We start from the raw sequence: 72089 nt of genomic DNA, 5'->3' as shown, positions 1-72089 counted from the left end.
TGATCTTGCTCAAGAGAAGCATCTCCATTACATAGGTCTTTAGGAATTTCAACATCAATGATCCCGTCATCAATAAGATCTTGAATTATACATTTAAATACAATACAATCTTCAGTTTTATGACCTTTGCATATGTGGTAGCCGCAATAGTGATCATCTCTCCACCAATAAGGTTTTACCTCAGGTTCATAAGGTGTAGAAAATTTGTATGGTAAAGTAATTATCTCTTTTGCAACTAAGGTCTCAAGCACCATGTCATATGAAAATCCCAAATGAGTAAAAGTTCTCTCAAAAGTATATCTAGGACCACTTTTGTCATTCTCATCTCGGTCAAAGATAGGCCTATCATGAAATATTGGCATATTATCAAAGGAGTTATTACTCACTTTCTCTCTCAAGAGGTCCTTGGATCTATAAGATGAAGACAATTGATGTCTTGGAGTAGAAGATCTAGACCTTAAAAAAGAGAAACTACTGGGTAAGTCTAGATACTTTTTAATGGCAGAGGAGAACTCATAATCATCTAGACTTGATTGAGGTTTGGTAAATGAGTCTAGATACTTTTTAATGGCATGGGAGAACTCATAATCAGCTATACTTGACTGAGGTTTGATAGCATAGGGTTTGAAGCCCATAGTGGTTTTGAAAGCATATAAAAGGAAAGAATCCTTGAGGCTCAATTTGATGGATGTGTCAGCTTTTGTTCAAATTGGGGAAGGTTCTAAACATTCAAACACACCAACAACCTATTTAAATTTCTATAAGGATGCACAATCTCAACTAGGGGATGTCCTCAATAAATGCAAGGTACGCGAGGCCCAAATCCATAAATGAAAGAGAATACTGCCAAACAGCCGGGAGAAAACAGCAACCCAATCTCCACCTTCACTTCCCAAAGGTATAAATTTCCTTGGGGCTTACCCAAGATTGACGATATTTCTACTTCCAAGAGACTTGTCTTTAGATTCAAGTCACGCTATTTATACTCAGTCGAAACACAAGAGTTGAGGTCATCCCCTAGAGTGATCACTTCTCTAGGCAAGCCCCCTAAAAAAATCAAAAATCAAGATCCCTTATTTAGGTTCCCTTCAATTCCCCTCAAAATCCTTAACAAGGATGCAAGAAGAAAACATCAATAAGAAAATCTTGGAGATTAAAAGAGAAAATGGATTTTTTATTTTAAGCTCAAATCCAAATGTGAATGATTCATTTTAAGCCATTTTTTCAATGTTGGGAAGACACACCAAACAATTTGACAAAAGAAAGAAAAATATTTTACAATGAAAAAGAACGCAATGATCACTTTTTTATAATTCAAATGAGAAGGTTTGGAATGTGTGCACCTTGATTTCACGCTTTCCAATTTTTCCCATTTTTTTGCTCTTTAGACCTCCAAGTTACCTTCACAAACTTCAATCAAGTGCATGAAATCATGAAGAAATAGGAAAATTCACATGAAAATATATTGAACTATTTGATTCCATGAAAAATGACAACTCGTATCATGCATTGAACTTTGTACAAATAAAGTGCAATTTAATCATGATTTTTAACATTGTCAACAAGATTGGACCTATATGCCATGAATTCGGACCCAAAACCCTAAATGAAGAAAAGAGACCCCAATAAAAAATCATAAAGCTTTCCACAAATGTCAGAATTTTGAAAAGATATTTTCATTTGTGCCCTAGAGAGCCATTTTGTCAAAATAGACCAATTTTTGCAAATCGAATTATTGAGTCTTAATATGATCTCTAAAATCAAAATACAAAGAACCAACCATATTTAGAATTTAGAGACCTTTCCAAAAATGCAAACTTTTCTAAAAAAATCGCTAATTTGTGCCCTAAAATGTTTTTTTATTAAAAATTAAGAAAAAATAATAATAAAATCAAAAATACCTCTGAAAAATTTTGAAATTTTCACTGAGGCTTCTCTGATATGTTGCCAACCTGCAAAAAAATTCAGACCAAAACACCAAGTCGTTTAGGAGATATGATCAAATCTTTTAGATTTAAGATTTTTCATCTACAAACAAATCTGCATAAGGGGGTTAGCTCCAAAAATATCTAAAACCAGCAAGGAAAGGTGGGTTGCCCCATGGTGGATGCCAAAGATGTATGCCTAAAATGTGAGCACACTTTTATGAGTCATTATATCCAAGATTGCTCAAGAATGAGGTCTCAAATTGTAGCTCATAGCTCTCTATTCATGAAGTGCAAGGGTTTGTGATGGAGGCCCTCTGTTTGACCCAGTTTGTGCTCATGCAAGTACACCATAAAACTAGAGATTCAAAGATGAAAATATCAATGCAAATGAAGATACAAACTAATCTAAATGATGACAATGCAAAGCAATGCAAGAAAGGAAATCTAATCTATGAAAAGAAATATCAATGCAATATTAATCTATGAAAGCAAATATGGATCTAAGCTAATATGAAAATGCAAGGATGGATCATGATGATGGAATTCATGGATGCATTAGAGAATAAGACAAGAAGATAGAAGTTCTTCACAAAAAGCTTTAATGCTCAAACTCCTCCAAAAATCGCTCTCTAAACCTGCAACATAAAAATAGCATAATTGTGGATGTCAAAAATGAGGAGAGGGCTCTCCCTTATAAAGAAGAATGGACGATTAAGATTAAGAGGCAATAAGATTTAATCAAGGGTAGAGAAAGAATGATCTGTGTGAGACAAAATTTCACCAATGAGAAAAGTGGAGGAAAATTAAGTAGAATCTCACTTGGAAATATGTGCATTTAAGTGTAGAGAAAATTTTAAAATGATTTATTTAATTTATTTCCTTTTCCAAGTGGGATTTTATTTAATTAAAAAGGAGCAAGTTCTTTTAATTAAATAAGAAATATTTAATTAAATTAAAAGAGGGGTTTTTCTCTTAATTAATTAAATGTGAATTAATTATTTAATTAAAAGAGAGATTGTCTTTTAATTAAATAAGACTTAGGATAAAATGATCAAAGCTTTAGGAATTATTGAAATAATTAAATTAATTACAATTTGATCAAAGAAATTGATTTGAATTGATTTAATAAAATATTGCAAGCCATTGATTTAGAAAATTTGATAAATTGAATAATGGGGGCCCATAGTCTAGGTGACCATTTTAGGGTGCATATAGGACCCAATAACTCAAGAACCAAAAAAAGGAAAGGTATCTCAACCTACTCAGCTAGGGAAAATTCTAGGAAAAAACACCGCATACTATCCTACTTCTTAAATTTATAAGGAGCATCAAATCCATTCTTCTTCATTGTGACATTGAAGGATGACTCTAAGACAAAACCTTCTTGTCTCCATTTCCATTTATCATATGGTTGTATTGAGGCAAGAGTGGTCTTCCTTTTAAAGCTTCAACACTCTTTACTTTGTTCATAGGAAACTTGATGATTGGAAGTGACAAACTATCAGGTTCAAAAAACTTTGATTTAGAACATAGCCTCAAGCATCTTTTTGGTCAGTTGTCAGAAAACCTCTACAAAATGCAAAACTGTAGATGGAATAAGAAGATGTAATCTGAGTACTGTTGGCCAAATTTGCCTTCCCGCCAAAATCACCACATTTGAATTTAAAAGATAAACGGCCACTTCCCATTCTTTTTTATATTCAATACCATGGAATATAATATAGTGAGGTCAGGAACCGAAAGTCAAAGGCCTACGATGTTATGATATTTTGTAAAATTGCATGGGAAAAATATGGAGTGTTGCAATGTTATGGTGCTCGTAAGATAGGTGAGCCTAAATTGTAAAGGTAAGATGCTACAACAAGGGGGTCCACCATAAGATCGTAATGATATCAAAGGTCATTGTAATATCATAAAGTGAAAGGTAAGGTCCTCGGATATTACAATATGGTGCAGAGTTAGAGATGTGAAACATAAGGTTTACGATGCTACACCAAAATCGTAGGATCGGGAAGTCATAAGATCGGGAGAGGAGAAACAAAGGCTTAAGATTCTACGTCGGTCAAGTGGTCAGAGGCCTTAAAGGGCTCATTTGCGATATGACAGAGGCCTTAACCGTAGCATCAGGAGGGAAAATTATTAGTGATACAATGCTATGAAAATTAGAGGATATCATAGGATTGTAAGGCCAAAAAATGAAGACATAAGATATTACGAAGTTGCCAGATTCTGTGAGATTGTAAAGGGAAATTTGCTTGATTTCGATCTTATACTTGAGCGACGCATGACACGTGGTTCCAACTTGTTTAGTAGGTCACCGTAAGGTGACAAGGTGATGAGTCAGATTGAGTTGGCATACAGTGGGCATTTCATTGGCCGAGTCAATGACATGGTCAGTTTTGTGGGTCGCATGTTCTTAGTTTCCACTTTCTACCGTCTGATGCAAATAGATTAAGGATCATCCATGGTTGTCACTTTGTTACTATGTAGAGTTGCAAGGTAGTTATTTCATGCAAGACAGCAAGCACTTGCCATGTGGCAGGTGGGTCCTTTCCTTTTTGGGGCCGCAGTGTGGTGGATCAGTGTCAAATAGGTTGGCAAAGGGTCATGTTTCTATTGGTTGGTGCACTGATAGGTTGGGTGTACCTTTGGGGCCGTCAGATGGTGGAAGATCAATTTCTTTCGCTATGTCGTTATGGGAAAATGATTGATCTTTAGTCATAGCGACATAGCGAGATCTTGCCATGTGTCCCAACAGGCTCAATAAAGTAGTCACAGTTAAAGCTAACCATTATGTGACATCGCAGTTAGGTTGGAAGTTGTTGTGGTTAGTAGGTTTTATGGTCAAACGCATGTAGACTCTGTGATGTGGCAAAAAGAAATAACATGATTGGCCCATGTGGCTTATTCTAGTTGCTTGACTGGGTTGACCTGCTGATTCATGAGCCAAAAATAGGGGAAAGGAATGTTTTCTTGCATGATCTGATCTTCATGATCATTTCCAACCACTTTACAATGAATGTCATTCCTAGTGAAAGAAGGAAAACACTCCACCACCTTTGTTTTATCCATCTACTTGGTCAAAACGACTTAAATGACATTGTTATATCTTCTTAGGGCTATGTTTTGATAAAAGATCAGATTTTATTGTATTTGAATATGTGCCAAGATCATATTTTCTCCAACTCTACATGATTGTCCTCCGCAATCTTAAATAGTAGTGGTTGAGTTTGGTTTAGGGCAGAAAATATCTCAATTATGCCTGAGCTATAAAGGCAATTTTTTTAAATTTTGTTAGGGTCGAGTCTTCTCTGTTTTCTCTGATATTGCTCTACATATTCACTATAAATTCCCTTTGCCTCTGAACCTCTATGACGTTCTACCTTATCTCCTCCAGCCATTGATGTATTGTGCAAGACCTATTTGCCTCTCATTTGTTTATTGTGAATATCTGCAATTTTGCATGATTGTATTTTTTTGACCTATGAATGATATATAAGTGAATTATCTTTTTCCTTGTGTCATTTATTTGGGTTTTCTGATCTACATGTGATTGTTAGATTAAAAAAAATTTGGATGTGTATATCTTTTGGTGTCATAATGGTTCAAGTGTGCATGTATGGGCGGAAATTGGTTTGAACACTCTATTTTGGTGCATCACCCCTTAAGGTTAGAATAGGTAGATTTTCTTTCATGCATTCCCTCTCCCTTTTCTTCTCCAAGAGTAGTTAGGTGCATCCTAATAGTAAAGGAACCTGGCCTTCTCCGAAGACTCAACCTTACAGTTCAAGTCTCACAACTTGGAGGTTGTTTCCATGTTTCACAAGGTTGTCCTTAGGTAAAAACTTTGGACAAGGGTGCAAACTTTTGTGAAACAAGTAACACTGCTTAAAGGCTTTTATTTGCAGAAAAATATTTTTTATCAAAGTTAGCTCAAATAACCCAAGTGTCTATCATAGTCTATGATTGATATATCTTTCACAGAGATGCTAATGAAACATTCTACATACAAAGTCATTAAATCTTTGATCAAAAGATTAAAAAACAAAGAAAAGTAAAGATTAGTGCACCCAAAAAACCAACCATTCATGTAATAATTATTTACTAAAACTGAATTTGAAACAATTGGAAGATTCTTAGAGGATTGATTTAAACCTAAAATCATACCACACAGTAAATCGAAAAATTATTAAATCTAAAATACAGGTAGATATTACCAAGTGCATGTTGTCTCTGACAAAATCTCTTTGGTCTATTTAAAGGGCCTTAATACACAAACTCACAAATCCTAAATAACCGTGCTTGCAGCAGTTGTTTCATTTTAGCAGTAATCAGTATATTGAATGGATAATTGATACATAACACTATACAAAATAGACGACTACCAAAATACTCACAATTAAAAATATAATTTAAACTTTATTCATAGGAATATGTCAAATATCTTCCAGTATGTGAGTCTTATCAATTTTGTGGTTATTTCAAATACTCGGACCCTATATTTGTAGGCAGAAGTTCAACACATGACAATATTTATACATAGTTTTTAGGAAATTTTAAAATAAAATAAAAAATAGATTATTTTTATTTCATTTACTATTTTAGAGATTTAGGAGTCTTATATTATTTATTATAATTTTTTATTTATTTAATAAAACAGACAATTTATATTTGATTATTTTATTTTATTTTTAAAAAGATATTTTTATTAAAAAAATTATTGCCAAAATTGAAATTAAAATATGTTTTTTCAGTTAATACAAATTTGTTTTATTTCATACAAATACAGTTTATTTAGTATTCTAGAGATTTATATATCTTATTATTGTTTATTTTAATTTTTATATTTGTATTTAATAAAAATAATACTTTATTTTGATTATTTTATTTATTAACAAATAGAATTAAAAATATTTATTTTATTTTTAATATAAAAAATCTTAAATTTACATTTGTTAAAATTAATTAAATAGATGATAGTTATTTTTTTATAAAAATAAAATATTGAGAAACTATTTATTTAATTGTTTATATAAAAAATAATTTTAAATTTTAGTATGTAAAAAATTCAAAATATTTTTATAAATTAATTTTTAGATGTGAAGATGTTATCATTGTATTTAGATTTTTTTTATTTATAATAATTTTAATACTTCATTTTATAATACATACCTAGTTTTAAATTTTATACGATTATTTTTAACTATTCTACTATTATTTTATAAAACATTATTATATACTTAATTTCAAAATGATTAATTAAAAACATAGAGTTTTTTTTTTATTAATGAAATATTATGGAATTTTTTAATTAATTACGATGTATTTTTATGATAATAAAAATATTTTAAAAATATTTATGTAATTTTCAGTTATAAAAAAATAATACTAAGTTTGTTGAAATCAAATAGTTATTTTTTTAGAATAAAAATTTAGAAATAGTATTTATTTAATTCTTAATATAAAAAATAACTTTTAAAGTTTTGAAGATATTATTAAAATTTATTTTATTTTATTGTATTTATATGTTTTTAATTTTATTCATCAAGAATATTATTATTTTCAATTAATAAAAAGAAAAAATTATAATAATTATTTTAATTATTATTACTTTTTTTTTTTTTTTTTTTTATTAGTAAAAGAAATAAACTTGTTATATTATAATTTATCAAAAAATCATTATATATATAGAGAGACAGACAGACAGACACACCTGATTTTAAAATTATTCTTCATGATTGTTATTGCCCTTGGTGTCTTCAAATGTCCATTCTTGCCATCATTGCTCCCAACTCCCTTTTAAACAGATTGTATTTATGACAACGATTTCTAGAGTGTTTTCTATATATATATATATATATATATATATATATATATATATATATATATATATATATATATATATATATATATATATATATATATATACATGATTAACAGATAGACTAATATTAGTTGCATATTCTACATTGCATTTTCTACTGTGATGACACTACAAAGAGACAACCTATAGATATGCAACGTACATTAGTGGATATCTAATCTATGAAAAGAAAACACTCCTTGAAATAATGTTTCACATTTGTGATTGCCATTATATTGACCATATGATGGTAAGTGCCTTCTCTGTTATAAATGTATTTATTAAGACAGCGGGTTGTGAGAAATAATAAATTTCAATCACCAAAAACCCTAATTGTTGCTTGCACAACCCTAAAAATTGCTTCGCAACAACTATTACCGAGTGACAGTTTTGCTCGGTAACCAAAGAAACCAAGTGGCAGGAGTGTTTACCGAGTGAGCTCAATAAATGAAGAGAAAAACAACTCGGTAGATGAAGAATCAACTCAGTAAATGAAGAACTCGGTAGACACTGCAAGGTGTGATTACCGAGTGAACTCGGTAAGCAATGCGATTACCGAGTGAACTTGGTAGCCATTGGAGAGTGGAGCTCGGTAGATGAAGATACCGAGTGAACTCGGTAGAGATAACAGAGATAAGATCTTTTAACAAGACTTCACCGAGTGATGATTTATAACGTGAACAACTTTCACCATTAAAACCAAAAATCCAGAACTTGAAGCTTCCAAATAAAACTTTTCAAATGCAATGAATAGAAGGAGACAAATGGATTCAAGTATGCCTAATTGCTTTCTATTCAACTTGGATTAAATCATTACAAAATCTGGGAGCATTCGGCTTCAACCAGAAAATCCTAAAATAACCCTAAAACTTCAAACTTACAAATCTAATGGCTACATACTACAATGCCTAGAGCAATCACTGCTTCAACAGGTTGAATCAAAACAACAAACTATGAACTTACAAGATGACACGGAAAGCACGTGCAACTACAGTCGCGGAATAAGCTTCCTCCATCTCTGCAATAACCAAATCCGCTGATTACTTCATTTCCACCTTTTCTCTACAACTTCTCTACTCTGCTAAACTCTCTCTGTCTCTCTAGATCTCTGAATCTTGAATGAATGACAAAACATTCCTTTTGTCTTTAGTAAAAAATATTTTCCCCCTCATTTTTTATTTCAAAATCTCACCTACCAAAAATAAATGTTTATGACTATTGGCAAGTCACCAAGGATGGTAGGTGGGCATTTGGATCCAGGGAGAAACGGTCATCTACAATTAATATTCCAACACTCCCCCTTTATCCCAAGCCAAACAAACAAGGATCACTACTGATCCAAATCTACTACACCAAGACTCTCTCTTAGGTGTATAAAAGTTCCAATTCCTAATGGCTTGGTACAAATGTCTGCTAGCTACTGCTCAGACTTACAAAATTCTACTTTGATATCTCCATTCTCCACCAACTCCCTAATGAAGTGATATATGGTCTCTATATGTTTGCTTCTCCCATGGAAGACTGGATTCTTGGACAATGCAATAGATGAGATGTGTCACAATAAATTATGGTTCCATCCTCTTGCCTTTCATTCAAATCTATCAAGATCCTCCTTAACCAAATAGCTTGACATGCTGTTGCATTTTCTGCTATATATTTAGCCTCTGTTGTAGATTGAGCAACAATAGGTTGCTTCTTGGATGCCCATGAAATTGCACCCAATTCCATATGAAACATATATTCGGAAGTGCTCTTCCTATCATCTAAACTTCCAACCCAATCACTATCAATGTAACCAACTGACTTGAATTCATTATTTGTTGTATACAAAATTCCAAATCCCTTGGTACCTTTCACATACCTTAGGATCCTCTTTCCTGCTTGCCAATGGGAATCCTTTGGTGTTTCCATAAATCTGAAAATCAGACTTACTACATTAGGTCTGGCCGAGTTGCAGTCAAGTACATTAAACTTCCAACCATACTCTTGTATAGTGTTGGATCCACTCTCTTGCTAGAATCTTCCTTGCTCAACTTCAGACCTACTACTGTTGGTGTGAGGGTTGCCTTACTGTTCTGCATTTTGAATCTCTCCAAGATTTTCCTTGCATATTTTTCTTGAGAGATAAAGATGCCATCATGCATTTTTTTTACTTCTATGCCTAAAAAGTATTTCAAGAGACCTAAGTCTGTCATTTCAAATTCACTTTTCATGGCCTCTTTGAACTCACCAATTAGAGTCTTGTCATTACTAGTAAAAATCAAGTCATCTACATACAAGACAATAATCAAAACATTTCCATTTGCTACCTTGATGTAGAGAGTAGGCTCACCATTGCTTTTGCTAAAGCCATTGCTCATCAAATATGAGTCAATCCTACTGTACCATGCTCTTGGAGCTTGTTGAGCCCATAAAGAGCTCTCTTCAATCTATATACTTTATTCTCTTCACCTGGAACTTCATAACCAGGTAGCTATTTCACATATACTTCTTCTTTCAATACACCATTTAGGAAGGCGGACTTCACATCCATTTGAAATACCTTCCACTTGTGTTGAGCTACAATTGCTATGATAGCATGCACGGTTTTCATTCTTGCAACAGGGGCATATGTCTCATCATAGTCTCTTCCATACTGCTATTTGTAGCCCTTGACTACCAACCTTGCCTTATGCCTATCAATCTTGCCTTCAGCATTACATTTGGTCTTGTAGACCCATTTCACTCCAATCACTTGCTTCTTGGAAGGCAAAGCAGTTAGCTCCCATGTCTCATTCCTTTCTATAGCATCTATTTCCTCATCCATGGCCTTACACCATTTCTTCTCCTTAACAGCTTCTTCAAAATATATTGGATCACTATGAGAAAATAATGCAAAATTAACACTCTCATCATAATCTTCATACCTTTCATTTTGGTATATCTCCCTAAGACTCTTGGTCTTTCTTGGTAATAGCGAGGAGAGTGTGGGATTAGAATCTTCATTGCTACTGCTTGGCACTGACACTCGGTCATGCCTAGAGGAGCTTGGTAATGACTGAGGTTGCTTGCCTCTTCTTCTATCTACTCCTTGTTGTTCATCAACATCCTCTTCACTTATAATTGGCACTTTACTTGAAGTGCTTGGTGACTCATCAATTTGTCCATACCAAGACTGATTTTCAAGAAATTCCACATCTCTTGAAAGCATAATCTTGTTGTTCAATGGGTCATACAATCTGTATGCCTTTGATTCTAAGCTATACCTTGTGAAGATGCACTTCACTCCTTTGTCATCTAATTTTTGCCTTTGCTCTTTAGGCACATGTGCATATGCAACACATCCAAACACCCTTAGGTGTTCAATTGTCCATCTTCCTCGTGACCATGCTTCCATTGGAATTCTATCACGGACTGCCTTTGTAGGACACCTATTAATTAGGTAAACTGTTGTTGCCATAGCCTCTCCCCAAAATTTAGTTGGGAGACCTTTCTCTTTCATCATGCTCCTTGCCATTTCAACAATGGTCATATTCTTTCTTTCAGCCACTTCATTCTGCTGTGGTGTATAGCTGGTTGTGAGCTCTTTCTTTATACCATATTTCCTACAAAGATTTACAAAAGAATTGGAGGTATACTCCCTTCCTCTATCTGATCTAAGGACCTTAATATAGTGTCCACATTCTCTTTCAGCCTGGGCTTTAAATTCTACAAATTTTTCAAATGCTTCAGATTTATTCTTTAAGAAATACACTCATGTCCAATGACTGAAATCATCAATAAATTTCATGAAATAAGTACTCCCCCCAATGGAAGTAATTTGCATAGGACCCACTAGATCATTATGCACTAACTCTAATGGATATCTAGCCCTCCTAGAATTTCTAAAATTAAAGGGAAGCCTATGTTGCTTACCCAAAATACAAGCCTCACACTTGTCACATGAATTTCCTATATGTGGAAAACCTTCTACCATTCTTTTATTTGACAATAAATTTAAACCAGCATAGCCAAGATGACCATACCTGAGGTGCCATAACCGTGAGGGGTCTTCAATCACACTCCTTAGAGCTGATTGTGTGGGAGGTGCAGCACCAACTTGAGATGAGAAACATGTCTCTATCTTAAAGGGAAACATTCTATTCTTTGTCATTTGAACTGCTGCAAGTAGGTTCTTGCTCCCATCCTTTTCTTGAATAACACATGTCATTCTCCATCAACACTTTGTATCCATTTTGAATGAGTTGACCAATACTCATCAAATTGTGCTTCATACCAGGGGCGAAATATACATTTTGTATTTCCTTCTTCTCACCTTTCTTGGTGCGGACCATAATAGATCATTTTCCCAAAACTGGTAGGGTTCCATTATTACCCATTTTAATCTCAGATTTGAAACTCTTGTCAATGAATGAAAACAAGGTTTCGTTACCACTCATGTGGTTGCTACATCCACTGTCGAGGTACCAAACCTCAGGGCTTCCTTCTTCACCAATATTACACATGATGAAGGCAATGGCATTGTTTCGACTTCCCATGTTCACATCAGCCACATTTGCTTGTCTTGACTGATCATTTTGCTTCTTCCAGCATTCACTTGCATAATGCCTATATTTATGACAGTAGTAGTATTCTACATTACTCCTATTTGAGTTGTAGTTTTTCTTACCTCCTCTTGCGGTATTTTGTGAGCTACTTGCTCCATCTACTCTTCCTGAGCTTTCTGTTGTAGCATTTCTTTGTCCTCCATTTCCTCGGCCTCTGCCTCTGGAGTTTCTACCTGAGCCATTTCTTCCTCTCCCCCTTCCTCTTGGATTTGACTGAGCTTTGAATGCTTGCTCTTGGGAAGTAGAAGATGTAGATGTATTGATCCTATGCTCATGGGTTTGAAGTGTACCCATTAACTCATCCATTGTCAAAACAGTGAGGTCTTTTGCCTCTTCTATGGTCATGACTAAATTGTCATATTTATGAGGTAAACTCCTCAATATCTTCTCCACTATCCTCTGCTCTTGATAGTCTTCTCCATTTGACTTCAGTTGGTTAACCACATTGGAGGTTCTTGAACTAAAGTCTACAATTGATTCATTTTCCTTCATTTGAAGGTTCTCAAACTCCCTCCTTATATTCTATAGCTTTACTGTACGGACTTTATCAGTCCCCTTGAAATTTGTCTCAAGGATATCCCATGCTTCCTTTGCATAATTTGTTGCTGCAATCTTTGGGAATATTGTCTCTATCATTGCTACTTCAATAAGACTTAATGCCTTAGCATCCTTCCTCCTTGACTCTTTCAAATGAGTCTTTTGTGCATTTGTGAGGGCAGCATACTGAGCTGGGTCTGTCACATCATTGAACCCATTAATCACAAAATCCCACAAATCATTAGCAACCATAATGGTTTTCATTTTCTTTGACCATGTATCATAATTTTGTCCATTGAATTGTGGTGGCTGCTGCCATATCTTTCCTGCATCTCCTGCCATGATGAATATCCCAAGAAAACAAATGCCCTAACTCACTTTGGATGTGGGGCCTCAAAGCTCTGATACCATGTGAGATATAATAAATTTCAATCACCAAAAACCCTAACTGTTGCTTGCACAACCCTAAAAATTGCTCGGCAACAACTATTACCGAGTGACAGTTTTGCTCGGTAACCAAAGAAACCAAGTGGCAGGAGTGTTTATCGAGTGAGCTCGGTGAATGAAGAGAAAAACAACTCGGTAGATGAAGAATCAACTAGGTAAATGAAGAACTCGATAGACACTGCAGGGTGTGATTACCGAGTGAACTCGGTAAGCAATGTGATTACCGAGTGAACTCGGTAGCCACTGGAGAGTGGAGCTCGGTAGATGAAGATACCGAGTGAACTCGGTAGAGATAGCAAAGATAAGATCTTTTAACAAGACTTCACCGAGTGATGATTTATAACGTGAACAACTTTCACCATTAAAACCAGAAATCCAGAACTTGAAGCTTCCAAATAAAACTTTTCAAATGTAATGAATAGAAGGAGACAAATGGATTCAAGTATGCCTACTTGCTTTCTATTCAACTTGGATTAAATCATTACAAAATCTGGGAGCATTCGGCTTCAACCAGAAAACTCTAACATAATCTTAAAACTTCAAACTGGAAAAATTTCAAACTTACAGCTCTAATGGCTGCATACTACAATGCTCGGAGCAATCACTGCTTCAACAGGTCGAATCAAAACAAAAAACTATGAACTTACAAGATGACACGGAAAGCACGTGCAACTGAAATCACGAAATAAGCTTCCTCTGTCTCTGCAATAACCAGATCCGTTGATTACTTCCTTTCCACCTTTTCTCTGCAACTTCTCTGCTCTGTTGAACTCTCTCTGTCTCTCTGGATCTCTGAATCTCGAATGAATGACAAAACATTCATTTTGTCTTTAGCAAAAAATATTTTCCCCCTCATTCTCGATTTCAAAATCTCACCTACCAAAAATAAATGTTTATGACTGTTGGCAGGTCGCCAAGGATGGTAGGTGGGCATTTGGCTCCAGGGAGAAACGGCCATCTGCAATTAATATTCCAACACAAGTTACTACTAACCATGCAAGTGGGAATGTTTCAAATCATTATGATTCATGTTCTTCTGGTGGAAGGGGCAAACAAGTTGTGCAAAACTACGAATGTGAATACTGTTTTCGCAAGGAACACAAAAAGTAATGTTAGACATTCAAAACAATCTACGAGGAAAAGGAAACAAAGACATCAATATGCCCAATGAGAGTGATAAACAGCATGTTAGCTCAAAACTAGCTATCAAGAAATATAAATTAAATGATCATTGAATCAACTGCGGCATATAGATATATGTAAAACTAACTTGCATATAAATGGCAATGAGGCTGAAAAACATAACCATATTTACAGATTGCCTCACACAGTTTTATTGTGATTGTTTATAGTTTTTGCCACATCCAATGCACCAAATTATAAAGCAGACATATTCAGGTAGATGCCACAGTGACAGAGAAGTTGAACAAAACAAACCACTTCACCTTCACTGAATTAGTACCAATTTACAACGCAACTGAAAATATCATAAACTACATGATCAAATTCCAAGAATGCTCAACTAATTTCTTATATGACAGAATGGTTAGTAGGGCATCTTTTGTAGCCACCCATGCTAAAGCAGAAGGGCACACACCATCATTACAATTCCTTGATGCTCCTCCCCAAGTATCATGCAACCATTATTTACATCATTGAACCATGAAAAAAATAGTTAACAGACACTTTCAACTATGCTCCCCTTTTTCTATGTTTAACATTGTGGGAATTTAAAGAATGTCAAAAGATATACTAACCAAGTGGCTCATGAAAATTTTCCAATCAAAAGTGATATACTCAACCAGCACACCAACCTCATTACAAAACAAAACAATAATTATAAGCATAAAAAGCTACAACACAAACAAAGATGTTTAGGCAAACTTGTTGATTGCGAACTTCAAATATAAACAATAGCAACCATCAAACAATGGATGTCTGGAAAATGGCATTTCTATACTAGCAACTGTTTAGAGCCATCAACAAGAACAAAATTGATTCAGTAAACTCTTTGAGAGTTAGCAGGCAAAACTTCGGGCAGTTGAAATCCTCTCAAGAGAACATTGATTATCTTCAATGTTTTGAGATTTCTAATAATCAATATTTTTAAGTGAATCAGTCTTATGGATTTATTAGTGAAGCAGTCCTATGGATTTATAAGTGAATCCGCTTTAAAAAATATAGCTGCTAAATTTAATTTAGTTGTTTGTCTCATGAATTTTTAAAAATAAAAAATAAATTTATTCATAAGTTTGTTTGGTGGGAATCACCCCTTTTTCACCCTCTCAAATTGGGAGGGCTAAAATTTTGAGAATCCTATTTTGTAGGAAAAGATTCCAATAACCCTCCAGCCCCCCTAAAAAATTACCATGGAGCCACCCACTCCACAAAAATAGAGCGCAAGCCCCTCCCATTGGACCCCTACATTATAGATGGTAAGAGCTTGAACAACCAGCAATTTATTCTTTATTTGAAGTTTGTGTTGGGTATTACTCTTAACCCATCCACTCCCATTATCAAGAGAGTGATGATGCTTTAAGAAGAGACCAATTCAAGATAGTGGGAGTTTATATGTTGAATATCAATAATAGTGTTGGCTTTCATTATCAAAAGACTAATTGACAATTACATTTTCTTAGAAAAATCAAACTACTTGTAGCCCCTAAAAGCAATTCTCATGAAGGATGTTAAACAATTGGTAGTCTGAGTTCCAGCGTCTCGGCAATAAAATAAAGAACAGTGGCTCACAACAGAGATGGACTGCGAGAACTAGCCGAGTTCTCTAGCCTGGTGAGTTTTTAGGGTTTTTACTGGCACCAAAAACTTGCCAAACTTTCAGTAAAAACTCGTTTAGTACTTGTCAATTTGTCACCAAAAACTCATGAAATCGTTGTTAAAAACTTGGTTGTAGTTTAATAACAGCACTTACAAACCAAAAAACAGCCCAAATTAATTGATTTCTCATTTCTTAACTCCTATTTTGTTCAGGAGGGGAAATAGTCTTCCAAACACTTGCAAACTGATTTGTATCGATTTGAAGTGGAATTTATGAAGACGATGACATCAATGATTTGGAGAAGCAGACTATGGAGGAGGGCAATGGATTTGGTTTCACATTGGATGACATTGAGTTGAATGAGTAGTCATTCCTAATGCCAAGCCTAACTAGAGTCAGAGCTACATCTAGTATGTAGGATGAGCTAGTTCTTCCTCTCCCTAAGTTTTTGTTAGAGCTGCGAAGAGGAAGATGTAATTGGAATAATGTATTACCTTTAGTTTTACATAAATCATTTCTTATTTTGATTCCAAACATCAACATTCCCCATGAAAGTGCAATTTTTTACCCACTTTGTGTTTAAATATATCTAGACTAAGCTTATTTCTTTTGCGTTCTCATTTATCGGCTCTTTGGATGCATCTTCTCATTTAATTTTGCCAAAAACTGGTGGAGTTTACCCCGAATTCCGAGTTTTCCAACTATGGCTCACAGTCATGCAGATCCTTCTTCAAGCTAGCTAAATTTCTGGGCCAGCTAGATATTTTTATTAACAAGACTCATAAACCCTTCTGTATTTATCACATTTACTAGGCTCCCTAAATAGTGAAGCTACATTCAAGAAAGTATAAATTGTCTACATACCAAGGGACACTTGTTAAAATTTATTCTGTCTAATGAACTGATTTTGTATAGTTATAACCACACCTGTATTCACAAGACAAAAGACATTATTTAATTCTCTCATTTACCCTGGTTCTATCTTACACAAGCCATTTAGGGAAAAGTATTTTTGCATCTATTTCGTAAATTTGTGATAAGGGTTCCAGAAGGAATTTAAAAAGTAACTGACTACCAAGTGGAAGGAACAAATATGTTGAATAAATTTTGAACCGAGGTATAAAGCCTAATTGGAGGAAACCCAAACTTTTTAACCATAAAACAGCCAGGGATTTAACACCACCAACAGAATCAATTAAGTAAAATACCTACGTAAAAAATACTCTGTGCAACAAGCCAAAAATGCTACGATTTCATCCAATTAGAAGAAACACGAGGACAGCATAGTACTTGCATTCCTGTTGGGTGTTATTATAAACCTGCTAAGTGATACCATAAAAGAAATAAAATCTACTCCAGCTTCAATTGTAATGGAAACAAACTCTGCGAATAACCCCATTGGTGCACTCTTGCATCCATGTCTGACTTTTGGTGTTACTTTCACGAGTACCTCTTGAATTATAAATGTTATTTCTTAAGCAAAATTTGGTAAATTTCTTTAAAGTACAAAAAAAATTACATAGTTTAGATTCTAAGTAAATATGTGCTGTGTCATATCTATCTTGAAAGATTGACTCGTTATATATAAAAAATCCCAAAACTTAGATGACAAAAGCAGGCTCTAGATTACATGTTGGAGCAATCACATCCATAAGGTATCAACATGATTTCCAACCAAACATGCTAGTGAATGTTGCTGTTTCTTACTTAAGTTCACACCATGCTTATTTTCTTGGCTAAAAAAGAAAAATCTATTTTTAAATTAAAATCAATTTGAATCAGAACACTTAAAATCTTCAATCCATCAGCATCTACTTCCTTGTTCCATTCAACTACGAAGCAGAGTCAGTCTTAGCTGCTTCCTCAAATGTTTCACCTTCAACAAGTTCAGGCACATCATCATCATCATCATCTCCTCCCTCTGCATGGTTTCCTTCCCGTTTTTGAAACTGCTCGGCAAGCTTTTTCAGATTTGCAAAACTGTCAGGTCCTGTGATTAAACACCAATATAGAATTAAAGAGCTACTCATTGATCAATCAAGGGCTATATAGTGACTGTTTTTCAGTTTTTAAAATTAAAAAACTCATGCATTACAAATCATGTTTAAACATACCAAGTTGGTTGATAATGCTAGGAAAAAGATCCTGTAGTTCTGCAGCCACAGTGACAAAATAGCATACACAATACCTTTTATTACTAAGATACAACCAATTTATAAGATTGATGTTTGGTCATCTAATGTTAAGCAGAAACATGAGTAATTTATGAAACTCTATAATGATATGATCATTAATTATTTGATATTAGCTGAAATGATACAGTATTTAAAAATCAGAAGTTTGGATTTGAAATGATTACTTTTTGTTTGAGATGACCCACTAACCACCCATGTGTTGGCAGGAATTGATGCCTGAACTGCAAACAAGCACATAGAAAAACAAAGAATTAGATTTTCTCATCAAAAATTTTGAAATTTTCCATGTCTGCAAGCACTGCTACAAAAATTCAGAGGCACAATTATGCCAGTGAAAGTTTGTGGAGTAAACAGGCCAACATCTTAAATTGTTCAAGACATACCCTTTGGGTTGGCAAAATGTATAACATAGTCATCCTTAAAAATGTTGACTTCTTCAATAGCAGGAATGTTATTCACATTTATCCTTTTCAAGGTGCTTTGGAGCCTCTTGTCATCTGTTGTGGTAGTCTTGTGAACCGTCTTCTTTTTCCTGCAAACGCAAAAACATTCGAGTATAATATACAGTTCTGTTACAAGTTACAAAATAGAGGCTTTTTAGAAAAGATGGTTGCTTCAATGAAAACTACAAAACAATGGCCCTTTCCACAAATTGTACAGCCTATGACTTAAAAGCAGGCATTTGGCTTCTGAATGACAGCTCAACCTGAGATGGAAAAACTTATCATCATTTAAAATACTTTAAGAGAAACCACGGAGAACAAAATAATAACCTTCGCACTGTCCCCTTTCCGCCAGTGCGAACTGCACCAGCCATCTTCATGAGTTTCTCTCTATTCATCTGAATGTCCAATCATAAAGTATATTGTCAGACATGCCCATATCAATTTGAATGAAACAATCTATAATTACTATTTATATACTGTAATTTGAATGAAAAAAAGGGTATTACTATTTATACACTCTAATTCATATAGAGTTTTGAAACCATATCAAGTTTCAACTGCAGTGCAATTCCCAAATCTAGACTAATCCACATAAATATGAACAGCTGCATTACATCTCTCATAATTCACTATCCTATGTTTTTGTAATGAAATTACTTCCACAAGAAAGAATATAATAGGAAATATGCTGCAAATACTTGATCATAATAAGACACTTTGATGGGGAAACCTCTAAAAGAAAGCTGCTTAAAGAGAGCTACCTCAAATCATCCTCAAAAAGAACAAATAAAAAATAAGATAGTAATAAATTAACCATTAAATCCAGTATATACAATACATATCCCATGCATTGCCATCCAGACCAATTCAACTACCTATATAAGACTTAATAAAGGATTCTGCAACTTAAAATAATATACAAATTAAAAGTCAGCCATACATATCCCCATGAACACTATAAAATTAGGACATACCGTGCTCCTCCCCTTGAACCAATATTATTGCCAATGTTAACAAATGTAGTGTCCCCTCTTCAAGATTTCCCCTAAATCTTGCCCAAGCACCTTCTTAATGTCAGGTCCACTGACTTTCTCTATTTGGATGCTGATCGCTGCTCTCTTGGATGAGTGCCTCAATGGTTCGATCTTCCTTGATTGATGCCTTGAGGTATGGATGACTGATGACTGGTAGGTTCCCTTCAATGCTTGGAATGAATCCTCCTCTATGCTTTACTCATGAGTGGGTCACCACCTTTCATAAGGATTGAGTCACCACTTTTCATTGTTCTCTTTGAGAATAATCTAGTATTCCCCAAATTGATCTACCTTGGATGTCCTCCTCAATGGAATCCTTTCCTCTTTATATCCTCTAGTGTGAGGGGCTGTCAGACCTCCACATAATGGTCACAACCCTTCATAACTGCTACCCCTTTGATAGGATCACTTCCTTATCTTCTTCCCATCCCTTTCTTCTTCCATAAATGCTTCCTTTATTCTTTTTGATCCCTTCATTCTTGCTTCCTCCAATCCCCCTTTCAAACGAACTATTTGCCCTTTAATATCTCATGTTTGAGGAGTCACAATTCTTCATGGAATGCCCCTGACCTTTAACTGAACTTAATTAACTTATAATCAAACTATTTTATAGTTTATTATCATTATTTTTATATTTTAATTTTTAATTATTAGCCCTTCATCACTGCTACCCCTTTGAAAGGCCACTCCCTTATTTTCTTCCCATCCCTTTCTTCTTCCATAAATGCTTTATTCTTTTTTATCCCTTCATTCTTTCTTCCTCCAAATCCCCCTTTCAAATGAACTATTTGCCCTTTAATATCTCATGTTTGAGGAGTCACAATTCTTCAAGGCATGCCCCTGACCTTTCATTGAACTTAATTAACTTAAAATCAAATTATATTACAGTTTATTATCATTATTTTTATATTTTAATTTTTTTTATTAGTTATTATTAAATCCTTTTTAAAAAGGGGGACATTACAATCCACCCTGCCCAAGTTTGAAACAGAGATATATGCTGACACTCAGCATCCTTTTTTGATGCCAAAAAGTCAATCTAACCCAAATCTCTCTGCTCATATCCATTTCTAGCCAGAAAGTAGACCTAACCTATCTTGCAGCTCATAATACTTTTCGAGCTAGAAAGTGGGCCAAACCACATCTTATCTCATTGAGCTAGAAAGTGGGCTTAACCACATCTTTGTACTCATAATCCATTTTCAGCTAGTAAGTGGATCCTACCCATCTAGCTTCTCATAATCCATTTTGAGGCAAAAAGTTAACCTAGCCCCATCTTTTTGCTCATAATTCATTTTCAACCAAAAAGTGGGCCCAACCCCATCTTTTTGCTCGTAATACATTTTCAGCCAAAAAATGGTCCTAAACCTGTCTTCCAGCTCCTACTCTATTGAGTCATAAAGTGGGCCTAACCCATCTTTTTGCTCAAATCATTTTAAGCCATAAAGTGGGCCTAACCCCATCTTTTTGCTCAATCATTTTGAGCCAGATAGTGGGCCTAACTCCATAATTCTACTCATAATCCAGTTTGAGCCAAAAAGTGGGCCAACCCCATCTTTCTACTCATGAGCCATCTAAATCCAAAAGTGGGCCTAATCTGCCTTTTTGCTCCCATATTCTCATAAATGTGTCATAAATTTGCTCCAATATGCTTCAAACATTTTCTCAATATGTCCCATAGATCCACTTCAATATGCTCCAAAACTTAATTTGAAATGCTCTTCATATTTCTCCACCATAGGGTGATCTAATATGCTTTGAGGGTATGCTTGCAAAGTTCCCTTTTTATTTCCTCATAACCCTCTTTTAAACCTATTCTTAACTCTTGCATTTGTATGTTTTTCTTATAACTTTGACTCCAACATGCATATAAGGACCCACTTCAAGCAATGTTATGACAGCTTGTGAAAACTTCATTACTACAACAACAATAACAACAAGAAGGCCCAACATGGCACACAATGAAGGCAATAAGTTTAGATTTCTACCTTGAATATCTTGACACCCTTAAGATGCAAATGCAACAACAATTCTTCATACTTCGACTCCACAACATTTGTTTCTTCCATATGGTCGTACTTTTCATGAATGAGAACATGATTGCCTTCGTATTCATACAGGCTGCTATCTTTTCCTTCATCAATAATGTACACATCAATATGCTTGACCTTCAATAAGTATAGTAAGACCTCTATCCAACTACCATCTTCTTAACCTTTATTTATTGTATACAAGACTTTGCAATGCTTTTCTAGACCTATCATGGTCTTTTGTCTTCTCTAACCATTTTAGTTAGCATTTCACTTTTGTATACCTTTCTCCATATGCTCTCCAATGTCTTACATGTCCTCCGAATTTGCTTTACTAATCCATTGTTTATTACCAAGTAATTGGTAAATATTTGCTTGATATTATCAAAGACCGAGAGGTCAATATAGACAAAAGAAGAAAACGATGTTTCTTTAGGAAATGAACATAAAGAATAGAAACATTTTATTCTAGCTAAAAGAAAGTTAAATAAAGCTAATAGGTAACTACAGACTAATTAATATACACTAGATTACAAATAGATAACCATTAACTAATAATAGAAGCTTACCTATTATGATAATACCCTCCCTTAATGGTTAATCTATCCACAACACCAAGTTGTCCTCTAAACTTAACAAACTTATTAGGAACAAGAGGCTTGATGATCATTTTTGCAATCTGATCCGTGGTAGGAACATACTGCAAGTCTATTGTCTCGTCTTCAACCAGCTGTCATATGTAGTGATAGTGAACACCCACATGCTTGGTTCATTCATGGAAGACGAGATTTCGTGCTAACTTGATAACGTCTTCATTATCAACAAACAAAGTGGTCGGTCCTGTTGGTGACATCTGCATATCCCCAAGCATCTGATGAAGCCAAACAACTTCACAACCTACCTTAATTGTCCCTTTGTATTCAGCCTTTGTAAAGGAGAGAAAAACCGCCTACTGCTTCTTATAGGTCCATGTGACGGCACTGGATCCCAAACTGAACACATATCCTGAAGTTGACTTTTTATCATCAACAGAGTCTGCCTCTGAACCTGTGAACCCACTGAGTCTACAATTAGACCTTCGAGAGTAAATAAGTCCATAATCTATAGTGCCCTTCACATAACGAAGCACACACTTTGCTGCCATCCAATGATCAGCCTTGGGAGTTGTCATAAAGCAAGAGATATAACTGACTACGAAGTTTATATCAGGCCTAGTAGCAATGAGGTAGATGAGGTTGCCTACTAGTTGCTTGTATGTAGTATCATCATCAGGAGGAGAATCAGAGTTGGCTGATAACTTGAGCCCTCTCTCCATGCGTGTAGATGCAAATTACAATCTTGCATACAAAATTTGTCTAACAGAGCCCTAGCATATTTGGACTAAGAGATGAATATACCAAAAGATTGTTGCCAAACCTCAACACCTAGCCAATAGTGCATGAGTCCAAGGTCAATCATATCAAAAGACTAGCATAAATTATATTTGATTCCCTAAATCAAAGATGTCAAACTGCCAATGATGATCAAATCATCCACATAAATAACCAGAAGGATGATGTAATTGTCAGTAGTCTTGATGTACAAATTTGAGTCAGAAGAACTCCTCTGGAAGCCTTGATCACTAAGGTACTTATCATTTTTTATGTACCATGCCCAAGGGACCTACTTCAAGCCATAGAGAGCTTTCACTAATCTGAGAACCTGATGCTCTTTACTAACAACCTTGAAACCAGGAGGTTGCATCATGTAGACCTCTTTGTGGAGATCACCATCTAGGAAAACACTCTTGACGTCCATCTAATGGACCTTCCAGCCAAACTGTGTTGCCATGGCTAGGACCATAGTTGGAAAACTCACCGAGCCCCCCAAAAGTTTAATCGGGAAAAACTCAGCGATTTAAAAAAAATACTCGGGAACCTAAAAAAACCACTAAAATTTAATTCAAAATACATTTTTTTGCAAATTTCAATGAGAAGATGCATCTAATGAGTTCATTATAGAGAACACAAAAGAAAGAAGCAGGAGTTTAGATATATATAAATGCATAGTGGGTACAAAATCACATTCTCATGTTGAATGCTGATGGCGGGAAGCATAATAGTAAATAATTTGTGTCAAACTAGAAGTAAAAACATCATTACAATCACATTTTCATCTTCCTAGCTCTACTAGCATATTGTAACTCTCTATCTTACATAATATATATAGGCTTTTTGCCTTTTGTTTTTAACAAAAAAATATATTTTTTTTAAAATTTTAAAAAAAAAATTAAAAAATTAAAGAATTAAAAAAGAGTTTTTCTGAAAAACTCGCCGATTTTTTGCAAAAACTCGGCAATTAGTCGGTGATTTTTCACAAAAACTCGACGATTTTTTCTTGGGATTAAATTTGGGAAAAACTCGCCAGTCCCAAAAACTCGACGATTAGTAGAAACTCGCCGATTATTCGGCGATTATGCCAACTATGGCTAGGACTAATCTGATTGTGCTCATCTTTGCAGTAGGGGCAAAGGTCTCCTCATAATCAATACCCTGACACTGAGAAAAGCCCTTTGCAACTAAACGAGCTTTGTACTTTTTCTGAGCAGTTCTCCCATCAATGAGCTCATCATCACGAAGATCAGCAAGTATCTTAGCCCACCACTTAGGCTGGAGAGAAGAATCATCAACATTGGTATCAAGAGATGCTTTATGATCAGGGTCCTCATCTGAAGAATCTAGATCAAACTCAGGTGAAGCATCTACAAATCTAGGTGATCCTGCAGGAGAAGCTGGGAGTGTCTGTACAGGGATCACTAGTATAATTGGAGCCGCAGGAGCTACTGGATCCCTCCCATCAGGTGAACCTAATGGAAGCCTAACTCCCAAATCATGTGCCTTCATAGGTTGGTTTGCTGGATCAGGAAGAGGAGAAACATGCATGAATGGTCCTCGCTACTCATCAAAGACTACACAACGACTATATAGGAGAGATGTCTTAGTGTCGATCAAGTGGTAGGCTTTGTGAAGACTACCGTAACCAGCAAGCATGAGTTAACCAGCAAGCATGAGTTTCTAACTCTTGGCATCCAACTTGGTGCGTGACGCATCAAGGATCCAAACAGAAGCAAGGAACCCAAAAACTTTCAAGTGACTGATTCTAGGCTTATAACCTGACCAGGCCTCTTCTAAAGTCTTACCTTTGACCACCACTGTGGGTTACCGATTCAAAAGATAGACTATAGTGTTAACTACTTCTACCCAAAACTTCTTCAAAACATATCTGTGTTCGAGCATGGATCGAACCATCTCGATGATTGTTATGTTCTGACATTCAACTACACTGTTTTGTTGTGGTGTGTGGGGTGTGCTTAACGGTTTTGGCTATGGAGGGGCCAAAATGCACCTACATAACCAATTTGTTTGTATTTTTCAATAAATTAACATTTGTATGTAATTTTTTAATTAATTAATAAAAGTGCATTTTGGCCCTTGGATAGACAGTGTTGTGCTTAACAAGCGTTTAAAGCCATGAGTATCCAAGAAGCTAGAGAGTTCATCAGAACAAAATCCATATCTGTGTTTGAGCATGGATCGAACCATCTTAGTGATTGTTATGTTCCGACATTCAACTACACTGTTTTGTTGTGGTGTGTGGGGTGTGCTTAGCAAGCGTTTAAAGCCATGAACATCCAAGAAGCTAGAGAGTTCATTAGAACAAAATCCTCCCCCGCATTGTCGGACCTAAAAGTAATAATAGATTTCCTAGACTCTTTTTCAACTAAAGGTTTAAACTTTGGAAAGACAAGAAATGCATTTGATTTCTTTTTAAGAAAATATACCCACATTTTTCTACTAAAATCATCAACAAACAACAGAAAATACCTAGACCCAAGAACAGAAGGAGTGGCAATAGGGCCACAGATATCGGCGTGAACAAACTGAAGTACTTGAGAAGTTTTCCATGAATCACCACTGGTGAAAGGTGTGCGATGTTGCTTCCTAGCCTAGCATGCATCACAAACTCCAAACTATTGAGTTTGAACCTCTAGCGAACCGAGGACAAGCTCTTCACAGGCAAGCTAAGAGAGATAATGCACATTTAAGTGTCCATACCGTTGATGCCAAAGTGTGTTGACAAAAGAGCACTGAGTAGCCATAGCTAAGTCTCGAGAATCACCAAAATCAGTAAGGTTTGAAAAGATCATTATCCTCAAGACCCACTGCAACAATAAACAGAGTCACCCTATCAGTGATGGTACACTGATGTGAACTCAAGGTGACACCAACTGTGGAGAATGTTGCAGCAACTAACTCACTGATAGTAGATTTAATTCCATCCCTAAAATGTAGTACACATCGAGGAAAATGAGATTCCTTCCAGCAAACTGAATCTGAAAGTTTCCTTTGCCAACAACAACGTACTCTTCTCTGCCACCAAAAATAACAGAATAATAACGCCTGGTAGTGACTGAACCACTTGGCAGTAGGTGAAATGATGAGGCACCTGAATCAATGTACCAGGTAGACAGCTTCACATGATCAGCCGGTCTTTTAGCCATGAAGGCATAAAAGCCAGATTCTGCCTGCTCAGTGTGCTTTGTACTGTTTGCTTTGGGTTGTGAACCTGATTGCTTAGATTGGGCAGCTAAGCGTTTCCGACATTCAACCTTCATGTGACCAAACTTGGGGCAATTGTTGCATTTAATGTTCTTCCGAGAGTTTTCTGAAACTGGAGCATTTGACTTTTGTTGAGACTTGCATTTATCTTTCTGAAAAATTTAACATGTACCTAGAAGTGAGCTTGAAAAATCCAAAAAGAATATGTTGTCGATTGCTAGATTTGTTGGCTGGAAAATTGAGGCACCCAAAAAAAAAGACAACCCAATTGAGATCTCAAAAAACCCACCAAAAATCTTTTTTTTAAATTGCTCTGGTGCAACAAATTAGGGTTTTTAACAAAAATGGCCCTGTTGTGAAAAAAACCACAAAAAATGGCAAAAATGTGCTAAAAAAACAGTCAACAGATGTAAAAAATTGGTCGTAAGAAACAAATATCATAAAAAATAATTCCAAAAAATATTGCTTTGATGATTTCGAACAAGAAATTATAATATTTTCTGAAAAAAATTCAAAGAATTGGATCTCATACCATATTACAAAGTAATTGGTAAGTATTTGCTTGATATTAACAAAAACCGAGAGGTCAATATATACAAAAGAATAAAATGAGGTTTCCTCAGGAAACGATCATAAAGAATAGAAACATTCTATTCTAGCTAAAAGAAAGCTAACAGGTTACATACTAACTAATATTAGAAACATTCTAATATTTACAATAGATTACAAATAGATAACTATTAACTAATAATAGAAGCTTATCTATCATCGTAATATTGTTAACTTAGGTTTGTGGAGCAATTATAGCACTCTCAAGACTCTTTAAAGCATCCTCATGACTGTCCTCTAAATATTGCTATTTCTCACCTTATATTTGCCTTGCAGGCTAACAGGAACAAAGCTCTAATGCCAATTAAAATATCCCCTTTCTAGGATTGCCCTGAATATTGCCCGAGCACCTTAAAAAAATCAGGTATGTTTGCTCTCTCTTTAAATGTTGATTGCTGCACTCTTGAAGGTGTTAATGTTCAATGGTTTGATCTTCCTTGATTGATGCTTTGAGATATGGACGAGTGATGATTGATAGATCCCCATTGAATGCTTAGAATGAATGATCCTCCATTGGTGGAAAGTACCCACCTTTCGTAAGGATTTATTCATCACTTTTCATTGTTGTCTTTGAAAATAATATATTATTCCCCAAATTGATCTCCCTTGGATGTCCTCAAATGAATTCTTTTCCCTTTAATATCCTCCAATGTGAAGGAGAGACATGCCTCTTCATAATGGTCACAACCTTTGACAATTATCACGCTCCAAAAGGGTCACAACCCTCCGTCATTGCTGCCCCTTCGAAAGAGTCACTTCCTTGTCTCCTTTCGATACCTTTACTCTTCCATCAATGCTTCCTTAATTCCTTTTGTTCCCTTCTTTATTTCTTCCTCCTTGCCTTTCTTTCAAATAAATTATTCTCCCTTAAATAACCCACATGTTTGAGTGAGTCACAATTCTTCATGGCATGCCCCATGACCTTTCATTAAACTTAATTAACATAAAATAGTAAAATAGAAGCACAAAATAACCTCAGCTGAAAAATGCAAGAGAATCCAAGAATAAATGGAACATATAGTTTCAAAGAGTGCAAGCACCAAAACAGATCAATCTATGGAAATTTAGATCAAAACAAATGCAAAGATGCACGCACACCACACGAAAAATGCAAGAGAATCTAAGAATAAAAGGAATATATAGTTTCAAAGAGTGCAAGCACCAAAACATATCAATATATGGATATATAGATCAAAACAAATGCAAAGATACATGGGCACACATGCACATTTTAATATATATGCAAGAACATAAACTAAATAAAAAATATGTGAAAAGGTTTGGTTCTAAAATCTACGGAGAGGAAAGGAAAAGACCCACTCAAGAAGGAAGGAAAAACTTGAAGTTAAAAAGGAAGCAAGGGGAGGATACATAAAAAATTATAAAATTCAAAACAAAAATCCCTATAGTACTAGCTACAAGAGGCAAACATCTCTCTCTCTCTCTCTCTCTCTATATATATATGTATGTATATGTATGTATGTATGTATGTATGTCTGTATGTGTAGCTAGCATCAATTTTCCGCAACCCATGCATAAGAATGTGAGAGAAATGCCTATATAACAGTAAAGATTAATAACTACACAAGAAAAAACGGAACCAAAAGTAAAGTAAAATATATACATGTGTTACAAGACTATTGCGTTAAGTCATATGAATATGCTATTATCCCCACACCTTCTTAATGCATGTCAAAAGGATTCATAAAGATTATGCCCTCATCAAGATTATACCTCAATTGAAATTTTGCATTAATCAGCTTAATGCTTCATCCTATTATGTATTTTCTTATTGTTTTCTTTTAAACATTAGAGAGCCTCTTACTAGTGATATATGTGTTCTTCTACCTCTCTATTCTTTTGATATGCTTTGGACAAATAGAAATGTATTGTAGATGGTTTCCCAAGGACTACACTTGAATGGCCAGATCCTGATCTCCTTTGAAGTAGTCATCCAAAAGAGTATCGCCATAATATGTCATGAGTTCCTCTTGAAACACAGATCATATGGCAATGCATCCTTTCTTTTTCTTTTCATCACATGGCCAATGATACCAAATAAATTGACTTGGTTTCAAATATAATCATGGTATTGTTACTGTTGGTGTTTGAAAATGTTACCCGTTTCCAATTATCCCCATGAGAATATGACACATCTAGGGGCAGCTAACTCCCATTATCAACATATCATTTCAGACATCGGGCCAACTATAAGGCATGACCCTTCTTCTTCTTCAGGCTCTGCAAAACTTAGGCGGGTAGACCTGAGATTCAATTGATACCGTACCAGTGCAAAACATATCCATGAATCTATTTAATGCAGATAAAAACCCCTAATTCTTCTATGCTTAACCAGGAGATCACAAGCATGAAATAGCTAAGGACATGACTCATGAAACTGGAAAGCTAAGTGCGGGTTATACTTTGAATACCTTTCAACATAAAATGAAAATTGATTTAATATGTTGATATCAGCAAGACCCAAATATGAGCAACAAAATCTAGTGATTCTATTTCTGATCAGTGCCTTATCTATCGGGCAATTAAATGAATTATAACCATACATCTTTTGGAAATCTGAGACACATTACTACATCCAGATCCCTGATCTATCCTTCACCTTGTGAACAGACATCTGCTTTAGATTTGAATCTCATACTCGAAATATCCCACCATGAAATCTGCAAACCCTATGATAAATACCAAGCAATTACATGGCTCTTTGATCCATATGCAAGACATTTTAACCACATACATTCCAAAACGAGATGCAACCTAATCTATGATCCTTGATCACAAACTAGAAAGATTACAGATCCATAGACAGGAGACAAGACTCAAATTGAATTTGGAAACCCTTTGCTGCACTTTATTTGTTTTCCTTGAAATCAAATACATGAAAGACGTACAAAAAATAACTCATAGATCACCTAACAGAAATAGAACTATCTGCATAAAACTTAATTTGCTGTTCATACAGAAGAGAAATTGTTGAAGAAATATGTGGTATCATAGTATGGGGGCATATCAAAACTGGATCCAAAATCTGGTATCTCAGTAGTGACTGGTTTTTCTCCAAAGACTGGAACCCTTCAAATGGAAGAAAGAAAGAATAATATAGGATAGATGAATTCCCGGATCTCACATGCGACTGCCATCTGTCGACTTAGAAATCCATCTCCTGCAACTGTAAAGACTCTCTCTAACCTATTTCTTCCATCTGATTTGATTTTCTGTTTCATCTAACCTATTTCTTCCATCTGATTTGATTTTCTGTTTCATCATTACATTGCAACTGCTTTGCAAATGTCTGTTTCTGAATGATGAAAACTTGCTGAGTCACTAAAATATCTTATTTACCCATTGAAATGCTTGGCAAAGATCGGGTTAAATTGAATGAATGTGAGAAAAGTGAACTCCAACCGCATTCTTACCAAGTTTTACTGATCCTCTAGCTGGATTTTCAGTTTTTTACCCATTCCATTGAGAAAGCCCCAAAATTCACGTTTCTGGCTATAGCTCAAACCAGGAAGCACCTGTGCAAAAACTGACTTCAGAAATGGAAAATTTGGATTCTCACAATTCCGGCGATATATGATAAGGCATACTTTGCCTTCCAGAAACGCCCAAAATCTCGATTTGAAAAACACTCCTCTGGCTGAAAATTCAAACTTGCAACCTATTTGATTTTAAATTTCGAAAAATTTAAAATATGTTAAGGTTCAAACTTTATAAAATGCCCTTTTGATTTTAAAACAAATCATGCACGTCTAGTCTGAAAATGAATAATAAAAAAGAAATTTTTATTATTTTCAAATTTCCCTTCACCCCACAGAACTCGGGGTCAAACTGTTTTGACTAACGCCACGTAGCGCTTCCTGATTGGCTACTCGATCTATATCATCCGCCACGTGTTGTCGCCATATCAACCCTCGCTATGTCGCTAAGGTTAACCCGTGAGCATCTCGCTCGTGGCATGAACTCGGCATCTCGCTATGACAATTCATCATGCAGGTCCTGTTTGGCGAAATGGCGACGACAATCCACGTGTCACATTCTCACTCCTCATTCCTCCGTCTGCAAATAGTTTGTATCCACCAGTTTTTTGATTTTCTCGACAACCTCGCTACTTCGCTAGGCGGAGTTTCTAGAAATTTCCGGCTAGCGAGGTAGCGACTAGCCGAATTTCTCACTTTTCCGATCTCCTTCAACATTGCTGACGTCATCTCTATTTTGAGTTTTCCCGGTCAAAATTTAACCTTTCTCGTCCTGCTGACATCATCAATGGGGCCTTTGCGCAAGCGTGAGCTTTATAAAAACCGTGTCGTTAAAGATACCACCTTATGTAAGCATTGGGTTATAAAAAGACATCCACAAACATCCACATAATGCATGTGGGACATTGCATTGCCAATGTTTTCCTTGCTCTGCGTCTTTCCTTCAATGGTGCGGCTCTTTCACTGCAAATTCGTGGACGGGCTGCCTCTTTATCAGGCGTGAGATTTTCTTTCAACATGGCGTGAGTTCTGCTTGTGTTGCTGCGTGGAGCTTCTTTTTTACAGCTATGGGCTGTTCTTGCCATGGCCTTGCGTTCTTTACCCATGATCCCCCTGCAAGACATGTGCTTATGTTCTGAACTTTCCTTGCTAGCCGGCTTCTTCAAATGCGTGAGGTTCTTCCTATATCACGTGGTTTGCTCTTTTCTAAGACTAGCGGCTTCTGCGGCTTTCTCTAAGGCGGCTTCATTTTATGCATTGGTCCTTGCATGAGATGTGGTGGAGGCATTGCGTTAATCTTTGTCCTTGCTCAGCGCTGGATCTTAATGCTGGGCGGCTTCCCTTGCCTGTTTGCTGGATGCTCTCATTGAGAATCGTCGTCCCTACTATGGCGTCCTCTGTTCAAAACTGTGGCTTCCTTTGTAAACTTGGCGGCTCCCTCTGTTCTCACACAAGTCTCTTTGCTTTGGTGGCATGGGCTTTCTTGTTTTATTTGCCTACATGTTCACTGTCCACCGATCTACTGCCCAACGTCCTCTATTATAAGTGGGTTACTCTTCTGTTCACTAGCGGATTTGCTTAACTTTGGCATGGGATTCCTCAGCATTCTGGGCATTGTGTATTATTTGTTTCTTATTTACTTTGGTTAGATATTCTGCCCCACACCCGAGGTATGAGAACATAGCTTCAGTCACTATAGCACAAGATATGAAAAAATGGAAGTATGACTTCATGCCCATATACTGTAAGATCATTATAAACAATTGGTCATTTATGAATAACATCTCATATGATGACTAATTACTTCAAGAATGAACCAATGAATAATATCATGGGGACCCTTATAATGAGCAAAAAATGCAAATTGAACTTCTTCAATGCATATATAATCCCATTAATCTGATGGAATCAGTCGGGCCCCAAAGTGGGTCCGACTAAAAAAAATTCGTTTTCGGACACCTAAGCTGGAAAATTGATCATTTGAACATCTAATACTGATTGGGAATGAATTTGAGCACAAACTGATCTTTAAAACTCATTTTCATCTCTTCTTGCAAACCGTCAATTTCATGCCAGGAGGTCTTTTGACTGACCTTAAAAACTGACCCGAACAACTGACCAGGCCCTGAAATTGAACATACTAAATCTCTGCTTCTCATTCTTGCATCCTATCAAATCTCTTCTCATGACAAATTCAGAGTCAAAAGATATTCATTGTCAAAGTTGACCTCTCAGAATCACCTGCAGATAAACAAGTCAGAAAACACTAAACTGGGTTCAGAATCGGCTTCAAAAACTGGGTAAACTGACACTTGGAAAGACGAAAACTGGGGCACTAGTATTTTGCCATGAGGAAAGTATGATTCTACAGTTTCGGCTCATGACGAATAACAGGACGCATTTGGCGAGCATCTAAAGTTGGCTACTCAAAATTTTGCAGACTAGACATGTTGACATAAAGCATTTTTTGCGAATGGAATTGACCTCGAAAAGTGTGCAAACAGATTCGTCACGACTTACAAACTGACACACTTATAGTATTTTCAGAGTACATCACAGTGATGCAATCCATTCGATCTTGCTAATCACGGATTTCAAGTTATAATGTCACGAACAGGGGTACTAATAAATCTGCAAGTGCTGACACCAGTAAAGTCATAAATTGCGTTTGGAATCATGTTTGAAAACTAGTCAAACGGATTCGTCAAGACTTAAAAATTGAAACATAGGAAGTCTCTGACGTCTACCATGCAACGCAAAAGGAAATTTAGCATTTTAGTCAACTGGGTCAAAGTTACAGCACGTCAAACAGGGCTTCCCGAAAATGTGTGCAAAGTGCAAAAGTATGAAAACAGTAACTGACCAACTTCGAGGGATTCAAAACCTAGTCAGACGAACTCGAAACGACTCGAAATCTGAAACGTAGGTTCTTGGGTATGGACACTAGATAATCTCAAAGTGGCAAGTCATGACACATTTTTGGGTGCGAGATATTCAATGGCAAACACAGCCTCTTGTCGCCGTTTGACTCAGGTGAAAATTCAAATTTGAAACTAGCTCAAAACAAGGCTTCACGAAACAGCTCGGAATGATGTTTTAACTTCATGAAACAGGTGGACAGGCTGAATGGTAAGTGTTAGAAGCATTAAACACCATGTAGACCTCATACGAACAGCTGGGTACAATCTCATCAAAAAGGCATTCATAGGGCTTGATTTTCTCAAAATTTTAAAATGGGACAGAAAATGAAGCATGTAATTTTTCGTCCCAACAGTGGCTCTATCTGGGGATGCATGCCCCTTGCGGGCATAGCAAGGATTCAGATCTCTGGAGGAAGCAGACCACGTACTTGACTTCAAAAACTTCTTCGAACAGCTTTATTGAAAACAGGGAAACTACTCTAATATGTACACACGATGACTCGGGCCACCAGAAAGTTTCAGAATTCCTTACCTCTGTCATAAACCTGATTCTCATTTACATCTCCGTGAGGTAAACTGAAATTCTCACTATCATTTGTTTCACCAATCAGATCATCATACTGAAACAAATAACTTGGCAAAACAAAATTATCACTCTTACTTTCATAATGCATATAAAAACTTATTTCATCTTCAACCGTTAGCTCATTATGAAGATACTGATCAGCATGCTTAAACATATCAGACTGAAACTGAAAACTCTCTTCATTTAATGACTCATACATGCTATCATTTTCGAATATGAAGGCTTCATATTCAACTTGGGGAAAAAGACCACTCATACCTTCAAAATGTGTATCCCTTTGCATAACCGGATAGGAATCAAATGAACAATCTGACTGATATTCACATATGTCATCCACATCAGAATCTGAAACTAATCCATAATCTTCAAATGGTTCTTCACAATCAGCAAATAGATTAGTCTTCACATCAGAGAGTTCACCATAAATCTCATTGCAAGGTGCATACTGATTTTCAAAAACAACTTCGTCAAACACCTTGTCATTTACTTCCTCAGATGCAATATAATCATTAGTTTCACTATCAAACTCGGAAAAAGAACATTCTGATCTCTTACAGCAGTAAGACAAGGTATCATCATCAAACTCACTCTCAACTAAATCTGAATTGTCCATGTGTTCTTCAAAAAGATGATTGATAATTCCATGCAAAGCGCCTTCATAAACATTAGGACAAGTGATGTGCTGATCAACATCAAACTCTTCACCATATAACGGATTAGTGAAAACTTTAAAACCATTTCTAACATCACTTTCATGGACACTTTCAGCATATGAAGAAGAAAAATCAGAATCATATGAAGACTCAACATCCACTTAGTCAACGAAGCATGTAGAATACAAATCAAAGTTAGTTTCATTGTCTTCATGTAGGTGATTCAAATGTCTTGCAAGTAAATCATCTTTTACTTTATCAACAGGTGCTGATGCATTAATCTCAGGATCAATCATATACTGATCATAACTGCATTCATCCTCGAGACACTCTTCTACACAATTAGGTAATCTGTCTTTGCAAATAACCTCTTTGTCTTCATATTGTGTAGACAAATCTTCTTCACCACTTCCAATCTCAAACTGATTTACACAATTCTGAAATGGAAACTCACTTTCAGATTTAGAAATAGTACTCATACCTTTACTAGCAAAAGAATACTCACTCCCGTTATTACTTTCTTCTTCCCAATCAGCATCTGATTCATATGAAGACACATATGTACTATCACAATCCTCTTCTTGACTTGAGCAACAAGTCTCGCCATTGTCTTCACATGATGCTTCTTCACAATATGTCAGATCAGCAACTCCATCTTTATCACTTGATACATCACTTCTAGGTTCTTCATCCTCATACTGGTATAAATACCATTCCTCTTCCTGATTCGTTATGTTTTCAACACAATGCAAATCATCAATGGGAAAATGAATGACTGGATTTATATTTTGCATGCATAACTCATCAAGTGAATCAACTCTATCATTTGCTGTTGTAATACCATAAACATGTGCATTCAATTCAGCATGAATGGAATCATTTCTTCTTTGCAACAAAGAAATTTCATGCTCACGTGTTTTTATTTCTGAATCTTCAACAAAACTATTTACAAAAGCAGGGGTACTTATTTGCTGATCTGAAATTAAACATTCTATATGACATTGATTTGTTCTTCACACCTCATCTTGCTGGCAAACATTTCTAGAGAAGTGACTCCGGGTTAAGCCATATTTTATGTTATTCTCAATCTCTATTGCTATCATGAATGCCTGATGCAAAGTTCTAGGTTCTTTATCCCTCAACAAATAGCTCATCTTCTTATCAAATGCACCGAGATAAACCACTAAACACATTTGATCATCTGGCTTGTAGCTTTCAGGAATTTCATTTAAAATCTTTGCAAATCTGATATTAAATTCAAGAACTAATTCACCATTCCTGATTTGAATTTTCAAAAACTTATCAAAATAATCAGAGATGGTTACTCTTTCCCCGAACTGCATCATGAAGGCTGACATTAATTCATCACAGGATGAAATTTAACATGCTGGTAGGAACGAAAACCAGTCCCTAGCATCATCCTCTAAAGTCTGAACAAACAATTTCATCTGAATGTCTTCATGAGCAATTTCAAAATCACCAACCAAGTCACTAAACAGCCGAACATGATGACTGGCTGAATTTTCATGGTTTCCACCAAACTTAGGCAAACTTTTCCTAACACCATTAGGAATGGCATTTGGGAAACCATGAATACCATTGAAATTCAATGGCATATACCGCTTGGTAGAAATGGATCTAGGCATTTCATTAACTGGCTGCATCCTAGGTGGACTGAATTTTGACATTCTTAACAAATTTGAACCTCATTCACCTATAACAATTTCTGCTTTATATTTTGCAGCAAATCTATACCCTTCTACCAAATGAACACTTCAAACTCACTTCAAAAACTTTAAAAATAATCAATTGAAACTCGTTCTAATGAAGTGCCTAAAACTTATCAAATCATTCTCCTCTTCTTAGTGCTAAAACTTCACTTGATGGAGAACACATATGTGGAACTCACTTTCATTGAAAAGAAATCATATGAAAGCACAAAATACCTCAAGTGTTGCTGCATGAAACCACTGATCTGTTGATTGGCCTGGTGCTAAGCTGAATTCTTTACACCACTGATCAAACCTTACAGAGTCGCCATCTCCTTGAAGAGAGAAATGAAATCACAGCTGTGATTCATCTTTATCATTACAAATTCTTGCGACAACACTTCCAAACTTATTTGTCAGAAACTTATAGTAGATCTCTCTTCTTGCTTGCAAATTCATCTAACTTTCAGGTTTGCTTGATTCCACTGAAAACTCTTGAAAACAATTTATACATCACTAATCTACAATGATTCAGAGATCCTTTAGATAGAGTCGCCACTCACTATTGTGAGAAAGATTTTAAACATGATTCATAACACTACAGATTTGAACTGAAAATTCAACTTGAAAACTTTGCAAAACTTTTAAAAACATTTAAAAGAGAGAAAACATCTTTCACCAATTCTGACTCTGAATTACAACAGTATTCTGAAAACAACCGGTTGACATGATTGAAGATGAACACTCTTAGCAACACAATCTGTATTCAACCTTGAAAAATACTGCTGTAAATGGATAAAACTTACTGGGGTGCATGATTTGGAGTAAGAAAATTGGAAAGAACATCAGAGAACTTACTGCTGAAAATTTTTAATGCACTTCTCCTACTGTATTGAATCTCTTCTTTTCAAATTCTCAAGCTTTGTCTTAAATCTGATTCAATACATTCCCAAGCAGAGTCACCATTTTGTTGGTGTTTGAAAATGTTACCCGTTTCCAATTATCCCCATGAGAATATGACACATCTAGGAGCAGCTAACTCCCATTATCAACATATCATTTCAGACACAGGGCCAACTATAAGGCATGACCCTTCTTCTTCTCCAGGCTCTGCAAAACCTAGCCGGGTAGACCTGAGATTCAATTGATACCGTACTAGTGGAAAACATATCCCTGAACTATTTAATGCAGATAAAAACCCCTAATTCTTCTATGCTTAACTAGGAGATCACAAGCATGAAATAGCTAAGGACATGACTCATGAAACTGGAAAGCTAAGTGCGGGTTATACTTTGAATACCTTTCAACATAAAATGAATATTGATTTAATATGTTGATATCAACAAGACCCAAATATGAGCAACAAAATCTAATGATTCTAATTCTGATCAGTGCCTTATCTATTGGGCAATTAAATGAATTATAACCATACATCTTTTGGAAATTTGAGACACATTACTACAGCCAAATCCCTGATCTATCCTTCACCTTGTGAACAGACATCTGCTTCAGATTTGAATCTCGTACTTGAAATATCCCACCATGAAATCTGCAAACCCTGTGATAAATACCAAGCAATTACATGGCTCTTTGATCCATATGCAAGACATTTTAACCACATACATTCCAAAACGAGATGCAACCTAATCTATGATCCTTGATCACAAACTAGAAAGATTACAGATCCATAGACAAGAGACAAGACTCAAATTGAATTTGGAAACCCTTTGCTGCACTTTATTTGTTTTCATTGAAATCAAATACATGAAAGACATATAGAAAATAACTCATAAATCACCTAACAGAATAGAACTATCTGCATAAAACTTAATTTGCTGTTCATATAGAAGAGAAATTGCTGAAGAAATATGTGGTATCACAGTATGGGGACATATCAAAACTGGATCCAAAATCTGGTATCTCAGTAGTGACTGGTTTTTCTCCAAAGACTGGAACCCTTCAAATGGAAGAAAGAAAGAATAATATAGGATAGATGAATTCCCAAATCTCACATGCGACTGCCATCTGTCGACTTAGAAATCCATCTCCTGCAACTGTAAAGACTCTCTCTAACCTCTTTCTTCCATCTAATTTGATTTCTGTTTCATCATTACATTGCAACTGCTTTGCAAATGTATGTTTCTGAATGATGAAAACTTGCTGAGTCACTAAAATATCTGATTTACCCATTGAAATGCTTGGCAAAGATCGGGTTAATTGAGTGAATGTGAGAAAAGTGAACTCCAACCGCATTCTTACCAAGTTTTACTGATCCTCTAACTGGATTTTCAGTTTTTTACCCATTCCATTGAGAAAGCCTCAAAATTCACGTTTCTGGCTATAGGTCAAACCAGGAAGCACCTGTGCAAAAACTGACTTCAGAAATGGAAAATTTGGATTCTCACGATTCCAGCGGTATATGATAAAGCATACTTTGCCTTCCAAAAACGCCCAAAATCTCGATTTGAAAAACACTCCTCTGGCTGAAAATTCAGACTTGCACCCTGTTTGATTTTAAATTTCGAAAAATTTAATATATGTTAAGGTTCAAACTTTATAAAATGCCCTTTTGATTTTAAAACAAATCATGCACGTCTAGTCTGAAAATGAATAGTAAAAAAGAAATTTTTATTATTTTCAAATTTCCCTTCACCCCACAGAACTCGAGGTCAAACTATTTTGACTAACGCCACGTGGCGCTTCCTGATTGGCTACTCGATTTGTATCATCCGCCACGTGTTGTCGCCATATCAACCCTCGCTATGTCGCTGAGGTTAACCCGTGAGCATCTCGCTCGTGGCATGAACTCGGCATCTCGCTATGACAATTCATCATGCAGAACCTGTTTGGCGAAATGGCGACAACAATCCACGTGTCACATTCTCACTCCTCATTCCTCCGTCTGCAAATAGTTTGTATCCACCAGATTTTTTAATTTTCCCGACGACCTCGCTACTTCGCTAGCCGAAGTTCCGAGAAATTTCCGGCTAGCGAGGTAGCGACTAGCCGAATTTCTCACTTTTCCAGTCTCCTTCAACATTGCTGACATCATCTCTATTTTGAGTTTTCACGGTCAAAATTTAACCTTTCTCGTCCTGCTGACGGCATCAATGGGGCCTTTGCACAAGCGTGAGCTTTATAAAAACCGTGTCTTTCAAGACACCTTCTTATGTAAGCATTGGGTTATAAAAAGACATCCACATAATGCGTGTGGGACATTGCATTGCCAGTGTTTTCCCTGCTCTGCGTCTTTCTTTCAATGGTGCGGCTCTTTCACTGCAAATTCATGGACGGGCTGCCTCTTTATCAGGCATGAGATTTTCTTTCAACATGGCGTGAGTTCTGCTTGTATTGTTGCGTGGAGCTTCTTTTTTACAGCTATGGGCTGTTCTTGCCATGGCCTTGCGTTCTTTACCCATGATCCCCCTGCAAGACATGTGCTTATGTTCTGAACTTTCCTTGCTAGCCGGCTTCTTCAAATGCGTGAGGTTCTTCCTATATCTCGTGGTTTGCTCTTTTCTAAGACTAGCGGCTTCTGCAGCTTTATCTAAGGCGGCTTCATTTTATGCATTGGTCCTTGCATGAGATGTGGTGGAGGCATTGCGTTAATCTTTGTCCTTGCTCAGCGCTGGATCTTAATGTTGGGCGGCTTCCCTTGCCTGTTTGTTGGATGCTCTCATTGAGAATCGTCATCCCTGCTATGGCATCCTCTGTTCAAAACTATGGCTTCCTTTGTAAACTTGGCGGCTCCCTCTGTTCTCACACAGGTCTCTTTTCTTTGGTGGCATGGGCTTTCTTGTTTTATTTGCCTACATGTTCACTGTCCACCGATCTGTTGCGCAACGTCCTCTATTATAAGTGGGTTACTCTTCTGTTCACTAGCGGATTTGCTTAACTTTGGCATGGGATTCCTCAGCATTCTGGGCATTGTGTATTATTTGTTTCTTATTTACTTTGGTTAGATATTCTACCCCACACCCGAGGTATGAGAACATAGCTTCAGTCACTATAGCACAAGATATGAAAAAATGAAAGTATGGCTTCGTGCCCATATAGTGTAAGATCATTATAAACAATTGGTCATTTATGAATAACATCTCATATGATGACTAATTACTTCAAGAATGAACCAATGAATAATATCATGGGGACCCTTATAATGAGCAAAAAATGCAAATTGAACTTCTTCAATACATATATAATCCCATTCATCTGATGGAATCAGTCGAGCCCCAAAGTGGGTCCGACTAAAAAAATTTCGTTTTCGGACACCTAAGCTGGAAAATTGATCATTTGAACATCTAATACTGATTGGGAATGAATTTGAGCACAAACTGATCTTTAAAACTCATTTTCATCTCTTCTTGCAAACCGTCAATTTCATGCCAGGAGGTCTTTTGACTGGCCTTAAAAATTGACCCGAACAACTGACCAGGCCCTAAAATTGAACACACTAAATCTCTACTTCTCATTCTTGCATCCTATCAAATCTCTTCTCATGACAAATTCGGGGTCAAAAGATATTCATTGTCAAAGTTGACCTCTCAGAATCACCTGCAGATAAACAAGTCAGAAAACACTAAACTGGGTTCAGAATCGGCTTCAAAAACTGGGTAAACTGACACTTGGAAAGACGAAAACTGGGGCACTAGTATTTTGCCATGAGGAAAGTATGATTCTATAGTTTCGGCTCATGACGAATAACAGGACGCATTTGGCGAGCGTCTAAAGTTGGCTACTCAAAATTTTGCAGACCAGACATGTTGACATAAAGCATTTTTTGCGAATGGAATTGACCTGGAAAAGTGTGCAGACGGATTCGTCACGACTTACAAACTGACAAACTTATAGTATTTTCAGAGTACATCAGAGTGATGCAATCCATTCGATCTTGTTAATCACGGATTTCACGTTATAATGTCACGAACAGGGGTACTGATAAATCTGCTAGTGCTGACACCAGTAAAAAGTCATAAATTGTGTTTGGAATCGCGTTTGAAAACTGATCAAACGGATTCGTCAAGACTTAAAAATTGAAACATAGGAAGTCTCTGACGTCTACCATGCAACGCAAAAGGAAATTTAGCATTTTAGTCAACTGGGTCAAAGTTATAGCACGTCAAACAGGACTTCCCGAAAATGTGTGCAAAGTGCAAAAGTATGAAAACGGTAACTGACCAACTTCGAGGGATTCAAAACCTAGTCAGACGAACTCGAAACGACTCGAAATCTGAAACGTAGGTTCTTGGGTATGGACACTAGATAATCTCAAAGTGGCAAGTCATGACACATTTTTGGGTGCGAGATATTCAATGGCAAACACAGCGTCTTGTCGCTGTTTGACTCTTAGGTGAAAATGCAAATTTGAAACTAGCTCAAAACAAGGCTTCACGAAACAGCTCAGAATGATGTTTTAACTTCATGAAACAGGTGGACAGGCTGAATGGAAAGTGTTATAAGCATTAAACACCATGTAGGCCTCATACGGACAGCTGGGTACAATCTCATCAAAAAGGCATTCATAGGGCTTGATTTTCTCAAAATTTTAAAATGGGACAGAAATGAAGCATGTAATTTTTCGTCCCAACAGTTACCTCTTATTGACTCAGAACATGGTGAAGATCATGGAATTGTTGATAGGTTCCATTTGGCATAGTTGATTCCATGAAGTAGAGCCTAGAGTTGGTGATAGAATTATTTGTGTGATGATCACTGATTTAGATCGAAATCAAAACAAGTAGTTCATGCCCCTTTAAAGACAAATTTGCATCCCAAGTTTTGTGGTGTGAATCCTCCTATTGGAAGTCTATACAATTCTAATAGTAAGCTGATTGTAAGAAAATCATATAAATATTTTCTTTCATAGAACCCCTTTCATAGTCTCGAACATTTCACATAAAATTTCTTCCTTAACCTTGGTGTTTGCTTCCCTTCATATCTTCAATAGTTCAGGGACCCCTCTTCTTTAATATCAAATCATTCTTGTCAAGGTCTTCTAGGACCATCTAGATTCCTTACTTTGGCTCTTCTTGAAGCTTCCAGCATGGTGTCACAAAAATTGTCCACAATAACTAATCCAAAACAAATTAAAATGAAACTAAAACTTTTACCTCTACCTAGAACACACTTTTCCGAAAAACTGCATGAAAATTGCTCATTTGCAGCTTTAACAGCAAATTTAATGAAAACCATAATTTTGCAATAACAACATCAAAATTGTTTCGAATGATCTCAAATCTCGACTGTATCAACTCCAATATGTGCTTGATCAGCATTCTAAATTGCAAAACAAAAACCACTAAGTTGAAAGAGATAGCACTTCACAGTCTATCCGCCTAAATAAATAAATAACCTTCTTGTTTCTTGCCTGTGGGATGCCAAGATCATTTCTAAATACCACTTGTAATGGTACTTGCACAAAAAATATACAGCAGAAAATATCCTACATATAATTAATAATGAAAGGTCATTTCAATGGGATAACTTCCAAAAGAAAGCCACTTGAAGGGGGCTACCTTCAATAGTCCTTAATAAAAATAATAATATTCACAAATATGATGATAACAAACACACCACTACCTACAATATATGCCATAATTAAGACATGTATCTCTCCTCTGCCAACCAGACTATCTACATAAAACTGTCGATGATTATCCCAAAGCGCACTATAGGTTAAGGAAGTACCCGTTTAAATAATACTGGTATAATTTTTTCTCACCCTTGCATTTTGAATGAATTTCAATGGAGCATATCTGCTAAATATTAAATAAGCCATCGGTAACAAAACCCAAATGATTTTTGAACATCTGTTTTTTGAGTGTCAATATGATGTTGCTCTTTGGTCTCTTTTGTTTGGTCTTCCCATCAGTTGGAATGCTAATGGGGGCTTTTCTTGGAGTGAGATTCTTGCTGGGTATGTAGATAAATTTAACGAAATCTTGAAATTTTTGACTATTGAAGTGCTTTGGTATTTATGGAGGAAAAAGAGGAACAAAGAGTTCTTTCAGTCCAAAAGGAGGTTTCCTACCGAGTTTGAATGCAAACTCACTTTTTTTTTTTATCATGATATAGGTCTTGGCTACAATGGAGATTCCTAAAGATAGGCTAATGTTGCTGCTGAAGGAAGGTATGACGCAAATGTACAAAGCTGATATAAAAACTGCTCATTTTTTCCTTAAGGGAAGAGTAAATTGAACCAAGAAGAGCTAGATCTGCTTAATAAGTACCTCAAAGAGAAAAAGATCACCAGGGAAAATATTGAAGACAGGAACAGAGAGATGAGGAAGAATCCTAAGACCCAATGGGATTATCAATGTGGAACCTGATATTGAACCCTCTTTGGATCCCTTTGAATGTGACAAGGCAAAAAATAGTAACAACATACTAGGATCATCCATCATGGGACTGAGTATGCCCCATTTCATATGTCTACTATTGTAACTGTCCAAAGTCGCTGGCATTTTTTTGTTCTTTTTAATGTTCGGTGATTGGTTCTAATTTGAATTGGGGAAGTAGCTCCTTCTAATGTATCACTTTTTGTACAGCATCTTTAATACACTAAAAATAACAAAGCCCAGTAGCAACAAAATTTTAAAAGTTCACATCACTCCCATCCATGCCGATTTAGCAAAATATACCCTTTAAATTATTGTCAATGTGAAATCTATGAGATAGAAATTGTTCACTACATTGTTACATTTTGTTCAAGGTACCAAATGAATATAATTAGAGGAAATCTAACATTCTGATGGAAAAGATTATTTCTATTGTCAACGATTTTTAATAATTTTATGATATTATATTGCTGATGTAGGTGCCACTTATACAATCTCATAATTTTCTATTTCTAATTTTATAGTTCTTTTCAAAATTTAGTGACTCAAGAATCTGTTCAGTAACACTATTCTCCAAACTGAGGGTTCTTACGTGACCTGTATATTTATTACCAGGACAAGATGACAAATTGTTACTTTCAAGACATAATGAACTGTGACCCAAATATTATGGGCTAATCTAGTTGTGCCACAAAATATAATATGATACCGTACGGACTTTGAAGCAGAGTCAAGATATATTACTGCTTGTATTGAAGCATTAACTTTGTTAACCTGTATTGCAAAGAAACTCAAACAATCTTACTGTAAACACAAATTTAGTACTTAAGGTAACAACCAGGAAACTCTTTCAGCAAATACACATGCTTGAAGTAACAACTATTTGGTAACAGAATAGCTCTCTAAAATACAAGAGCACTTATCACATTTATTCATTAGGCAGCCGTATTGTCTTTTAGGTCCTCACTGTCTTCCTACCATTATTAGCATATGACATTGTCTTGTTTAACACTCAACTTCTTCATAAGTAACTTACTGTGCTTGTTTCATTTTAAAATGAGCATGGCTATCTTCAAGAGAGAAAGGGTGTCGCTTTCAGAGCGTCCAATAAGGAATCATCCATGAATAACTTGATTTCTAATGTGTCATTGATATAGAAGGTGTCATTTTCAAGTACCAAGTTGCACTTGTTTCCAAACTGTCTTTAATTTCCATTCCCTGCAGTAAAGGCAAGCCAAGAATATTAAATATTGACATTGTTGGAAAGATGGTGCTTTCAGCTATGATCTCAGGGCATTCACAGGCAAGATTCATCTTTGCAAGTTTGCATATAATCCCTCATTTCTCTGTGTAGAGTTTGGAGACCATATTTGAGACAAGCGATCTATACTCGCATCAAGTTTGCTCTCACCTATGTTGATAAATCACATTTTTAAAAAACAGTTCCACGTGTGGTCATCTTACATTTAAGTTTGGGAAATGTCCTAACACTGTTGCACAAGACTTTCTGCATACGTCATTATCACCAAGATCATTACAGATATAATTTTTTCTACACCTCCATATTTTTATGCAGTTTACTAGACAAAAAAGCAATCTTATTTAGAAAACCAAGGTTGCTACTACCTTGCAGTAGAATTTTGATAAGACATAGAGAGATCCCTGCTGCTCTGTAAATTTTCTATTTGTCCTCCTTGCCCCTTTAAGTAGTATAAAGCACCTATTAGAAGATTTGCAAGGCCTAAAGGAAAGTAATATGGGTGGATCCGATACAACCATCAACACTTAAGCTAATTCACTATGCTTGCCTATCCAAGCTTATCAGATGGTGAACTCTATACTCCAGTTCATTGTAGAAGAAAGCTACATTCTTCTTGAGTGACCCATTAGTATAACTCTGGGTTGACTCTTGTCAGTTTGAATGGTGTAAAATCACGACAATTCATGGCAGATTTAATTTAAGTAAGACATCATCCTCAGATACACTCTACAGCAAAGACTGCCCTCTGCATCAGGTCTGATTAGTAACCTCCTGCTTTCAGAAGTTGGGGACACGACCAGATAGAATTATAAGACCAGTTAGGCAATATGAACCTCAACAGATTTGTTTCAAAACCAGCAGGATCCCTGTGCAGAACATTATTATTATTCCCTTCATGGTTAGCATCATTTCAAATCCATAAGCATCAAATTTGGGACATTCAGGGCAAGGATTTTTCTTGTACAGATCAATCACCCTTTCAGATTTGTATGCATGTAAAGAACATGATTTGAGACAAGAATCTAATACTCGCATCATGTGTTCCATTTGTAAATTATAAAACAACATCCCAACCAAGAAAATAACTCCAGATCTAATTTGAGAGTCCCTTAAGCGACGGACAGGTCACCACCTTCAATATGTGCAATGGTCACTTGCAGATGCCATCTTCAAGAGCTATAGACTTGGGAAAATTTCATTCTCATATGCACTATATTTATAAATCCCATGCTTGCTTGAGGTAGTTCATAACTTTGAACAATATGGTAACCAAGGATATCTATTTTTTAGACTTGCCTCTAAGTCATCCAAATGTAGCCAGCTCCAAATTTCTTACTTATTCGTTGGCTGCCATGTTTCCATTTGAACATCAGGTCTAAGAGTTCGCTAAAAACAATACCCATTTTATGTGCAGCTGGGTTCAACCACAAAATTAAAGACAGAAATAGCTGATAATCAATATTTCAATGTGAAAGATGAATCAAATTATTTATATTTATTATTTGTGCATTGCACGGGGACAATCAACAAAAAGTCATCATATTGCCCTTCTTTGAGAGTCTCAAAATAATCAGCTAGTCCAAGACTAACAAGGGTCATTTGTTGGGATTTTATTTTTTATTTTTTTCTGTTTCATTTAAAACATGACTTTTTTCTGGCCTTGAATGGGTTCTCCCACTTTTGCCCACAATCCTATCCCAGGCCTTCAATTCAATCCTGATATATCAGGGAATACCTGGACCAAACCACATGATAAGGGGAGAACCATGGCCGACCCCTGACCCAGAACAAGAGCCATACACAATTTGAACCAGTCACGGTTCAAGCAGGGTTCTTGCAGAACTCAGTAACAGAAGCATCAAGACCAGATAGCATTTATAAGATCATTTAGAAACTTATGAGATACAGACCTCAACAGTTTTAAACCAAAGCCAGTAAAACTTTATAAATAATTCATTTCAAGTCATTAAACAATAAAGAGTAACTGATAAACATTGTTTCAAGTGTTCCATACACCATTCAGTTTCAGGTGATTATATTATCCATTTCTTATCTTAGTTTTACCCGTCTTGGCCCTTGAGGATTGTTGTTTCATGAACCATGACTTATCTTGATAAAAGCCTTGGGGATTGCTATTTCATGAACCATAAATTATCTTGATAAAAGTTGGAAATGGGACTTGATACTCCTATACCACGCTCAGAGGATAGACCTCTTGTAGATCTGGTTTGACATTAATGGCCACTAGAGGACATCATTATCTAAATTTAGTAAATTACATTAAATGTACAACTTTGAAACGTATTTCTGTAACTAGATACACTGACAATTGTATTCTCACTTTCCTCATTTTTGATACTTTGTCAAGTCTAAGTTGTGACAATCATTTTTCATTTTCCTGAGGAGAGAGGGATTATAATCTGTCATGCAGGATACCGTTAAGCATTTCTATTTAACATGTACCAAACTTATTAATACTTGAAAAAGGTCCTTCGGGCATCTAGCCATACTGACAGGAGATTTCTGTCAGACAACAAACAACAAAGGTTCAAACCTCGGCAAGTTTAATAGCGTGTGGGGTTGGCGGGGGAGACCCATAGCTTGCTTCTCAAGACAATGCAGTCTACACGCTAACAACTAAATGAAAGCAAAACAAATCAATAGACAAGCTAAAATGAGGACAGTAGATAAACCTTATACCTTCAAATTTCAATCCTAGAGCACCATGTATCTGAAAATGGCAGAGAATAGTGAAAGCAGCAATTTACTGATAATAACTCAAATTTTTAAAGTTACAACACATGGATTTTTTTCGTCTATGGTTCAAATTTTGCTGGCAAATAACTAATAAGTACTAACACCTGTAACAAACCTACAATTCAACTATAATCACAATGAATTCTTCTCTCTCAAAGTCCCACCAAAATAAATTCAACAACTCTACAACTGGGTATAGCAATTTTGCATCGCTTGCCACCATGGTTACCTGGAGACCCATCTCCACCCTCTGGGACACATCTCACAGATAGAGGCACGTCTTCAGAGCCAGAGATGTCTCCAGAAACTTCTCGACACAAAGGTTCTTTTGCCTGCCATCTCTTAAGTTTCCTGACTAGAAATTGATATCTCCCACCAAAAAGATTTAGGGAAAAATGTGTTAAAAAGAAAATAAAGAAGACATAAATGAATTAAGCCTGCATAATGTTTCATGCAGATATCTTGGATGATACAAAAATCCATGCAAAGTTCTGGTGATTGGATCTACTGACTGTGTAAACTTCATGAAAGGAAAAAATATTGTATGACTGATTTCCTGTTTATTGTAATGGTCTGAGGATAAATTGTCTTTACTATTTACTGTTATTGTTTTCAAAATTCTATGTCATTATATTTTCTAGAAAATTTTATATTATATTAAAAAATGGGTCACCACGTATCCACTGTCTCTTAATTCTAGGTACCAGTCCCCTGCTCTCCAAGTACCACCGTCTCTTGGTAACTGTTCTTGCCACTTATTTTAAATTTAAAAAGCACGATACTCGTTTCAAACTTACATGGCAATCTCCTGATCTTTAAGAAGTCTACCAGGTTTGAACATGCGCCGTTCACGTGATGTGTAATATTACTTACAGCTTAACACCAATTATAACTAAAACAAAACAACTTCAGAGAGCTTTGTTTAAAATGTAATGTTTCAGGCAGTGTTGTAGAATCTACTAACACAAAATTATGCTTTGATTTTCTTTTACCCTAGGGTTCGTCGTTAAGGTAGTGTTTCACTTAACTGCAATGTAAACTAATGATGAAAGTACTCAGTTTCCAATAGTCCAATACCTCTTCTATTCATATTTCAGAAAATCACAACCTCTTCGTTACGAGAGAAGTCTCGTAAACAAAATTGGCATTTAGTAATTGCCAATAATAAATCAGCCTTATACTCCAAAGTACTGTCAGACTTCGCAGTGAACTAAGAAGCCAATCTTACGGCAGTGTGGGAGCCTTGTCCTCAACTATTCGTTTACAAATGAATCACTTTACCCCGCAACCAGTTCAACCATGGTACTACACATTTAGAAGATCACATTCTCAACAAAATGTTTAAGAAACCCGAACTTTTTGATAAAAACAAATATTTCTGCCATTGAACAACCATTAAAGACTGCTAACCTCTCAGTCAGACATACTAAACTAAACTATTACTCGATATTACGAAATGGTCTTAACAGAAGCAGTAACATTTTATAAAGTGCCCATTAAACCCTTTACAAATTTCTTCTTTGAAAGAAAAAATTCTTATTTGAAAGAACAAGATGGGTTTCAGACTGAACAAAAAGAACAAAACCGTTTGGGAAAAGTACAGTAGAACGAAATAGTTACCTCTGCGAGTCGCTGGACTGAGTGCTCTTCAGCGAACGAAGATTATGTTTTGGTTTTGTTTATTCGTGAAGTCCCCATCCCATATATAATAAGCTTATGGTCCATGGAATACCTAAAGGTAAACCCATAAAAATAATGAAAACAGAAATATATTAGGACTCAAAATGCTAAATTTTCTCGCTGTGTTTGATTTCCTTTTTGTCGGGGAAGAAAACCACGAGTGGGTAGAAATATGTCTTCGTGAGATAAACGGTACGAATTTGGAGGTGTGTGTCTATATATATATATAGTAATGAGGTCTATTTACTAGCACTTGCATCAAAATGGAGGTGCAAGGGTAGTCAATAGAGCTTTTATTTGAAGATATATATAATAGAAGGAAGCATATAAAATTGACATTATACAAATATTTGTTGCATTATTAATAAATTAATAGTGGATTAATATTGTATAGTTTTTGTGTTTCTATTGATTTTAGAATGGACTATACATCATTAATATGTCAATATTTGAATCTTTTGAAAATAAAAAAAGAAAAAATCATTTTTATGTCTGGTTAAGATTTTTATAAGTTTTTTAATTTTTATATTAATTATATATTAAAAAGTATTACACGAACTCATTTTTATGTCTGATTAAGATTTTTATAAGATTTTTAATTTTTATATCAATTATATATTAAAAAGTATTAAAAGAATATTATAATACAAATAAAAAATTATAAATATATAATATGATATTATATATTTTATTTTATTTATATTATATATTAGTTATGCATTGATCTATTTTTAAATTCATTCTATCTATTGTATACCATAGCATGAGCGTAGAAGCCATGGAAAGTTTAACAATAGCCTCCAAATCTCTGAAAGATGAAATGGACAATCCTCTCTAGGAATCTGAGCATGGGCGGCATGCTACATATATCAACTGCTGCAATGTTATTGTCCACCATGATATGTTCAGTCTCATTGTTGCTCCCGCTAACCCCCATCCCAATTTTACCATGCATCTCCAACAAAGAAAAATGTGGAGGATCAAGTCAATTAGAAAGATCCATGCCATGGTCATCACTTTGCTCTGTGCCTGAAGAAACTTCTAGACTGGGAAACAAATTGCAAATGCGAGGAGTTGGGGAAGCATCCAAATGCAATTTTTTTGGGTAACTTGAGAAATCTCTTCAAATTGTCCAAATGCCTGGAGTATTGGCCCAACAAATATGTAAAGAGGACTAAATGCATTTGCTTTGGTTATGGAAATAATCCAAGATCTTTGCATATACACACTCAACAAATAAATATCTCCTATTCCAAAAGCCTGCCCGCATAATGTCTCCAATGCACTGCTCATTCTCATCTACAAGGGCATTAGCTTTGATGTCACATTCTTAAACGAGGCATTAGACCTTTCTGCCATTAATTGTTGCAAACAAGAACAAGGAGGATTATATTTGAATTTTATGGGAAAATGAAAAGTAGCTAGAGTAAAACCAAAATCTTGATTTGATAGTTTTTACTAAACTCCCAAACCATGAATAAATTAGCCAGCAAGGTGAGAAAACCATTAAAAACCTTGAGGTGATCCATTGTTCCAAGATTGAAACCTGGTACATCTTTACAGCCCTGCAAAATGACATGATGGAAATTCTTAAAGAAAAATAAAAAGACCAACAAGAAAAAAAAGACACAAAAAACTCACTGTACCTTCACCTTGCTACGAAGAATTCCTTGTAGATTGGTCAAGACAGATCTAGCTGCAGGAATGGAAACAAGTTGCTTGTGATGTATTTGAAGTAGCAATGTAGCAATGTGACAAAAAAGGACAGTTCTGTTGAACTTCATTAAGTACAAAAAATTACATGTCCAATGTGAAGGTCCAATTTTTCATACAGCAACGTAACGGTATAATATATATCTCAACATAATATATCCAATGACCCTACAGAGTGTAAGCAATTCAAGAAACAAAAGGAACTAACTTGATACATGACATTATAGTAATTCAAAGAATTCTATTACCTTATGTCTGTCAGATACCCATTGTTCCATGTATGAGAAGAGTTTTAAAGCATCTATAAAGGGTAAAGCCTGCACATCAAGGACACATCAACCATCACTACTTCTGAATAATAGAAATGAAATTAGTTGAAAGTGGGGAAGCAATTCTAAATTAGTAACATACAAATAATAAAATCGTTCTTGCCAAAATACTCATGCATTGAATGGTATTATTAGATTGGGACTCCTGTTCTCAACATGCAATGATTTCAGCTTTGGGGCTTCAAAAACGCACATTGTGAGCTAGAGATATTTAGGGAAGGGTATTAGCCCTGGTGAATGCTTATAGATTTGGTTCCAATGGTGACTAAGATACTATTCAGGGGATAACACACAAGTGTATCTTGATTTGATTTGATAGTTTTTAAAGATGAGTTTTAAGTATGAATTGACCCCTTCTTTCCCTCTCTTTCTTCTCTCGTAAAAGCTTGTCTTCTAAATTGAGCTTTGAGTTATACGAGTCTCGATCACCACATCTCTTGACAATCACCAAGTCGCCGGCAAGAAACAAATCTCGGTGCAACGTCCAACATCGCATCACATGCAGGAGCAGGTTCACATCTTGATCTATTCTTCATTGATGGAGATTTCTTAAGTCTGGGTATGGTCTTATTTATTATTCTTATCCCAACATGTAGATTGGATTTTCCCAATCTTCTAAAGTTGTTCCATGATTAGCGAGGCTTAATGGTGTATTTTTTGATGTTCCAACGTTTAAGGTGGACCTCCTTGTTTTACCACACATTATTTCATCCTTATCTAGATGAGTTATTATGGATTTGCATCCTAATTTGCAAGTTGAAATATGTTTTCCTTCTTTCATGGAGAATATGATTGGTCTAGCCAACTCATGGCTTGTGGTCTTGTATCATGTTTGTGGTGTTTTAGTATAAGAAGGGTGTCCAATTTGGATCTAGATTTCTATTGTAATGAGACATGCGTGTTGAAAGCTTATATATTTCATATTGCAACACAATTTTATATAAATCTTATGATCCTATGACATTGGGAAGATAACTTTAGTTGGTTTGTTGTGTTCCCTTGTGTTTGAGATTGTTTAATCCACTATTTTGACTCTACATTCATGGTTGGGACCATCTTCCTTAGCGAAAATCCTTCCATGACTATGTTAGGTGGTATTAAAGAAAAGACTCGTGATTTTCTGCTATTCAATCAAATTTATTTGGCTTGTGAACCCTAGTTGTATTGGTTGTGAGGTGGAAATTTATGGAGCTGAATCACAATTATAGATGACTTGCACAAGGGAATCAAAGACGGATTATTGATTGGTTAGTGACCTAAATTGAATTTATAAGCATTCTAGTGGTCACCAACTCACTAACTTGATTTTTTTAATATTATTATTTGATTTGTCAATTCTTACATATAATTATAAATATAAGCACTAATTGAGCTTGATATGAAAGTTTCTCTGAGCCTAAATTTGAGCTTGCCTAACAGATTGCAATTTTCAGATATGTTGATTGAGATTATTTCATTTACCTTATTTCGTTTACCCTAACAAAAATTGCATTTTGAAATTGATTTTATTGAATTTTTAAATAATGACACTATGTCAAATTAAATATTAATAATTTTAATATCACAATAATGAAATACAATCCACCTTAGACAATAGAAATATGATATCTTCCTTTAAATATTTGATTATAAAATTAAATGATAAATAGCAATGAAGACAACTCAGACAGGTAATCTAAAAGTGACTGCGTAGCACTAGCTGTGATAAAATCCTCCTTAATAATCTCCTCCTTAACAAATTTACTATATCAAATTTCTATGTATTATTAAATTATTATGACAGATCTTATTATCAATTTAAAATTATAAATCCAAATTTAAGCTTTTGTTACAAATGATAATCTTCTGCATAATTGTAATCGACTAAGACAAAACGTTCATCTAAAACTCAACATTTTCAACTGTTTCCACATGGTATCATTTACGCATTGCAGTAAATTTAATATCACGCCATCATAATTTATCCACATTGTTCCAATTTGATGGGCTATTCACACGTTAAATATGACGGCTCTAGGCTTTTAAATTATTGACTCAAAACTCTAGCTTATTTGTTTTCTTTCGTCTGAACTTCCGACCAGCAATCTCTGCAATCGATGAGAAAAGATAAGATAGCCCGCCCTTTCACTGTGGCTGAGAATCCTCCTCTATCTTCACACTTTCTGCCTTTCCACCATCAGCACCAGAATCCATCGCTATTTTCGTCTTTGCATTTCCATGATCACATTCTCTGCCCCTTTCTTCATCTGATCTGCTTCTTTTCTTCTCATCCACTTCACTAGATACACTGCTCACCTCACACCCAAATCCATTCATGGCTTCCTCAGCTTCAATGTCTTTGTGGACTTCTGCCTTCAAATCTGAGCAAGGCAATTCAAACTCGTGATCTTCGCATGGGCAAACCCCCAAATCCTCCTCCTCCTCAATCAATTCCTCCACTAGCACTCTCTGGGGTTGTTCCGATGAACAATCCCGCATTTTTTATGTTGAAATCTCTTCAATTTCTTCGATGCTTTCTATCTCCAAGTGAATTTCCAACAATTTTTCTTCTTTGTCTGCGGCACCCTCGCAGATGATCTCCTCGCATAAAAACTCCCCTATTTCCCCTATTTCCTCTTCAATTTTTGTGCGATGTGTCGGAGGTTTGAGCATTGGAGGCGCCATGGGAGGATAGAGTTGGAGCTGAAGATTACAATTAGAGCAGTAATTGATCTGGTAAGGGCTAAATCTGTCTAAATAGAGAATGGTTGGTATACTAACCGGGAATGCCACAGTTTCCTAGTGCAGCCATTCGGCTATTCTAACGCCACGATCGATTGCTCCGAGAACCAGGTTTTTTTTGTTGTTGGGCTAGGATATCCATTTCCAGGGCAGTTCCGGGCAGTTTCCAGTCTAGACATATCAGAATTAGCAGAAGCGAAGTTCAGCTGCAGCGTGAAATTGGAAAATCCAGGTTGCGCAGTGGCGGCTTTTTTTTGTAAAAGTCAATAAATTTCGGCTAGTGTGCGACAAATTTCGAACGGCATGAGACAAAATCCGGTTGGAGTGAACTCCAATGGGAAAGCGTATCGGCTAATAATAATAAAAACAAATTAGGTAGCAAAATATTATTTGTAAAAAAATATTTTTGATTATCTAGAAATTTTTAAACAAATGATATATCTTATTTTACTGAGAAAACTTTGAGTTTTTTAATGATTTCATTTTAAATTAGGTAGCAAAATACTATTTGTAAAAAAAAAAATTGATTATCTAGAAATTTTTAAACAAATGATATATCTTGTCTTACTGACAAAAATTTGAGTTTTTTAATGATTTCATTTTCTAAACATTTTTTGCTTTTATTGTTGGCCTCTTTCAATTGAGAACTTTGAACTCAACAACTCAGTTACATCTAGACTCAATTGTATTCCCTTAGACAAACTGCAATCTACTCTTCATCTAGACTATACCCTCGAATTAGCTTCAAGCAAAAACCAACCGCAATATTTTCCTTCTAAAAAATGGATCCTCAAATATCACCCTCAAAAACAAGAACTAGAGGAGCAACCAAATTGCGATGCAAATTGTAAGGTGGTTGTTGTTTGGTCAAGATTCCAAGCTCTTATGGTTACTTGGCTTAAGGAACAAATGGTGTTTATGAGATGGGTGGAAAATTAGTCTTCTAGATCAAAACTTTGCAATTGTTGGTCTTAACATTGGATTTTAAAGTCACATTAAAATCTTTACCTTATTGATACTTCTTGGTTGAAAGTTCATCTAAAGACTTGAAAGAGAATATACTAGTTGAATGTTTATTGATGGGTGGCATTGGTTTCTTTATCTTAGGTTTTAGGCTTTATTATGATTTATTTTGGTTGGTGTCCTGGGTGGAATGAGTAAGTGAATTACTTGGAACCTCTATTGCAATTTGAATCTATTTCTTATGTTCACGTGTACATCAATGCAAGTTTTAGTGATAACTAATATCTTTCACCTCAGCGTGATCCTTCTCTTTTCTTGGCATGTTAGATGATGTGATGATATTTTTATTAATGGTAGATATTGTGGTTTCTTGAACATACATTTCTTGTTGGAGTATGAAAGCACGGTGAAGATTAACGTGGTACATGGGTGACTAAGAGACACATTTCCCTTGTTTGTGATTCATATAGGTGTATCTACAATCTATGAGGTCAAGTGGGAAAATGTCATGATTAAAGTGTTATCTTACTTGCAATTCCTACGACGTGGTTCCAAAATCCTTTAAAAGTGTCCCAATGGACTTACGGTGTATTGAATAAGTATTTTGTATTGTTAATTCTCACTATTGTTTGTAAAGAATTTGTAAGGGTGATGGGTTCCACTAGTAATGATAAAGGTGGGTTGATAACATAATTATTTAATATATATTGTTTGCATGTGTGGATATTTGTAATGGGTTAATGACTTAAGAAGTGGAAAAATTAATGACCTTCAATTTTTTCCAAGTGGGAGCTTGAAAGAGGCAACAAGCTTATTTTGGTATAGTATTATGCATTACACTTAATGTCATGTTTATCTTGTGATACTGGTTTCCCAAGTTGTTGGGAAGTTATTGAAGCCAAAATTGACATCCTTTTAGCTTTCGTGGAGGTAATACAAGTGTTTTAGTTGTTTGGAATGAAGAATATTGTTTGAACACTTTTATTGGTGGCTTTGGAGCTCTTGTTGCTCTATAAATTTAGATCTTTAGATGTATATGTTCAATGAAGTGAAGAAAAATGTAATATATTATTAATTTGCAAGAACAAAACAAGTGATTTTTTGAACACGTATGAATGCTAAGAGAGAGGTGAATTGGCATGTATAAAAACTTAATTGTTTATGAACATGTACCATCATAAATTGTAAGCACCCAAGAGGCCTACATTTACATGATTGTTTAGCACCTACTACAGTGTGATCTCATTATATATTGCATAATAAGGCTTCATAATTACACTGAATGCATACCTAAATTTGAATATGGGTCCTTTGTTCCCTTCAAACTTTCTCAAAAGTGAGCAAAGTCCTTATCTATAAGCATGCTCCTTTGTTTTTCCTCCAATCAAAAATTTATCTCACCTCCTATGACCTACCTCATGTTTATCGATCTTTGTATTATGTCTTGACCCCGTAATTAGATATCTATACATAATGTATTCATTTGTGGTTGAACCCGAGTGAAGAGGGGTGGACAAAGGGGAGAAGTTCCAAGACTTCCTCTTTCCCCCACCTCGTTGTTACTTTCAATTCCCTATCCCCCACTCATAGGGAATTATTCTATATCCTGAAAATAAGTTTTATCCCCCCTCCAACTAAATCCTTCATCCTTGATTATCTGAGACCCATAGAACAAAATTGGGCTTGTTTAGGGTGGGATAAAATATCATTGACATTTTGTCTTATGTAAAGAATTCTATTAGCATTCTATCTTAGAATACAAATGGTGGTTTGTATCTTAATAGAATACCAACAACATTTTGTACCCTGAGTTTTATGCTTGTATTTTAACAAGGTCTTTGTCTTAGGATTTTAGTGGGGATTTATATTTATAATTCCCCTTCTAGACTATATCTCTTGATTTTGTATAAAATCGACCCTCACACTTCATTTTGGCATGATGAAATCCATTACTATATTGAAGCCCTAATTTGAAGACATCCCATCAGGTAAGGATTTGTGAATCAAGCTCACAACAACTCTTCTAACAAGCTTTCAAACCCTTTTCAAATATTCAAGCATCCAACATCACAAAGACACAAAAGGATTATAATAGTGCCTAGTGTTAGTGAACAATTTATCCTTTTCTAAAAATGAAACACAAAAGTAATGGACAAGGAAAACTTCCACAACAATTGAATTCCTTTGATTGAACTCTCTTTGTTTTGAGGCATAGCTCCCTTCTTAAATGATAAACAATAATTTCCTTTATTTCAAAGGAATTTATCAAATGATATCTTTTAACCAGAAAGAACTAAGGCTTTTAGAAATACTTTTCCATCTCTTATGTAAAAGTATTGCAAGGATGGTATTGATTCAAAAATAAGCCCAAAGACTTAATAAAATAAGTACCAAAGAATAACTGAAATAAGGATGATTGATTCGTGAACAATATAATTAAAAACCATTTACAAAATAGAGCATATCATCATTGACCATGATCAAGAAAACATTCCATGTGAAATGAATCTAGGTTGCTAAAACCATACAATCGCAAATGACCAACAACTTATAACCAGTATCAAAAGATTTATGTTTCTATTTCTTGTTCGTGTAAATAGTATAACCAAAATGGTTCAATCTGAACCTACTTTCACAACATAAATTACTAGCACAAAATTACCAGAGTATCAATAACAAAAACATTTAAAGTCTTACAATATATAGTCGTGCAAGGCTTATAAATTGGTTATAAAATTAACTTTAGTTGAAGTTGATAATACTAAGCTTAGAACCATAAAACAACTAACTTGGGAACTAAGAGACTAAATGGTTGAAGCCTTAGTTCTAAGCTAAGTAGCTGAAATATTAATTGGATTCCCTAGTTTTCCTTGCTCTAAAGTTGTATTGTCACCTGTGGTTTTCTAGTCCTTGTAGGCAACTTTCAAATCCATAATTTATTTCTATTGCGGGACTCCCAACTATACTATTCTCAACTATCAGATGGTGATGACTCAATGAGGGTGCTCCATCTTCTTAATCTACATCATCAGATGATTATCACTGATTATGATCATGGAATTTGTTTGAGTGACAACCGCTAAAGTAGTAGCAGATACCTCCTTGGCATCTTTGAGAGCTCGTAGCTTGTCCTAGCACGATGTTTCTATCTCCTCTAATTCCTTTCTAGATTGGCCTTTCTTACCTAATATCTCAACATTGATACATTTCACGTCATTATGTAGGATCTCTTTTAGACAATTGAGTTCTTTGACTAACTCTGAACACTCTTCCAGGCATTGTTCAATGACCATATTTCTCCATTCTAGGTTTTGGAGACATATAAGAAATCCACATCAATCCTGCAATTCTACTTTTCAGCCATAAATTTATTTGCTCCATACTCCTAAACTTTTGTGATATGAGCCATGACATCCTCCCATCTCTCCTTTTCCTTAGCCCATGCATTTAGCTTTACTTCCAGATCAGCCATCATTTGTTCAACTTTCACCTTTGTCTCGACTAAGTGAGCTATGTAACTAACTTCGTGGGAAACTACTAACTCAAGTCATTCATCAAAAGCTTTAGAGGCTAGCCTATCCCTTTTTACATGATTTATGAATTGTTGATTGGTTGGGGAAGTTACATCAATCACGAAAATAGCTTGGAGCTGGCATACAGATTCTGCATTTTGTAGACTAAGGATGTACTCTTCCAGCATGTGGATGGACTATTTTAGTTATTTCTTCTCTTTCCAATTTTTCCAAATACGACTAGTGACCCTTGTGTGTCTTGTATCCAGGATCTTCATATCTACAACTTTGGAGGTTGGTCTGAGAACTCTTTTTTCCACCATGAAGTCTTGAGGGGTGATGTCCTCGAGAGTTTTTTCTTTAGATGGTTTGAACACATTAGCCACCCAATCCCCTATTTGTTCATCAACACTAAGTATAATCTCTGTTTTTTGTTTTTTTTAAAATTTTGGCTGACTTTCCTAGACATTTCCCAACCATGTCCTTGACTAAGATGCTTATAGGCACTAAGATCCTTTTCTTTTTCACCAACACATCAAACCAATTTGGTGTTGAAGAGGTACCTTTGGATGGAGGGGTTTGTAACATAGGGGAAGCATAATTGGTGATTGTTGAACCTAGGGCATTAGCATCACCTTCTGCTATGGAAATAAAACTCAACAATCTTTTTCAAAAAAAGTTAGGAACAAATGGAAGTAGAGGAGGTTAACAGAGTTAATTAAGTGAAAGAAGTAGTAGTAACCATTGAGGAGGGTAAAACAAACTCATCATGTGGGAGGAATAACAATGTACTTCCACAAACAATATTATTGCAGACTTCCTACAACTCCATACAAGATTGAGTTTTTACCTTGTTGTTGATATCATAATGAAAAGGAAAGTAGCCTAGAAAAGCCTTTAAATAGATACTTGCATCATGACTTGATATGGAAAGTACCGATTTGACAGGAGCACTAAATTCATTGATGAGAGTATTTGCCTTCGCACATAGCAAATCTTTTCGCCACACTTCATACCAATCATTTATTGCAAGGTGTCACTTTAGCCTTTTTAGAAGGATTATGATGCATCTACATACTGTCACTTGCTAGTCTCCTTGAATGTTCTGGGCTTGTGAACTAAACCTTGAACTATTCAAAAGTTCATATTTCAAGTTGAAAGCTAATAAATATAGAAATCCAGGCATATAAAACCATCATTAACCTTGTTAAAAGGATATAAATGACGAACAATGAAGTTTGAAATAAAATGGTTGTTCGAAGTTCAGTTTCAAAAAGAGCTCAAAATTCAATATATTTTATGTCAATACTAAGCCTAGTTACCATTTTGGACAAGCTGGTTGAAATTTCAACTTTGAACTTATTTAGTTCAAGGTTCAAGTTCAAGGGTAAGAAAAAGATTTACATTTATGGGCTCGGCGGAAAAAGAAACTAGTGAATTTGAACATTAAACTCAATTGAGTTCAAGGTTCAAACTTAAAAACCCGAACTAATAAGGGAGTCATTGAAAATCATTGAGCCAAAAAAAATTGTAAGAATTTGCCTTAAGGAAAAATTCACCCAAGACCTAGAAGCACAATAACTAGCACAAAATAGACCAACAAAGTATGATCAGAATAACAATATGATATTCAATTGATTGTAATTGATTTGATTGATAGTACACTAGAGGTGCCTATATATGAAGGCCTCTAAGATGCATCTAGAATGTCTAGGAGTTAGCAATAAGATAAGCCTCACAACTAAGCACATGTCCACCAGGAGTGGGTTATCCTCCATTAAGCATAGGAGTTAGTGTGATGATGAGAAGATAAGCCTACAAAGGTGTGTCACGTAAAATTATGTTATAGACACCATGTGCTTAATTAAGAGTGTGAACAACTATGTTGTCAACATGACAACTCAGTTGATTATGCAAACTCCAGTGTTGTAGACACCATGTGCTAAATTAGAGTTGCTTACTCCTATGTTGTCAACAAGACAACTCATATGAGTACACAAACTCCTAGGTGTCTAACCTAAGAAATAATAAAATAATGCATTTATCCTAAGTAAACTTAAGTAAAGTGTAAATAATAATTATTTACACTAACACCCCCCCTTAAGTGCAACTTAGGGGAATGCACTTAAGCTCTCAAAAGCTATGATGAAATGCATAATGGGTCCTGACTACTAGGCCATGTTAGGTACCCAAGTATAAATGCAATGTTGTACACACAATGCAATGCAATCTCTCTATAAATAGAGAAAGAGGGAAAACCTCATGGGAAAAACTCTCCCCCAAAAAGAGAGATATGTACAATATAGGAAGATACATGTATGGATAGAGTAATCAAGACCCCCCATTATGACATACATCATGCATATACAATAGAGAATCCCTTGATGAAATCCCCCCTTCAATGAAGGATCTCTGAATGATAAGTGTTCGAAGACAAAAGAAAATCCAATTCGACAAACAATGTTCCTCCCTTAAGGAAGAAGATACACCAAGCATAGGTGCAAGTATGCTTCCCACTGTGGATAGGAAGATGGAAGAGGGATCCAGATATAGTATACAGTGGATCCTGCCTCTGAAGTCTACTCAAATGTCAATAAGTCCTTGATGAATGAAGATGCCATAAACCAATATGGTGAAAGCCCAAAATAAGGTGGCAAACAATGGAACATGTCTATGCATGAAATTGAATCAACCTCCAAAGACGATGAAGCATCTTGATAGGAAGATGTAGGAAGAGAAGCAATGTTGCCTCCCTCAATAATGAATGCACACCCATGAAAGAAGCTCCTTGATGACTAAAGAAACAACACCACAAAAGTTGAATGATGGTTCTCCCTATAGGAAGAAATTGTGCCATAAGTATGGTAGAGAACGCTTCCCAACTGGTAGGAAGAATCCTTAGAAGATATGATGTTTAAGGAAACTGGAATACAATCTCCACAGACTAATATGTCTCCTCATAAGTGAAAGAGTCCTCCACCAACTGCTATAAAGAAGCCACAATCAAGTCAGTCTAGGAAGAAAGCTCAAGTGTTTGAGGGTTAGAGTGTGCCCTCATAATGAGTGAAGAAGTCTCCTCAACAAAGAGAAGATTGATGTCATCGATGATGTCTCCCACATCTTTAATGTGAGACTCCATGAACAGCCCTGCAATGTCTACAAGGAAGTCATCCCATGAAGCTAAAGTAGGAAGACATGGTATTTCCTGTTGTACTGAATTAGGAGCATCTGTGGCTGGAACTAGATAAGTAGAATCAACAGGAGTATCAGGAGGTTGGATCTCATCTAGAGTTGGAGGTACCATAACTGGAGTGACTAAAGATAGAATGTCCTTTGGAAATGGAGGGACTCGAGGATCTCCATATGCTTCCCAAAGAACCATCCAAATGTCATGAGGAAAACTTGGCATACTAAGAGGAGCAAAAGTTTCCTCACTCATACTCTGATACAGAAAGTGAAGAAGTGTAGAAAGATGTCTCCAAGTAGGATTAGGTGGCAATATCTTTGAGGAGAGACAAGGAAACTCTTCCTAATGTTCTCTTAGATGATCAAGCATCAAAGCACTCCATTTGGGCTAGTTCCTTGTTGTCAACTTCAGTAGTAAACTAGACTGACATATGTGACAAGACTCCATGAGGTCAATCAATGAATGCCCCAAAATGCAAAAATAAGCAATCAACCCCCCCTAATGTATGATTTGGCACTTTATAGGTAGTGTGTTTACAATAGGCCACTTTGTCAAATTTGACCTTAGTGGACTTCTGATTTTCTATTTACAACCTCCTTTGATAGTTCAAATTTGGAACTTTACAATGTAGCTTAGAAATACAACACTTTTGAAGCAATACAATGCAAAGAAAGGACCTATTTTTGAAAGTGGTAATTTTATCCACACAAGCCTATAATCTAATTGCAAATCTGGAAAGTAGACAAAAAATAATGCACTTTCAAAAAAAATGGAACCTGTTTATGTGTCCATATGAGCTTGTACTAGGCATTTGAGGTTGCAAAATTTGGGATTTGTGACTTATAGAAAAATTTAGGAACAAAGAGCTCAAACATCCTGCACCAATGTGTAGATCACAAAATTCTACCCCAAAACAAATAAAATTGCTCGTAAAAAGGAGTCCATATGAGGGAGATATCGTTGTTTGAAAATCATCTCTATTATTATTTTTCCTAAATCATCGTTGTCACACCTCCAAAAATCAATCAACTCTAGATTTCACCTCAGATGTCCGATTTCGATGAAACAAAAGTCAATTTGGGGGTTTTTTGACCTTCTAAGTATGATGCAAATATCTGATTTGCACCAACAAGCTCGAATCTTGTCCTACAAAAAATCTCTCCTCTATAGGCCTGATGGCCAAAAAAAATTCAAACAAAGTATGCAAATCCGAAAAATAATGCAGAGAAATTGTAGAGACTAAAATAATAAAATATGCCGATATGAAAATTAAATTTAGAGATCTAAAATGATCATACCAATTTCAAAAATCAGACCTTCAGGTGTTGGTTTGCAAAAAAGTTTGCCTCAGATTTGACTATGGCCCAATATAGGCAAATTTATAGTCAATTTTCACTGAATCAACACTTTGGATGCAATGGTGAGGTCCACTTTGGCTCTAGACGCTTCCAATAGCTGCAAATACTCTAGATCTGAGTCAAGGTGTCCTCAGAGAGGTGAAGCAAGAACGGTCTCCAATGGCTATGAAATGACGCCTCTATGGCTCTAACATCATGTAAGAATTTGCCTTAGGGAAAAATTCACCCAAGACCTAGAAGCACAATAACTAGCACAAAATAGACCAACAAAATATGATTAGAATAACAATATGATATTCAATTGATTGTAATTGATTTGATTGCTAGTAGACTAGAGGTGCCTATATATAAAGGCCTCTAAGATGCATCTACAATGTCTATGAGTTAGTAATAAGATAAGCCTCACAACTAAGCACATGTCCACCAGGAGTGAGTTATCCTCCATTAAGCACAAGAGTTAGTGTGATGATGAGACGATAAGCCTACAAAGGTGTGTCACATAAAATTATGTTGTAAACACCATATGCTTAATTAAGAGTGCAAACAATTGTGTTTTCAACTGACAACTTAGTTGATTATGTAAACTCCAGTGTTGTAGACACCGTGTGCTAAATTAGAGTTGCTTACTCCTGTGTTGTCAACAAGACAACTCATATGAGTAAGCAAACTCCTAGGTTTCTAACCCAAGAAATAATAAAATAATGCATTTATCCTAAGTAAACTTAATTAAAGTGTAAATAATAATTATTTACACTAACAAAAACATGGGCATTTTACACAAGTAACAGCTAGCTCTGACTAGGGATTTGGACTATAAGGAACTAAAAATGAATTCAGCATCTCTAATTTTGCAAAAATCTAACAAACAAAACAAGAACTAAAAGAAAACAAAGACAGGAAAAAGACTAGAAGAATAAAATTAAACATACATACAAGAAAGAAAAGAGAACAAAGAACCTCAAAATTGATAAAGTTTAAGGTCCTACCCATTGTAGGATAAGGGAAGTTCCATTCCATCTAAATACTGAGGCATGAAAAAATTGGGGTCGAGAGCTCTGTTGATTTCGAAGGGGCCTTTCCAAAGTGACTCAAACTTGCTCTGAGCTTCCTTTGGCTCTCTTTGCTTGTCCCAGAGCAAAACTCAATCACCTTCCATGAATTTCCTTGACTAGGCTCTAGGGTCAAATAGTTTCTTCACTTGCATTTGATGTTTTGTAATATGATCGACTACCTTCTCTCTTTCTTCTTCTACTTCCATTAGATAAAAGATCCTTTTCTCAAGGGCATCTTCAAAAGTAGTATCTTCAAGAGTCTTCTATAGATTAGCTGCAACTAGTTCCAATGGGAGTGATAGCTAAGCCTCTACACCATATACCAATTCAAAGGGGATCAAACCAATAGCTCTTTTAGGTTTTGTGCAGTCTACCTATATGGCTTCATACAACCTTTTATGCCAATCTTTAACATTGTCCCTAAACAATTTTATCATGATAGCAATGAGATTCTTGTTGGTAGATTTAGCTTGACCATTCCCTTGTGGGAAATAGTCTGAAGTGTGTGATAATCTTATCCCATTATCATAGAAGAAAAGTTGCAGCTCTTGTGAGGAGAACTTTTGGGCATTATCTGTTACTACTTTTTCTAGGACACCAAACCTAACTAAGATGTTCTCCTTTAGAAACTAGCACACTACTTTAGATGTTTTTTTCTTTACAAGTATCACTTCTGCCCATTTAGTGAAATAATTTGTGGTAGTGAGTATATCAGTATGCCATGTACTAGAGGTAGGATTAAGTGGGCCAATAAAGTGTAACTCTCATTACCTAAAAGGCTCCTCTATCACTACAAGTCTCAAAGAGAGGGTTGCCAACTTAGGTTTACCTTTTAAAAGTTTGCTTTTTTTACATCACCCTAACCATTTGTATGCATCACCAAACATACCTGGCCAATAGTACCCACTACAAAGAATTTTGAAGATTGTGACCATTCATGAATAATGTCCCTTACATGCTTCATTATGGAAAACTTGAAGAAGCTTTCCTTGTTGACCCTTGTCAACACAACGTAAGAACATACCATCCAAGCCTTATTTGTAAAGCACGTCATCCACAATCACAAATTTAGTTGCCTTCAATTTCAAGGCTCTCTTATCTTTCCTAGTTAATTTCTCAAGACATTCACTGTAAGTTAAATAGATGGCGATATCCAAGAACCATTCATCTTTTAGAGCTACCAAGAGTGCATAATTTTCGTCATCAAGGGGTTGTCGATCGTCGGCAATGAGTTTACATAAACCCTGACCCCTTACTAACTTGGTGGGTTTTATCTCTAGATCAAATTTTTGGACTTTAGAAATTGAGGTTGCTCTGTTATTGACTGCCACCTCCTACCATGTCAGGATACTTTTTACTACAGTATTTCCAATACTAGAATTATATTGTGAGAGTGTAGAATGTAATAATGAAATTGTTTAACTACCTTTACTATTGAAAATGCCTATTTTTCAGTAAGTGGGTACCTCAATTAATGATTCTTAAGAGGAATACTCATTAAAGAAATGGTAATTTCCTTTCCTTCCTCATTTTTTTGTAATAGAACAACATACATAGTGTGTTCACTTGCATAACAATGCATTATAAAATTATTATTTTTGTAGTTTGGGTGAGCTAGAACAGGTGCTCGAGCAATAGCTCTTTTCACTCTATCAAAAGCCTCCATGGTGTCTTCATTCCATTTGAAGGTTACCTTCTCATTAAGGAGATTAGCAATCGATCTGGTAGTCTCTGAGGACTCAGGCACAAACTTTCTTAGGAAGTTAATCCATCCAAAGAAAGATCTAACTCCATTTTGATTGGAAGGAAGGCTTAACTGTTGAATTACCTTAACTCTTTCAGGGTCAATTCTCATCCCATCTTCTAATACTAGGTGACCAAGGAGCTTCACTTGTATAACACATAAAATACACTTCTATGTGTTTAACGAGACACCATGCTCTATGCATCTCTAAAGGACAAGCTTCAAATCTCTTAGATGCTTCTTTCTCCTCCTAGAAAAAATAGTCATATCATCTAGGTAAATAACGATGACTTTATTCAGCAAGTGACTAAACGAAGAGTTTGTGGCCCTTTGAAAAGTTCCACCAGTGTTTATTAGTCTGAAAGGCATTCGGTTGTAAGAAAAGGTACCCCAAGGGGTTGTGAAAGCAGTCTTATGTTGATCTTCAAGGGAAACACTGATTTGATTGTAACCTAAAAAGCCATCCAACATGGTCATCATTTTAGAGTCCATAACCATCTGAAGAATGTGATCCATGTTTGGTAAGGAAAAATTATCCTTCAAACTTGATTTAGATTCCTAAATTCAACGCATATCCTAATCTCGTTGTTCTTCTTGTGAACATGCACTATGTGAGCCACCCAGGTGGAATGGTGGATATGGTAAATTATGCAAGCATTTAAAAATTAATCCACCTCCATGAAGATTGCATCAACTACACTGGGATTGTAGTTTCTCAGCTTCTATCAAAAAAGAGTAGCTCGAGGTTTGAGTGGAATTTGGTGTTTAAAATTTCCCTGTCTGAAGTCTTTCAAAACTTCATAAGACCAAGCAAAGATGTTATCCTTCAATAACTTGGTAAATTTAATTTTCTCAAACTCATTGCAACATTTACCCAAATTGAGCATTCTTGGTTTCTCTTATGTGTTGATGTTGACTTTGTCATAATCTCTAAACTTTTTTGTCTTTTCTGCCTCAATGACAATATTCCTACAAGGACTATCTTTCTTGTCAAATAGGGTTTCCAAGGCAACTAGTCCTTTAGGAATCCTATTGCCTTTGAATTAGAGAACCTCGGTATCCTTGTTTGAACTTTCTTCAGGCAAAATTCATGACATTTTGACAAGGAGCCTTCAAAGAATATGTTTACAAAACCTTCTTTCCCTCATAAGAAGGCATTGATGTGAGCATCATTGTTGAAAACCTACCATGAGCTAGCATTATCAGGCACATTAGGATGGTGTATAAGTTCTATAGTGTAGAGACCTTCCTTGAAATCTGGGTGGGGAATTAATAAAGAGGTTGATGTGACAAGGGCATTAGCTATGGTGTTCAATTCTCATGGCAGAGCCTTAATAGAGAAGGCTTTGAATCCTTCTAGATCATCCCATACTCTATTCCTAGCTAGGTTTGAGGTAGAAGGATCTTCAAGGTTTTTGCTTCCTCTCTGACATCTTGTGAGTACGATGCATGAAGGGTCTTCAAGGGTGCTATGGACATTGCTTCCTCTTTTAGAATTAGACTCATATTCGAGGAAATAATTTACAGATTCACCAGGACCTCTTGAGTCTTCTTCAACAGGAATCTCTTCTATTGTCCCCTTATTTACATTTAGTTGATTTGAACAGATCATCTCAAGACATGAAGCACTGTCATGGTCATTAGTAGAGTGAAAGAAAAACAAATTTGTTTTATTGGTTGAACCACCTTCAATTAATAATTTTTTATTTAATTAATAATTTTTTATTTGATGATAGCATATTAGGTTACCTTTCGCTCGCCCCTACATTTGGGAATTTCCTAGGGATGTCTTGATATGTAGTGTTGATTTTTGGCATTTGTCTCTTTATTGTCATTACATCATTCAAAAATCTCTAAACCAAAGGATCAACTTGGCTTGAGGAGGATGGTTGTGAGCTAGAAGCTTGCATCTCCCTTCTCCATTTACCAATGGCTAGAAGGTCATCTTCCAACTTGACAACTAGCCTTTGAACAACAAAAATATCAGCCACTTTATCTCTTCTTAGGTGAAAATAGATGTCTAGGGGCATTTCATTCACAAAAAATCCTTTGCAATTTTCAATGTTAGTTTTTTTAGAATCAGGGATTTTATGAAGTATCTTATTGAACTTTGCCACAAAATCACACATGGGTTCGTGTACCTCTTTCTTAAGTTGTGTCAACTATAGCAAAAGGGTATGTTCATCATCTGCTTATTTGAATCTAGCTTCAAATTCATTTCACATTGAAGCCCAATCAATGATTGTTCCATTTGGGAGATGGCGAAACTAAACCATGACAACATCAGTTAGGGTTTGTACAAACAATCTAACGACCATATTTTCTATGGAAACCACAAGAACTCCACAAGTAGTGCTAAAGGAATTCAGATGTTCATTAGTGGACTTCTTCTCATCTTCATTGAATTTGGGCAAGACATCCCTGGCTCTCTTCGAGAGAGGATCTATATTAGGACCTAAAGAGAGAGGACCAACTTGGGCGCCACAAGGATTAGTAGTCATTTGAGGTAAGATGAAGTTTAGAGGCTAGGCATTGAAATAAGTGGGTACTAATATCCCTGGTAAAATCAAGGCTTACAACCTTACAACAACAGGGGATGATTTTTCAAGAGAAGTAGGTTTACTTTACTTTTTACAGACCTCCTTTGTCTTTGGGTCAAATCAAGGGCAAAGTTATGACTTCTTACAAACTCATAGGATTGATCTAAAATTCCTTTCCTCTCTTCACTCCGGGTATATTTATTGCCAGCTAGCTTGTTAAAATGAAAGGATTTTTAGTTATTAATATTCAAAGAGGTTGTTGGGCTAATCTTCTAACCACAACATCTTCTTGAGCAATGGGTATTCCTCTAATGAGCGTAATGAATAAGGAAAACTTCCACAACAATTGTGTTCCTTTGACTAAACTCTCTCTGTTTTGAGGCACAACTCCCTCCTTAAATGATAAACAATAATTTCCTTTATTTCAAAAGAATTTATTAAATGGATCATTAACCAGAAAAAACTAAGGATTTTAGAAATACTTTTCCATCTCTTATGTAAAAGTATTGCAAGGATAGTATTGATTCAAAAATAAGCCCAAAGACTTAATAAAATTGTACTAGAGAATAACTGAAATAAGGATGATTGATTCATGAACACTATAATTAAAGACCATTCACAGAACATAACATATCATCATTGAACATGATCAAGAAAAAATTCCATATGAAACGAATCCAAATTGCTAAAACCATTCAATCGCAAACGACCAACAACATATAACTAGTATCAAAAGATTTATGTTTCTATTTCTTGTCCATGTAAATAGTATAATCAAAATGGTTCAGTATGAAACTGCTTTCACAGCTTAAGTTACTATCATAGAATTACCAGAGTATCAATACCAAAATCGTTTAAAGTCTTAGAATATATAGTCATGCAAGCTTATAAAATAAATCCAGATTGCTAAAACCATTCGATTACAAATGACCAACAACATATAACTAGTATCAAAAGATTTATGTTTCTATCTCTTGTCTGTGTAAATAGTATAATCAAAATGGTTCAATATGAACCTACTTTCACAACTTAAGTTACTATCATAGAATTACCATAGTATCAATACCAAAATCATTTAAATTCTTAGAATATATAGTCGTGCAAGGCTTATAAAATGGTTATAAAACTAACTCCAGTCGGAGTTGATAATATTAAGCTTAGAACCATAAAACAACTAAATTAGGAACTAAAAGACTAAACAACCAAAGCGTTAGTTCTAAGCTAAGTAGCTGAAATATTAACTAAATTTCCTGGCTATGCTTACTCTAAAGTTGCATTGCCACCTACAATTTTCCAGTCCTTGTAGATGACTTCAAAATCCATAATTTCTTTCTATTGTGAGACTCTAAGATATTATGCTAGATGGCGATGACTCGAGAGGTGTGCTCCATCTTCTTAATCTGCATCATCAGATGATCATCATTGATTATGATCATGGAATCTGTTCAAGTGATGACCACTAAACTAGTAGCATATACCTCCTTGGTGTCTTTGAGAGCTTGTATATTGTCCTAGCACACAGCTTCTATCTCCTTTAAGTCCTTACTAGACTGGTTTCTATTACCTAAGATCTCAACATTGATATATTTCACATTATTATGTAGGATCTCTTTTAGGCAATTGAGTTCTTTGACTAACTTTGAACACTCTTCCAAGCATTGTTCAATGATCATATATCTCCAGTTCTAGAGATATAAAATAAATCCACATCAATCCCAAAATTCTACTTTTTATCCAAAATTTATCTATTCCATACTCTTGAACTTCTATGATGTGAGCCATGACATCTTCCCATCTCTCCTTTTCCTTAACCAATGCATTTAGCTTTGCTTCTAGATCAACCATCATTTTTTCAGCTTTCACCTTCATCTTAGCTAAGCAAGCTATGCAATTGGCTTTGCGAGAAACTACTGACTCAAGTCATTCATCAAAAGCTTTAGAGACTGACCTATCCCTTTTTACCTAATCTATGAATTGTTGATTCATTGGGGAAGTCACATCAATCATGGAAATAGCTTGGGGCTAGCATTTAGATTTTGCATTTTGTAGATTAAGGATGTACTTTACTACCATGCAGATGGATTGTTTTAGTTCTTTCTTATCTTTCCAATCTTTCCAAATATGACTGGTGATCCTTGTGTGTGCTACATCTAGGATCTTATATCTACGGCTCTAGAGACTCATCCAAGAACTCTTTTTTCTACTGTGTATTCTTGAGGGGTGATGTCCTTGAGAGTTTTTTCTTTAGATAGTTTGAACACAATAGCCACACAATCCCTTGTTTGTTCATCAACACCGAGTGTAGTCTCTATTTTTGGCTTTTTGATTTTGGCTGACTTTCTTAGACATTTCCCAACCATGTCCTCAACTGAGATGCTTACAGGCACCAAGCTCCATTTCTTGTTCACCATCACATCAAACCAATTTAGTGTTGAAGAGGTACCTTTGGATGGAGGGGATTTTAAGGCAGGGGAAACATAATTGGTGATTGTTGAATGACTGACCTATCCCTTTTTACCTGATCTATGAATTGTTGATTCATCGGGGAAGTCACATCAATCATGGAAATAACCTAGGGCTAGCATTTAGATTTTGCATTTTGTAGATTAAGGATGTACTTTACTAGCATGTAGATGGATTATTTTAGTTCTTTCTTATCTTTCCAATCTTTCCAAATATGACTGGTGATCCTTGTGTGTCCTGCATCCAGGATCTTCATATCTATGGCTCTAGAGGCTAGTATGAGAACTATTTTTTCTACTGTGTATTCTTGAGGCATGATGTCCTTGAGAGTTTTGTCTTTGGATAGTTTGAACACATTAGCCATGCAATCCCTTGTTTCTTCATCAACATCGAATATAGTCTCTATTTTTGGCTTTTTTATTTTGGCTAACTTTCCTAGATATTTCCCAACCATGTCCTTGACTGAGATGCTTATAGGCACCAAGCTCCTTTTCTTGTTCACTGACACATCAAACCAATTTGGTGTTGAAGATGTACCTTTGGATAGAGGGGTTTGTAAGGTAGGGGAAACATAATTGGCGATTGTTGAATGACTGATCTATCCCTTTTTACCTAATCTATGAATTGTTGATTCGTCGAGGAAGTCACATCAATCATGGAAATAGCCTGGGGCTGGAATTTAGATTTTGCATTTTGTAGATTAAGGATGTACTTTTCTATCATGTGGATGGATTGTTTTAGTTCTTTCTTATCTTTCCAATCTTTCTAAATATGACTAGTGATCCTTGTGTGTCTTGCATCCTGGATCTTCATATCTATGGCTCTAGAGGTTAGTCCAAGAAATATTTTTTCTATTGTGTATTCTCGAGGGGTCATGTCCTTGAGAGTTTTATCTTCAGACAGTTTGAACACATTAGCCATGCAATCCCATGTTTGTTCATCAACACCAAGTATGGTCTCTATTTTTGACTTTTTGATTTTGGCTGACTTTCCTAGACATTTCCCAACCATGTCCTCGACAAAGATGCTTATGGGCACCAAGCTCCTTTTCTTATTC

The 72089-nt window shown here is 35.6% G+C and overlaps 1 protein-coding gene and 1 long non-coding RNA gene across 2 annotated transcripts; both read right to left on the bottom strand.

The window, feature by feature from the left end:
* Positions 1 to 17695: 17695 nt before the first annotated feature.
* LOC149541298 (basic transcription factor 3-like) lies at positions 17696 to 49644 on the bottom strand. Its single transcript, XM_089796591.1, has 6 exons — positions 49391 to 49644; positions 19106 to 19173; positions 18716 to 18864; positions 18497 to 18553; positions 18252 to 18290; positions 17696 to 18127 (listed from the first exon to the last, which is right to left on the bottom strand). The coding sequence occupies exons 2-6, from the start codon at positions 19171 to 19173 to the stop codon at positions 17970 to 17972; spliced, it is 471 nt and encodes a 156-aa protein (XP_089652717.1). The 5' UTR covers positions 49391 to 49644; the 3' UTR covers positions 17696 to 17969.
* Positions 49645 to 50969: 1325 nt separating this feature from the next.
* On the bottom strand, positions 50970 to 54587 carry LOC149541297 (uncharacterized). Its single transcript, XR_016355126.1, has 4 exons — positions 54253 to 54587; positions 51412 to 51480; positions 51103 to 51146; positions 50970 to 51015 (listed from the first exon to the last, which is right to left on the bottom strand). It is a non-coding gene; the product is annotated as an uncharacterized LOC149541297 (long non-coding RNA).
* Between the last annotated feature and the right edge of the window lie 17502 nt (positions 54588 to 72089).

This window comes from Cupressus sempervirens, chromosome 8 (assembly GCF_028749045.1).
Source record: "Cupressus sempervirens isolate cs-2001-9-10 chromosome 8, ASM2874904v1, whole genome shotgun sequence".
Lineage (NCBI taxonomy): Eukaryota > Viridiplantae > Streptophyta > Pinopsida > Cupressales > Cupressaceae > Cupressus > Cupressus sempervirens.
Note: the sequence above shows the minus strand (reverse complement) of the source record. Positions and strands in the feature narration are given on the sequence as shown.

What these genes read in the sequence shown, in the direction of transcription:
- LOC149541298 (XM_089796591.1), bottom strand. Translation starts at nt 19,173, where the DNA reads ATGAATAGAGAGAAACTCATGAAGATGGCTGGTGCAGTTCGCACTGGC. An exon ending in GGAAAGGGGACAGTGCGAAG is followed by an intron (nt 18,865 to 19,105) that starts GTTATTATTTTG and finishes TTGCGTTTGCAG; the next exon opens with GAAAAAGAAGACGGTTCACA. An exon ending in TAGCATTATCAACCAACTTG is followed by an intron (nt 18,128 to 18,251) that starts GTATGTTTAAAC and finishes GTTTAATCACAG; the next exon opens with GACCTGACAGTTTTGCAAAT.